The sequence below is a fragment of the Petaurus breviceps genome, unplaced genomic scaffold (genome assembly GCF_028583685.1).
Source record: "Petaurus breviceps papuanus isolate PSGF00001 unplaced genomic scaffold, PetGlider_PUasm1.0 47, whole genome shotgun sequence".
In the NCBI taxonomy this organism is placed as follows: Eukaryota; Metazoa; Chordata; class Mammalia; order Diprotodontia; family Petauridae; genus Petaurus; species Petaurus breviceps.
In genome coordinates this window covers 6,469,352-6,541,440 of record NW_027186349.1, presented here as the reverse complement: position 1 = coordinate 6,541,440, position 72,089 = coordinate 6,469,352, and the positions used below count along the sequence as shown (strand labels likewise).

Sequence of the window (72,089 nt, the reverse complement as noted above, 5' to 3'; positions counted from 1 at the left end):
GGTTGAGGTCCCCACTAGTATAGTTTTGCTATCTATTTCTTCTTCTAATTCCCTTAACTTCTCCTCTAGGAATTTGGATGCTATACCACTTTGTACATATATGTTAAGTAATGATATTGCTTCATTCTTTATGGTGCCTTTTAGCAGCATATAGTTTCCTTTCTTATCTCTTTTGATTAGCTCTACTTTTTGCTTTTGCTTTGTCTGAGATTAGGATTGCTACTCCTGCTTTTTTTTTTTTTTACTTCAGGTTAAGCATTATATATTCGACTCCAGCCTTTTCCCTTTACATCGTGCTTAGTCACCTATTTCAAATGTGTTTCTTGTAAACAATATATTGTAAGATTATGGCTTTTAGTATATTCTGCTATCTGCCTCTCTTTTATGGGATAGTTCATTCCATTCACATTTACAGATATGATTACTATCTGTGTCTGTTTCTTCATCCTATTCTTCCCCCTCCACCGTATATACTTTTATTTCTTCCTTCTTCCTTTCCCTCCTCAAAAGAGTTTTACTTTTGACCACCACTTCTCTCAATCTTCTCTCCCTTTTAACCACCTCCTCCCTTCCTATCCCCTTTCCCCTCCTACTGCCTGTAGGGTATGTTAGATATCTATTCTTAACTGAGTGTGCTATTCCATCCTTGTACCAAATCTGATGAGAGTAAAGCTCAAGCAATACTCATCTCCAACTCTTCTTTCTCTCCCATATTATGTTTTTGGGATCTTATAGTGTGATGTAATTTACAATTTTTCTGCCTCTTCCTATCTTATCCTCCCATTACAATCACTTCGTTACCCCTTAATTAGGATTTTTATCATCACATTGGTTAATTTATACCCACACCCTGTATCTATTTATATCCTTTTAAAATGCCAAATAAATATATAATTCTCAAGATTAACAAATATCATCCTCCCATATAGGGATATAAACAGTTTGCCCTTATTGAATAACAAGCTTTTACTTTTTTTCTGTTTTTTTTTTTCATGTTTATGTTGTTATGCCTCTATTGAGTCTTGTATTTGAAGATCAAATGTTGCACTGAGCTCTGTCTTTCTCGTCAGGAAGGTTTGGAAGTCCCTTATTTCACTGAATGTCCATCAGTGATTTTTTTTTCCATTTTTGTCAAATGAATTTTAAAAATAATTGTTCATTTTTTCTTCTACCTCTCTAATTTGGCTTTTAAAATTTTTCTTCAGCTCTTCAAACAATGCTTTTTGGGCTAGAGATCAATTCATATTCCCTTTAGGGTTTCAGATGTGGTTATAGTGTCAATGCCGTCCTTTCCTGAATTTGAATTTTGATCTTCCCTGTCCCCATAGTGAAAATCCATGATCTTTGCTTTTCCAATTTGTTTTTTGGCCCATTGTGATGGCCTTTTTTCCTGTCTTGTAAAGTGGATCTCTGCTTCTGTGGAACAGATGTCCCTGACTCACATGTCTTGTCCTGGGATCTAAGGGCCTAGTTACATGCTTTTTGTGCTATGGCCTGTGGTTCTGTCAGTTAGAAGCTATATAATGCTGCAGCTTACCTGGTGTAGAGTTGGAGCTGGCTAAGGTATGTTGACACCATGGTCAAGCGAATCCTTTTTGTGTTTCCTTGGGGTTACACAGAAACTCGTGCATGATGTGTGGAGGAGGGGTGGTCTGGCTCCTAGATGTCTTCTCTTCCCCTAGGGCTGTACTAGAGCATGAGTAAGGTCAGCTGCTGGTGGATGCCATCCATGCTGGTGTCTTCTGATTCCCCTGGATGTGTGAAGGCTCACCTGCAGTCTTAATGTTGGTACTTACTGTCTATACCCCTGTAAGGGTTATGGGATTTAAAGATCTTCCATGCTCCGTTGGACTTGCTGACGTAGCAGGAAGGGGCGGAGCAAGAGGAAGCGGAAGCCAAGCTAGCGTTCCTGCAGTGGCTGGCGGTGGTGGTGACGGCGGCAGCAGCAGAGGCAGTGGCAGCGGGAAGCCCTTTTTGAGTTAGGACTGCTAAGGACTTTCTGCTAAGGACTCCTGCTGAGGACTGCCAGGGGCCGGAGCTGCTGGGAGTGTGCTTCCAGGACGCTGGGTGGTTGCTGTGCGTGGGGAGAGGAGGACCTTTGCCTGAGGTAGCCTGTTCTGTTTTAAAGGCTTGAAAATGTGGGTGCTTTCTACTTTATCTACCTGTGCCAATATCATAACTACTCTGATGGCTTTCACTTTCTGGTTTTGGGACTCAGTCTTTTGGTATCTTAATAAATTTTCTAGTTTATTTCCTCATATGGCAAACATGACGTATTTTGTAATGGATAATTATATCAGCATATTTGTAATCTCTATAGGCATTGTGAATATGGCATTGCTGATACAACCCCCTGCAGCTCAGGAACTCTCGCTGGTCTGTTAAGGTGGGACTTGCTGGGATGCCTCCCATCCTGCACTGGTACCTTTCAGCCACAGTACAAGGGATCTTTCCCATCAATCTCCCTAGCCTTCCACGCTAAAAGACTGCTGTACCCCGTCTGCTTGTTCCACTATTCCAGGATTTTTCATGGGGCAATATTCTCTGGGTTTTTCAAGGACAACAAGGGGTAGATTCGAGGCCTTATGCTTTATTCTTCCCTCTTAACTCCCAGAAATTCAAATAGGTGATTTTCAAACATTTAGTCCATGGGCTTATAGCCCCAAAAGTAGATGTTGCTGATGCCGCAGGTCCTGCACTCATCTCTCACCTAGTTCTGAAAGCCCCCTCTTCTGTGCTGAGAGGTTTGGGATTCTCCCCTGCTGTGGGTGATTCAGTTTGCCAGGGCACTTCTGCTCCACTGTAGTAGGTTCTGTGTTAGTTAATCCCATGCACACAGGGGTGGAGTCATGATGGTAGAGTAGAAACAGGACTTCTGCTGGGCTCTGGCTCCCACCACCTCCAATTCATGTAAAAGGTGACTCTGAACAAACTTTGGAGCTACAGAACCTATAAAATGACACAGAGAAGCAAACCTCCCATTGATGAAAGCCTGTCTATTTACAAATTTATATTTATTATCTATTTATTATATTATCTTATTTATATATATTATTATATTTATATTATATAATTATATTTATATATTTATTTATATATATATATAAATTTATATTATATATATATATATATATATATATAATATAAATATATTATCTGTCTATCTAAAAGGGAATAACCAACTAAGTGCTCTGGAAGATGAACCCAGGCCAAAACCTGAGGTTTCAGCCCCAGGGTGGGTCTGACCAGCTGCAGGTTGGAGGGTCTTTAGATCACCAGCAGCTGTAGTGGTTTCTAGAATCATCAACCCATAGATGCAAAGGACAAACTGAGAGGTCAGTTTAGTGTGGATGTTGGGATTTGCTAGTTTAGGAGTGCGGTCGGGCTTTATCTCCTGGAAGAAGAAGCTGCTGAGGGACTATGGCTGTGCAGCCACAGCCACATGTGGCAGCTCCAACTCCTGGTCTACAGACTGTAGGGGAACCAAGCACCAGTCTGAGGGGTAATTGCTCTTGCTTTAACCTGTTTGGATCTGGATTATGGTCTAGGCTGGAGGTCTTGGGGTATGTGACCAGCTTGCCAGAGCATGTAGAGGCTTCAGAGGGGGAACCTAACTAATATCTTCGGCAGCTGAGAAAACCCCAGCATTTGGTACAAAGTTCACCTGTCTGGTAGCAGAGTCCTACTGTGGCAAAAAGACAAAAGTCAAGTAATTGAGTGGCAACATGAGTAAACGAGGGAAGCAAAGCAAACAGAGGAATCAAACATTTGAATCTTATTTTGGGGACAAAAAGGATCAAAACATGGAACAGGAGGAAGACAGTGAAGTCAGAACTCCTGCACCAAAAGCTTCCAAGAAAAATACGAGCTAGTTACAGGCCATAGAGGAGCTTAAAAAGGATTTTGAAAACCAAATAAGAGAAGTGGAGAAAAAATTGGGAAGAGAAATGAGAATGATGCAAGAAAATTATGAAATGAGAGTCCACAATCTGACTGAAGAAAATAACACCTTAAAAAATAAACCAACTCAAATGGCAAAAGAGGCTCAAAAGGGCAATGAGGAGAAGAATGCTTTAAAAAGCCGAATTTGCCACTTGGAAAAAGAATCTCAAAAGCTCAATGAGGAGAATCATTGCTTCAGAAATAGATTGGAGCAAATGGAAGCTAGAGACTTCATGGGAAATCAAGATACCATTAAATAGATCCAAACAAATGAAACAAATAGAAGGCAATGTGAAATATCTCATTGGGAAAACCACTGACCTGAAAAATAGATCCAGGAGAGAAAATTTAAAAAATTTTGGACTACCTGACAGCCATGACCAAAAAAAATCTAAAAATCATCCTTCAAGAAATTCTCAAGGAAAATTTCCCTGATGTTTTAGAATGACAGGGCAAAATAGAGGTTGAAAAAATCCCCCATCACCTCCTGAAAAAGATCCCCAAAAAGAAGACTCTTGGGAATATTACAGCCAGGTTCCAGAATTCCCAGCTCAAGGAGAAAATATTACAAGCAGCCAGGAAGAAACAATTTGAATGCTGTGGAAACACAATCAGCATAACACAGGATCTGGCAGCTTCTACACTGAGGGATCTAAGGCCTTGGAATATGATATTCCAGAGGTCAAAGGAGCTGGGATTAAAACCAAGAATTACCTACCCAGCAAAACTGAATATCATGTTTCAGGGGAAAATATGGTCATTCAGTGGAATGGAGGACTTTCAAGCATTCTTGCTGAAAAAAACAGAGTTGAATAGAAAATTTGACATTTAGATACAAGAAGCAAGTGAAGCATGAGAAAGTAAACAGGAAAATATAATCATAAGTAACTTATCAAAGTTGAACTATTTACATTCCTAGATGGAAAAACAATAATTGTAACTAATGAAACTTTTCCCAGTATGAGAACAATTGAAGGGAATAGAAATGTGTATGTGTATACACACACACACACACATACACACACATATACATATATATGTCTATATAGGAAGGTATATGGGTATATGACTACATGTGTGAATGTATGTATATATTTGTACAGGTATACATATATAGGGTACAAGACCAGTTTAATGGGAAGGTATGATACTTAAAAAGTTAAATTAAGAGGTGAGAGAGTAATATAATGAGAAAGATAGGGGGAGACAGATTGGGGTAAACTATCTCATATACAAGAGGTAAGGGGAAATGGTTACAAAGGAGCGGAAGAACAGGAAATCAAAAGGGAATGGGTCAACCTTATTCTCATTGAATTTGGCTTAGAGCGGGAATGACATACACACTAAATACCATATCTCATCCTACAGGAGAGTAGGGGGGAAGGGAATGAGAGGGGGGATGATGGAAGGAAAGGCAGGCTGGGGGCGGAGGGAAGTTGGAAGCACCCATTTTTGAAAAAATACAGGATCAAAGTAGAGAATAGGACAAGTGGGAGGTGGGATGAGAGGGAAGGAAATATAGTCAGTCTTTTACAATATATGTACTATGGAAATGTTTTGCATAGTTCCACTAGTACAACCTATATTGAATTGCTTATCTTCCCATTAAGGATGGGTGACAAGAGAGGAAGAGAATGAATCTGGCATTCAAAGTTTTATAATCAAATGTTTAAAATATATACATAATACATACATACATACATACACACACATATATGTATATGTATATATATACATATATATACTATTATCAATATCATTTTATATGTAAATGGGAAATAAGGTATACAGGCACTGGGGCATAGAGATCCACCGTGCCCTACTGGAAAGTTGGAGGGGGTATGGGAGAAGATATGGAAGAGAACAGATTGGAGGAGGGAATATCCAGTGGGATCACAATTTTGGGGTGGTGGGTAGGGGAAAAACGGAGAGAAAATCTGCAACTCAAAATCTTGCAGAAATGAGTGACATAAACTAGAAGTTAATAAAACATTTGATAAAAAAAATCCCATGCACTCTGTGCTCCCCCAGTCTGGTGCAACAGATCCTTCCCATTGACCTTCTGGGTTATAGTGGGCTGGAAATCTATCACACTCTGTCTCCTAGTGGATTCTGCCACTCTAAAATTTGTTCAGATTCACTTTTTAGTGGTGATTGAAGGAATTTGTGGAAGATCTCAGGTGAGTCCCTGCTTTTACTCCACCATCTTGTCTCTGACCCCAAGACAGACTTTTATACATCAAAAACAATTAATCAAATAAGCCCAATAAATAATACAACATTGAGTAATTTAATTTCTAATTAGAAGAAAGATTAGGGAATTTCCAAGTTTTGAGGGGGAAAGTGACAAGTACATTTCCCTGAATTCAGAATAGGAATTGTCCAGCTCCTCATGAATCTGGAAACAATCGAGGGAACATGGAAACAATAATTGATTTACCAGTATAAGTCCAGTTTTCAGCTAAGACAAAAGAATTGCTTGAGATGCTCCACTGTGAGAAAATTCCTTACATCAGTCTTTGGATTTGACTGTATCTGGTCAGCATTATTTTAATCCGTGGTAAAAGGTCTCAAAATATCTGGTAAAACTGGTCCATTTTCTCGGTCACACAGGGCTAGGTTCAAACAATGCAATGAGGTTTTCTCCCAATTCCCAAAATTGGATTAAGTTTTCTCAGAAGACAGAATTTGGGTTAGACCCATAATTGAATAGCAAGGGAACCAAGATAGCTCTAAAAGTAAGTCACAAGATGTCATCAATATGGTTCACTCAAATCTCAAAATTAGTCCCTTGCTTCCTATTTCCCTCAATTGTCTCAATATTCCCTGTTCATCATAACAGTGGGCAAGCCACTTCCTCCCTGAATCACTTACTTAAAAGCAAAATCTATAAGATTTTTAATATATTGATATTCAGAATTACATAAATCAGGTTACAGGTCAAACAATTTGGAGGGCTTGCAATGAATTAATTTTGAGAAGGTAGATTTCCATATCACCAAGGTAACCAAGAAAACTTAAATATAGACATAAATACTGTTAAACAAAAGGCCAAAGCAATACAATAATTGTCATAACTAACATAAAGTCTCCTCGTATCTTAGCAAACTACACCCAACGTCCATTTAATCAGAATATTTTGAGTCCTAGATGTCTCATGTAATGATCTGGTCCCTGCATATATTCTCTTGGACAATAGGGTTCATTCTCAGGGAATCTGTGAAAGGATCTCTCTCTGTTTTGAATTGAAATCATAGATAGAGACTCCTAGATTAAAATCTGCCAGTGAGAAGAGCTAATACAATTTAGTACACTTAAAAATACTTTCATAATCTAAATCTGAAACTTTAGAGAATTCCAGTTTTTATATATCATTTGCTATTTCTGTCTTTACCTAAATAGTGTACCTTATATAAAAATCTCTAAAAAACCAAGGATTTAACTTGCAAAATGAACTTTTCTGTCTTTTAAAATTATAAGACACCTTAAAATGGGGAAACAATTTGAATTTCTTTACAATTTCTATCAAATCTTATATATAAAACCATAATTCAAATGTGAGAAATTATTACTTAGACATAATCAAAGCCTGAATCACTATGCTAGATAAATTTGAAAGCTAGTCATAAACATGGATATATGTAATTTTTAGAGAAAATAGACTAATCCTATTGTTTTCTCAAAATTTATCATTCTGCCTAATTAGAAAACTTTTTATAGTACATCTTTTTATTATTACCTTTGTCTAATTCACACTTGAACAGTATATAATCCTCCTATTATAATATGACCACAAATATAGATCAAAATTTTTATTATAAGTATTTTCTAGTCTTATATTATTATTACTATAGTAATTACTACTATTATAGTAATTCAGTGATATTCCAGTATCACCCTATTAATGAATAGAATTAGTATTGTATTTATCAAACTTCTGCAACTCTTATATTCTTCCCATCCTACTTCCCTGTAAAGTAACACAGAATTCTCTACACAATTGAAACTTTATGTTATTCCCTCTTTGAGACAATTACAACTAAAGAAAGATTCAAACATTTCTTAAGAAAAACATATTTTTGTTTAATCTATTCTATCCACTTCCATTTTATAAAGTCAGTTCATGCCATTCACATTCACAGTTCTGATTATTAACTGTATTTTCTTCCATTCTATTTTTTCCCATATAGACTTCTCTTTTTTCTCTTTTAAACCTGTCCCAACTCAAAAATCTATTTTGTTTCTGACCACTACTTCCCTTAATCCACTCTCCTTTCTATCAGTGCCCCATTCCCTTAACTTGTTCCCTTCCACTTTATATTACTGGACAATTTGGAATATGTTATTCTGGAAGGCAAAAGAGCTAGGATTGGGACGGCTAGGTGATACAGTGAGTAAGAGTGCTGGCCCCAGAGTTGGGAAGACCTGGGATCGTTCTGGCATCAGATACTTAACACCCCCCCACACACACACACACAAAAACTGGCCATGTAACCTTGGGCAAGTTACTTAACCCCAATTGCTTTAAAAAAAGAGCTAGGATTAGAACTAGGAATAACCTATCCAGAAAAAGTGAGCACAAATTATCTGGGCAAAAAATTGATATTTAATAAACTAGAGAACTTTATAGCATTATTGATGAAAAGACCAGAGTGGAATAGCAAATTTGATTTTCAAAATACAAGACTCACAAGAAACAGAAAAAAGTAAACATAAAGAGAAGTAATAAAGAAATCAATAGGGCTAAACTGTTTGCATTCTTAAGTGGGAAGATGATAATTGTAACTCCTAAAAACTTCAATATTATTAGGGTAGTTAGAATAAGTATACATAGATAGGGTCATGGGTATGAGGTGAATATAATGGGTTGATTAAAAAAATTAAGGTGTCAGAAAGAGAGATTGTAATATTAAGGGAAAAGGAAGATCTCCTCTATCCATTAATAGGCCTATGTGACCGCATGTCCCCTTTTCCCTTGGAACAGGAGCCGTGTTCCCAGGTCTAAAGGTACACAGGTATTTCAATCACAGATCTCCTGCTGTTTTCACAGCTGTGATACATCCAGAGTCAAGATGAGTCCATTGGGGGAGGAACTTGCCTAAAAGAGCTTGCTTAGGGGGAAGCTTGCTTAGGGGTGGCTTGCTTGTAGGAAGGTTTTCACACCTTTTGGTACTAAGTTAATTAGGAACTGAGTCATGAGGGGTGTGGTGCCTTCTGGCTCTGAGCCTATTAGTTGAAAACTATATATACTGGGAGGATGGTATTTTACTTTGGGGGCTCGATAATGAGAAGGACCTTTTGATTTCCTGGATATGATTCTGAGTAGCCATTTGTTAAGCAACCCCTCCCTCCCCCTGACTACTCAGATGTTGGTGCTCTCCTAGTCTGGTGGTGTGTGTAGGTGACTGTATTACTTTTTTCAGAGAGGTGGAGACCTGTCTGCTGAATACCTATACTAATTTCTCTATGTTTATATGCTTGTATTTATTCCACATTCAGGGTACTGACCCTCCCTCTGAAATAATAAATGACCTTTATCTTCTTTACTTTTCTGCTTGTATTTTCTCCACATTCAAGGTGCTGACCTTTCCCCTGAACTAGTGAATGACCTATAAATGTTTAATTAAAGGAAGATAGTTGACCCCTTTGAAGCTGTATTTCCTTTAGAAAAGCATGTCAAAGAACCTTTGCTAGCAGGCCATCGTAGCTGTGCTAGGGTGCTTACTAATACAGAGATGCACTAAAGAAGGCGAAAGGGAGAGGTAGAAAGGTGAATATTATCTCACATAAAAGAGGAGTGAAAGAAAGTCCCTTCTGAAATTAATTTAAAAAAACCTTCCTAATGATTATCTTTCCTGAATAAATGTCTGAGTCTCAGCTTGAACTCCTGAAGATGTCTTCCTGACTCCTGCCCTCCTAATGATTATAACTGTTAAAAATCAGAATAAAGCGCATTGAAAAGGCCCAGCATCACAATATGCCTTCATATACAACCTGTGTGGCCATGTCTTGGGGTTGCTGTATACAGATGGGATTACTGTTCATGTATCAAATGAACCTAATCCTCTCTGTGGTCTCTATCAAATCTTAGAATCTGTAAGTCTGTAAACATAAATTCTCACCCTAGAGCAGGAGATCATTTTTTCCTTTTCCTTTTAATATTTTGGCTGCTTGTAATCATTAAGTATATATTGCTCAGGGAGTTTGTTCCCTAGTTCATTTATCATCATCATCTGAAGAGGATTATAGCTAATGATGGGTAAATATGCAATCATGGTTCAGATTTGTAAGGATGTTTATTTCTCTGTTGAACATGAAATTTTGTTAATAAAGCCATTTTTCAAATATTCCGAGAAGTATAATGTTTGTTCTCTAGTTTCCATGTGGAATAAAACCTGGAAAGTAATTTCTATAAAAAAAAAATCCAGCTCTGACTCGATCATCCTGTGGTCTCTTCCCTGCTGGCAATATGAAGAACAAAATAAAAGCCTATTTTGTGACATAATAATAATTTTTTTTTTCCTGTTTGGATAGTTAAGGTGAACATAGGAATTTATTTTACATTAAAACATGACAATAATTAATTTTAAATGAGAACTAAATTATAATGCATGACATAGATAATATTCATCAGTCATGCATTCTTACTAATTTGATAAAAACTAAATTGCTAAAGTTTATTATGTTCATTTATAATCATTTCACCTGTGTGTTCAATTTTCTAAACTGGGTTGTGTTTATTTAATTGAGAAATGTTGCATTCTCTTTGTTTTCTTTATAAATCCTGCCCCATAGTAATCAGGAGGGTACATTTGCCTTATATAATCTTTAAAAATAATAGAATTTAATCATTTACTTAACATGGTACATGATGTTTTAAATATAACTTACACACATTTTTCACAACTCAAAAAGAAGAGTTTCTTTAATATAAATTTTAAAATGTATTGTTTCTGTGTGCAAATTCATTTTGTAGCTACCTTGTAAAATGGAATGATGTTATGGAATGTTGAGGCATGTTCTGTTTATCACCTGCAAAGCAGCATCCATCTAAAAGGGCACACTCCTCATAATGCTTCATCTGAGAGACCATACTTTGCATTTTTTCATGCCCTGTTTATATTTTGCATGATTTTCTGTCTTACCCAAAGTAGAAAAATTTCATTAAACTATTCCAAAATTCTGTTTCTATTCTTTAAAAAAGAATTTTTTAATACCTCTTCATTTGAAATCCCCTTCTCTATGTTGAAATATCCTGTGGAACAAAACCGTTTGCTACAGTGACTTTCCTTCTTAGTATATATAGATTAGTAAACTGAGATGATACATACATATATATATATACATATATATATATATATACATATATATATATATAAACATGTAAGTATGAAATCTCTTCTCTACCTTATTCTACTTTGTCACACTCAATCTCTATGCTATGTACAACTTGGAATTACGTTGTTTTTCAATTACAGAGTTGGTAATTGGTAAATAAAAAACATTACTTTTAGAGCTATAATCCTTTATATTGTTTAAAAATTGTTAATTCTTTTATTTCTGCTGGTTATTTTGCTTGGCATCACTTCAAACAAATCTTAGGTGTCTATGAATTCCTCATATTTGTCTTCCTGTAAAATAAAATTCCATTATATTCATTTACTATAATATTTCCATTCCTGCAATCATCAAATTCTCACTTTTTTTTACCCTTCTTTGTTACTACAAAGAAACTTGTCATGACTATTTGAGTACAAATTTCCCCTTTATTTTTGTCCTTGACTTTCTTGGGGCATATATCATGTGTACTGAAAAGACTAGATGTAGAATTTAGATACTTTTCTCCTGTTGGGGGCAGTGCCAAGATGGCAAGTAAAAGCATGAATTTGGCATGAACTCCACCTCCAATCACTTACAATACATGTAAAAAATGACTCTAAACAAATTTTAGAGCTACAGAACCCACAAAGTGACAGAAAGAAACAAATCTCACACTGAAGGCAGCCTGGCAGGATGAAAAGAAGGGTATAATCCACCAAGCTGGGAGCCTAACACAGTCCCTCATGAGTCACACAGTTCTGGCCCCATGGTGGCTCCAACAGCTGCAGCCAGAGCACACTTCAGAAGAGTGAATCACAAGCAGCTGTGATGGTTTCCAAGTTTGTCAACCCATAAACGCCAAAGATAAAGTAAAAGGTCATTGTGTAACTCCGTTTGAACAGGGAGGATGGAAGAGCTCAGTCCAGCCCCTGGCCCCAGGGTGAGAGGTGATGGAAGTACAGCAGTGGCTGCAGCTGCTGCCATGTGGCTGGTTTCAGAGCTCCTGGCCTACAGATTGCAGAGGGACCAAGCAACTATTCAGAGGGTAATCACTCTTGCTTTGACCTGCTTGGATCTGGATTGCAGATTTGGGTGGTGGTCCTGGGTTGTGTGGCCAGTGTCCCAGAGTTTGTGGGGGCTGTAGAGAGGGTGCTGTCCTAGTAGCTCTGGGCAGATGCAAAAACCCCAGCAATTTTGTACAAAGCTCTCTCCATTTCAGAAGCAGAGTTTACTATGGAAAAGAGCTCAAAAGTCAAGTAATTGGCTGGCAATATAAGCAAGCAGAGAAACCACAAACAGACCAGAGAATCCTTTTTTGGGGGACAAAATGGATAAAAGCATGAAATGGGAGGAAGACAATGAAGTCAGAACTCCTGCATCAAAAGCTTCCAAGAAAAAATATGAACTTGTTATAGGCCAGGGAGGAGCTCAAGAAGGATTTTGAAAATCAAGTAAGACAAGTGGAGGAAAAATTAGGAAGAGAAATGAGAATTATGCAAGAAAATTATGCAAAGATATTCAACAGCCTGTTAAAGGAGACCCAAAATACACTGATAAATATAACACCTTAAAAATAGACTAACTCAAATGGCAAAAGAAGCCCAAAAAGCTAATGAGAAGAATACCTTAAAAAGCCAAATATGCTAGATGGAAAAGGAATTATTCAAAAATTTACTGAAGAGAATAATTCCTTCAAAATTAGAATTGATCAATTAGAAGCTAATCACTTTATGAGAAATCAAGATACTATAAAACAGACCCAAACAAATAAAAAAAATAGAAGGCAATGTGAAATATCTCACTGGAAAAACCACTGACCTTGGAAATAGATCCAGGAGAGATAATTTAAAAATTATTGGACTACCGCAAAGCCATGATCAAAAAAAGAGCCTAAACACCATCTTTCAAGAAAAATTCAAGGAAAATTAAGAGAGGGCAAAATAGAAATTGAAAGAATTCATCAATCGCGTCTTGAAAAAGATCCCTAAAAGAAAACTCCTAGGAATATTATAGCCAAATTTTAGAGTTCCCAGGTCAAGGAGAAAATACTGCAAGCATTCAGGAAGAAACAGTTTGAGTATTGTGAAAACACAATCGGGATAACACAAGACCTAGCAGTTTCGACATTGAAGTTTTTGAGGTCTTGGCATATGATATTTTGGAGGTCAAAGGAGCTAGAACTAAAACCAAGAATCACCTACCCAGCAAAACTGAGCATGTTTCAGGGGGAAATATGGTCATTCAATGAAACAGGATTTTAAAGCATTCTTGATGAAAAAAGCAGAGCTGAACAGAAAATTTGACTTTCAAATAAAAGAAGCAAGAGAAGCATGAAAAGGTAAACAGGATAAAGAAATCATAGGGAACTTATCAAAGTTGAACTATTTACATTCCTACATGGAAGAATGATAATTGTAACTCATAAGACTTTTCTCAGTATGAGGATAGTTGAAGGGAATATATATGTATACATGTATACATATATATGTATAGCAGGGTATATGTGTATATAAACATATATGTGAGTGTGGGAATATGTATGTACATGTGTACATAGAGGGCACAGGATGAGATGAATATGAAGGGATGATATCTAAAAAATAAAATTAAGAGGTGAGAGAGGAATTTTTGGGGAGAAGGAGAAAGGGAGAGATTAGGGTAAATTATCTCATATGAAAAAGGCAAGAGAAAACTCATACAATGGAGGGGAAGAGCAGGAAGGTGAGAGGGAATGGGACAACCTTACTCTCATTGAATTTGACTTAAGGAGGGAATAACATACACACTCAGTTGGGTATCTTACCCTACAGGAAAATAGGGGGGAGAGGGATGAGAGGGGAGATGATGAAGGAGAGGGCAGATTGGGGAAGAGGGTAGTTAGAAGCAAACATTTTTGAAAATGGATAGGGTCAAAGGAGAAAAATAGAATAATTGGGGGGGCAGGATAGGATGGAGGGAAATATAGTTAATCTTTCACAGTATAACTACTATGGAAACGTTTTGCATAACTACACATGTACAAACTTTATTGAATTGCTCATCTTCCCAGTGGGGGTGGATGAGGAGGAAAGAAGGGAAAAATAATTTGGAACTCAAATTTTTAAAAACAAATATTTTAATTTTTTTTCTTTTTTACAGGCAACTGGGGAATAATTTATACAGGCAAGGAACTATGGTATAGAAATCGATTTTGCACTACTAGGAAGTTAGGGAGAGGATGTTAGAGAATATAAGATAGAACAGATTAGAGCAAGGGGGTATTCAATAGGCTTGCTATTTTGGGGTGGGGATAGGAGAAAGATGGGGAGAAAAATTTGTAACTCAAAATCTGGTGGAAATGAATGTGGAAAATAAAAATAAATAAATAAATTGGAAAAAAGATACTTTTCTTCTATAATTCCAAGAATTTTCCAGATATCTGGAATGAGCAGACTTCACTACTCCATAAAACTGTTTATTCTATGGCTATGATTATCACAGTGCTTTCCACACTGATTTGTCTGAATTTGGTCATATTTTCCAATATAGAAGATGTCTGGTTGTACTTCAGAGCTCTTTCAAATTTCATTTTCCTTACTGAATGATTTTGAAGAGATTTTTTTACATGTAATAGAGGCACATAATATTATAATTCCTTTGAAAACTTTTCATATCATTTCATATCCCATCTATTAGTAAAAGTTCTTTGTGTTACTTATGTTGATATTCATTAATTTTTTTGTATCATACTTTTATCATATGTATATATTTTGATTCATGTATTCCCCACCTCTTTGTTTCTCTTCTAATTCTTGTTACTATTTTATTAATGCATTTTTTAATATTTTATAGTTAATTTTTTTTCTTTTTTTATATATATTATCTTCCATGTCCTAATAATTGCTGTAAAACATTTTGCCCTCTTTTGATGTCTGTGTACATGAGTGAGCAAATTTTATCATGTCCAGGTAAAGTATACAAATTGGGTTACTTTTATAGCTTTCTGTAATGACATGTTTCCCCTTTTACCATATAATGCTCTAATTAGATAAGAGACATAAAATCTTAGAGTTGGAATGTCTTAGAAGTCGCCTAGAGCAACTCTTCACTTAAAATAGAAGTCCTTTCTACAGCATTACTCACATATATCAAGATTCTCTTGGACACTTCCAGTGACAAGAGCTCAGCTGTCTTATAAGGCCCCTCTTGCTACTGTTGGGCAGATTTACTATATTTAATATGCTAACCTAAAGTCAGTGACCTTATACCATCTACCTTATGGTATATTCTCTTTTCCTTTGATTTGCAGGTATGAACTCAGAAGAGAAATTAAATTTGCATACAATCCTGGGCATTCCTTAGAATGCCAATAAGTATCATAAAATGCACTTTGTGTTTGACTAATCAACTCATTCAAAAAATCACTTCTGACATGTTATTCCAACAAAAAGAGATGCAATTTCTGTAAGCACAGAGTATTATTTCAAGAAGCGATTTTAACTTCAGCTATCAGATTAACAATCTTAGAAACCTTTCTCTGGAAAGTATCTAGTGAACAAATCCAAGCATTCTGTGCTCATATGATATGGTGAATACTTAGGCTTAGGTCACAAACATGCCTAATGATATCAAGCCGAGGGAGCAAGCTTGGTGAGTAACCCAAGAAGGTAGCATAGCTTACAAGGCTATTGTATGGACAGTTAGAACTGTGATGTCAGAGAATTGGGTATAGATTCAAATCATCAGCAACATCACCATTTCATCCAACTTTCTGTTTTGAATCCACAGAAATGGCTACTCAGATATCTGCTTTATCTTCAGTGTAAAGCAAGGATTTACAAATAGTAGAAGCTAAAGAAATATTAAATCAAACTGAATTTCATTAGAAGTATCTTCAATTATTTGAAAACATGGATGATGGTCCATCTTGATTGGAGAGAGGTAGGCAAGTAACAGGAGGACAAAGTAGTGGGTAGAAGTAAAGTGGAGGAGGCAGGAGGGATAGTAAACAAGAGACATGCACAAACATAAAAACAAAGATCAGGAGTAGAATATGTTTGAGAAAATAATATCTCTTTATATAATGTGTATGTAGATATCTATAGCTATAGAGAAACATATGTAAACTTTATTGTATCCCTCTGGGTAGTTGGGGGAGGGGAAAAAGAGCAAATTAAAAAAAGTACACAGCAGAGATCAAAAGAAAACTCACAAGAAAGAAAGGAAAACATGGACAATTCTCAACATGTGGAGTATTATTCATCATACGGGCTTTCTTGAAATGAAAATTTATTGTAACATTTTGAATCCTCTCTTATGTTCTGCTATGCTCACAACATGCTTTTTTTCTTTTTAACTTTGTATTTAAGTTTCAATGTTTAAATTTATGACATGTTTTTGTTTCTCTTCTCTATTCTGTATTTGTGTTCTGGTATTTGAATCTAAAATAAAATTTTAAAAAATGAGTGAGTTTTGTGGGGGTTGGGAGTAGGAGTGGGGATATTCTATTTGAAAGGTCTCAAACAAAGGCTATATTATCATTTGGCATAGAATTGATTTAGATCAGGTATGAACTGATGCCATCTGAGATCCCTTCTACCTCTCTGATTCAGTATTTTTTAGCTTATAGTAATAACTTTACAACATGTGTATTACTAATTTTGATAAACATATACTGAGTACCCATTATGTGTCAAGAACTACCCCTATCTAGCTCTTCTTAAAAAGTTGTTCCTGGCCCTTTATAAAGTAGTGAAAAATTTGGCAACAGTAAAAGTTTTCTGAACCTACAATGACCAAAAATTAATTAAAAAACAAACCCTTAATGAATCTGAGGTGTTTCTGGCAGTGCTTGCAAGTTCAATGCAGCCTTGGTTCTGAATAAAAAGCACACACACTTTGCACTGCTCATGTTGTTAGACCATGCAATAGCAACAAAATGCTGAAATTTGAAAAATGGTCTCAAGTGGAAAAAGTAAGAAAAGACTGATAACTAAATTGGTGTTCACATGCATACATTTCGTTCATATACATATATATACACAAATTATCTACATTGATTTTTTAATGGTTAGACTGATATCAACTTATAGATACAGATATTTTTGTTTGTTCAGGACACTCAATTTGTTTAAAAAAACTTATTCATTATTGACCAGGAAAAAAAGTGAAATAGCCACCTATAAAGTATTATACAAATTAGGGTTGAGAACAATTGTGGATTATTGAAATAATTCTAAAATTAATGAGATATAAGTAAGAATAATAACTAGGAAATGGCTATTAACTTTTTGCTACATCAACTTTCTTCAAAGCAATATAAACTTTCTCCAGTACAACCTTTTCTGTGAAACCTATTGTGGTTCCCTTGTTGTTAATACATTCTTGGGGAAAGGTTTAAGAAAAATGTCCTAGATGAAAGGGAAAAAAAAATAAGTGAATTTGAAACAGCTAGAATGATTCCCCCATGAGTATTGATTAATATTTAATGTCAACTTGGATTGAGGTTCTTAGTAGAGAATTTCAAGGTAATAGTGCTTGGTTTTATGAGGTGTAATATTTTAATCAACAATATAGATAAAGGCATAGATGGAGTGATAGTGAAGTTTTTAGTTGACGCAAAGCAAAGATGGATGGCTAACTCACTGAGTGACTGAGTCGGTATTAAAAAAGTTCTTGCTTTTGACTTTGCCATCATTAAGAATCAATGGTGAAATATGGCAATCAAGATAACTAATTTAATGTTAGCCTACTTTAAGGCAAGTATAGCCCAGGAGTGGGAACAGGGTCCCATTTTATTTGTCACATAAAATCCAGTAATGTACTATATTCACTATTAAACACTATATTTTAGAAAGGTCTTTCAAAAGATTAAGTGTATTCAGAAAATGGCAACAATAATGGTTTGAGTTCATGCCACGTGAAGACTTTTGAAAGAACTATATAATTCCTTTTTTCTATTTTTTTATTTAGTATATATATTTGAATATTTGATTTTAAAACTTTGAATTCCAGATTCATTCCCTTCCTCCCTTGTCACCCACCCTTACTGGGAAGATAAGCAGTTCAGTATAGGGTGTACATATGTGGCTAATGTAAAACAATAACATAGTAGATATATTGTAAAAGACTGACTATATTTCCTTCCCTTCTATCCCACCCGCCACTTCATCTATTCTCTGCTTTGATCCCATCTCTTTTCAAAAGTGGGTGCTTCCAACTTCCTTCCCCCCCAGCCTGCCCTTCCTTCCATCATCCCCCATCTCATCCCACTCCCCCCCTATTCTCCTGGAGGGTGAGATACTCTATTTAGTGTGTATCTCATTCCCATCTCAAGCAAAATTCAATGGGAATAATGTTGACTCATTCCCTTTTGCATTCCTATTCTTTTCCTCCATTGTAACCGTTTTCCCTTGCCTCTTCTATATGAGATAGTTTTCCCCATTCTGTCTCTCCCCATCTCCTCTCATTATATTCCTCTCTCACCACTTAATTTCATCTTTTAAGTATCATCTCTTCCTGTTAAATTGGTCCTGTGCCCTCTATATATGTATACTTGTAAACATATATACACATTCACATATATATTCATATGCCCATATACACTCATATATAGACATATATATATATATATATATATATATTCCCTTCATCTACTGAGAAAAGTTTCATAACTTACAATTATTGTATTTCCATGTAGGAATGTTAATAGTTCAACTCTGATAAGTTCCTTATGATTTCTTTTCCCTGTTTACCTTCTCATGCTTATCTTGCTTCTTGTATCTGAATGTGAAATTTTCTATTCAACTCTGTTTTGTTCAGCAAGAATGCTTGAAAGTCCTCTATTACACTGAATGACCATATTTTCCCCTGAAACATGATAGTCAGTTTTGCTGAGTAGGTGATTCTTGGTTTTAATCCCAGCTGCTTTGGCCTCCGGAATATCATATTCCAAGCCCTTCTATCCCTCAGTGTAGAAGCTGCCAGATCCTGGGTTATTCTGATTGTGTTTCCACAATATTCAAATTGTTTCTTCCTGGCTGCTTGTAATATTCTCTCCTTAATCTGCAAATTCTGGAACCTGGCTATAATATTCCTAGGAGTTTTCTTTTTGGGATCTTTTTCAGGAGGTGATCAGTGGATTCTTTCAACCTCTGTTTTGCCCTCTGGTACTAAAACATCAGGGTAGTTTTCTTTGAGAACTTCCTGGAGGATGATTTCTAGGTTCTTACTTTGATCATGGCTTTCAGGTAGTCCAATAATTTTTAAATACTCTCTCCTGGATCTATTTTCCAGGTCAGTGGTTTTTCCCATGAGATATTTCACATTGCCTTCTATTCTTTCATTTGTTTGGATCTGTTTAACAGCATCTTGATTTCTCATAAAGTCATTAGCTTCCATCTGCTCCAATCTAATTCTGAAGCAATGATTTTCCTCATTGAGCTTTTGAGATTCTTTTTCCATCTGCAAATTCGGCTTTTTAAGGCATTCTTCTCCTCATTGCCTTTTTGAGCCTCTTTTGCCATTTGAGTCAGTCTGTTTTTTAAGGTATTATTTTCCTCAGTCAGGCTATTGTCTCTCATTTCATAATTTTCTTGCATTGTTCTCATTTCTCTTCCCAATTTTTCCTCCACTTCTGTTATCTGCTTCTTAAGGTCCTCTTTGGCCTGTAACCAGCTCGTATTTTCCTTTGATGCTTTTGGTGTAGGAGTTCTGACTTCACTGTCTTCCTCCTGTTCCATGCCTTGCTCCTTTTTGTCCCCAAAATAGGAGTCTAATTTTGGAATCTTCTCTTTACTTTGTTTCTTTTGCCTGGTCATGTCGCCCTTCAGTCACTTGACCCTGGGCTTTTTGCCACAGTAAGATTCTGCCGCTAGACAGGGGAGCTTTCGTCCCAAATGCTGGGATTTTCTCAGCTGCTGGAGGTATTAGATGGGTGACCTCTCTGAGGTCTCCAAATGCTCTGGCTAGCTGGACACACACCCCAGGGCCTCCACCCTATACAATCCAGATCCAAGAAGGTTAAAGTAAGAGCGATCACCCCTCAGACTGGTGCTTGGTTCCCCTACACTCTGCAGGCCAGGAGCTGAAGCAGCCATGTGGAGCTGGCTGGCTGTGCCTGTGTCTCAGTGGCTTCTTGCCCTGGGGGCAAAAGCCATGCACTCCCACGTACTGGGTCCCCAAATCCAGACTGCACTGACCTCTCATTTTGTCCTTCACATCTATGTGTTGATAATTCTGGAAAGGGCCACAGCTGCTGCTGATCTGGAGTCCCTTTGGCCAGGGGCTGATGAGGCCCGCCCTGGGGCCTGAGGCTGGGCTTGGCTTCCAGAGCACTGAGCTGGCTGATTCCTGCCAGCCTGCTGGGCTTTCCTCAGCGGGAGGTTAGCTTCTCTGTGTCATTTTGTGGGTTCTGCATCTCCAAAGTTTATTTAGAGTCCCCTTTTCACATGGATTGGGTAAGATGGAAGCTGGAGCCTCGGGGAGGTCCTGCTTCTACTTTGCCATCTTGACTCCACCCCAGGAACTATATAATTCCTAGCCTAGAGAGGGGAAAGCTTATACTAAAGTAGTAACTATTTCAGTATTTGAAAGACTGATATGTAGAAGGGAATTTTTACTTGTTCTCAGTGGCCACATAGAGAAGAATAAGGAGTAATGTTCAGAAGATGCAATAGTCAAATTTAGGCTATATGTATAAAAAATTATTCAATAATTAGAATTACATAAATTTGAATGAGTTATTTATGGAGGAAGTGGTTTCCCCTCAGTGTAGATTTTCAACCAGAAAGCTTCACTCATACCCTAATATGGAAGAAAGCAAAGGAAGCCTCCGCCACTTTGGTTGGATACCCAGGAGCAAACTTTTGACAAAAAAAAACAACAACTGTATAAGCATCATACTGAACAGGCAGTCATGTATGGGTTGTAGTCTGCATCCTTGGATGGATCTTCTTGATTCAAAGAGAAATTAGGTCCATTTGAGTATTTAGTGCCTCCAGGACCTGGCACAGTACCTTGTAGTGGAAGATGCTCAACAATTTTAATTAAATTGAATGCCAGATACCATCTCTCTTTAATTGGATGATATGTTCTGCACTTAGTACAGCTTTCTTAAGTCTAAGTTAAATGAAGAAGACATAGGAGGCAAAGGAGGCGAAATAATCTTCTTAACCAATAATAATTTTGATAGTTCAAGATACATTTGATTGAAAAGATTAAAATTTATAGAACTATATCCAACTGAGTACTTCTGAATTATCAAATACTAATAAAACTAATATTTAAAGTGATGAAGATGCTAAAAATCTTTCCAACTATCTTGAAGCCAAGTGTTATTTAACTTAAATGTAGTGGATTCAATAATAAGAAATGAATTATGTCTTCTTTACATATTACTCTGCTTTGTAAGGAAATAGAAAAAAAAAACTATTCAATTGATAGAAAGGCATTTAATGGTGTTAATGTAATTATATCCTCAAATTGTATCAAGCAATAATAAATAATTACTTGAAATTTTGTCCCATCCTAATTAACATTAAATGTTTGATTCAATAAAATTCCATTTGCATAATGTTATATAATGTGTCCTTGAAAAAAATTCTTCCTTTCAACCAACGTAAAACAATTAAGAAAAGAGATTGGAGAAAATTTCAGTAAACATAGAAAATATTGGCCATCTATTCTTCATGCTACATGATTGCACTTGATACATCAAGCTTGTAGTAATGTTTTTATGAGTTTCCTAAAAGTACTTTTGTTTTATAATAGTACTAAAAGTAATTTTTTTCTGTCATATTAGACTGACCAATAAAAAAAAAAACTTATTTTTGTTTCATTTTTTGAATGAAGTATCTGAAGCCTCTCAGAGGATGTAAAGCCATGTGGCATATTCTAAAAAGCACAGATCTTGGGGATCAAAACATGAATTTCAATACTGGCTGTTCTATTTATTATCTATATATCCATGGGTAAATCAATACATCTTGCCAATACTCGGGTTCCTTACATGAAAATGAAAATAACAATATTCAAGCTACCTAACTCATGAGGAAAAAGGAAACCATAAAGCATCATATAAATGTGAGTTACTGATATAAAAATTGAGGAATGATTTATGATCTTGAGAGAAATATATACCTTATGCTATATTGAAGAAAAAATAATAAATGTTATTATTACATAGATAAATGTGAAATGCACTGAAGAAAGACAAACATAAGGTAATCTCTCTTTAGAAAAACACATGATTTCAGAGAACTGATGATCATCTATGTTACTCTCATCTTGACAGGTGACAGATAAAAGGTGCAGAATGAGAAATACATTTTTCAATAAGACCAATGCGGGAAATCATTTTACTTGACTCCAAATATTTTTATAAGGGCTTTGTTTTTATTTTAAATTGGGAAGAGGGGTGGTAGCATATGAAGAAAATAAATGTTCATTAATTGGGAAATATATACACACCAACACAGATACACACACATATGCGTCTATATATGTATGTATATATGCATATATATGTGCATAAATATTTTTATTTTAAATTGACATCAGATTGGGAAGAGACACAGAAATATTCATCACTTGAAAGGTTTGACAAGGTGAGGAACCCCAAGCATCATAACTGCTATATGTGTCATAATCTCTAGCATGCTAGACTTGGAATCAGGAGTTTAGTTCAACTATGTCCTCAGACCTACAGCTGTATGATCCTGGGAAAGTCACTTAATTTTTCTCTCAGCCAGTTTCCTTATCTATGGTGTAAAAATGGGGATAATAACAACAAATACTTAATAGGGGTTTTTTTAAATAGAATCAATTAAAATGTGCAAAGTACTATGTAAAATCTTAAAGTACTATATAAATGCTTATCAATATCATCATTAAAATAAAATAAATAACCACTTTCACCTAAAATTATTTAGTTCTCAAGCAAAACATAATAAAAGAAACAAACAAAAACTTTTGTAATGGTCCCCATCCTCCTGAGGCTTGAAATTGGAGAAACGCATAGAAAAAATAACATAACAGCTAGGAAAGATCAGTTATTGCTATGGAAGTAAAGAGCTAGAAAACAGTGGGTGGACCTTTAATTTCATTGGTATATGGAGCTTTTGGATGAGGAAAGTACCTCTCCCAATTTATTCAACACCTCTGCAACTTTAGTACTAAAATGAGAAATTCTGTGCCTTACTCAAGGTCACATAACTAGTATGTTTTAGAGACTGAACTTAAACTCAGATCTTTGGGACTCAAAGGAAGGTTTACATCCATAAAACAATGCTTCTTTTTATAGTGAAATTGATTTCTATTTTGGGAATCTATGTATGGTCATATCATTAATTTTTAGAGCATAGAAAATCATATTTTCTCAGAGATATTGAAGGATGAACATCAAAGAGGTCAAATAATTGACAAAAAATTGAAGGAAGAATATAAAAGAGGTCAAATAATTGACAAAAATGGAAAAGATATTTACAGATTTCTTAAGAAATAATTTGCAGTGATAGTAGTACAAAAATATTTGGCTCTAACTTCAATGTCTTCAATATGTTGTGAGAGAAAACATAAATAGGACTAAAGATTAGAAGAACATAAAGATCAACCTTACACACAAAAGTCTATACCTGATTGGTTTGATATAAGTATGAGAACATTGAAAGATTGATTTTCAAGTTATCTGAATGGGAGGAAGGTGCTAACTGGAAAAAAAAATGAGTTATATGTGTTGTGACCAAAAGGACTACAATAAATATTGACCCATTGCTTCTTGCTCAAATCTACAAAATATATTTTGGAATAATCAACACCTATGTTGAGATGTAGTGAGGTGTCAACAATACCTGGTTTTAAGTCCTGCCTCTGACATACCATGGCTGTATGACTTTGAGCAAATCACTTAACTTAGACGCTGCCTCAGTAACCTCATCTGTTTTATGATAAGGCTAATTTTGAAAGTGTCAAAGATTCCTTCCATCTATAACTCAATCACATATGATCCTCTTACTCCAAAGTTAGTTTTCCTCTAGCAGCATCACTCAACCTAACAAATCATGTTCCACAGAATATCTTTTAAGTAGTATAATTGACCAAAAGATGCAAGAAATTCAAGATCTCACTATGCTTGTTTGTAGACTGCATAAAAGGCTTTTGATTTGCCTCTTCTCCACGAATTTTCTTCCATACGCATTTTAAAATGCATATAAAGACTTGACAATGGGAATATTTCTATGACCTTCTCATTTTTAATACAAAATGGTATATGAAGTATATCCAGCTCAAAGTCCAAATGGAAGATAGAGTTCTACTAGACTCTGCTCTTTGCAAATGACTTGTGCTGGTCACATGAAACTTTGGAACACTACAAAATATATTAAATGATATCTTTAAGAACTCAAGAGATTTCCCCTTCAAATCCATACAGGAAGTATCAAGAAGATGAAACATGCTTATTTCTGAGTAATGATATAACTTTGGAAGGAAATCTCACTGAGATCTTCTATCAGCACCTGTATCTAGAATAGACATTGTGGCTAGACAATATGCTATATACATAGTTCAAAAGGAAGAAAATAGCAAGTGGAATCACATTTTTAAAAACTGTGCAATAATTTCAACAAGTGTTGCCCTGACTCAAGAAGAAATGTTTTGTTCTTGTTCTTCTCCCTTTATTTTAACAACTATCCTCCTGGTGATGCTACATCACACTGATTTTTGTCTTTACAATATCTCTAAGAGTCAAGATTGTGAATAACTGAAAGGACTGCCCAGGGGCATCATGAGGCAGTGGAAAAAGTTGTGACCTTGTAGACATAAAGGCTTATGTCAAATGCAGGGTCTGTTTTTTGCTACCAACATGGCCTTCAGCAAGCTGCTTAGCCTGTCTGTCTCTGTTGCCCCATGGGCAAAATAAGGTGGAATGGAGGAGGTGATATCAAAGGTCCTTTCCAGTTCTATATTTTTGGTCTTATGATCCAGAAAAAGACATTATAAATATGGGTAGTGAATATAAATGGGATTTAACATGTCAACAATAATGAAATGCAGGCTAAAAGTATCATTAACCATATTAAGATAGATTTATGACTAGTAATAAGTTAACAAACACATAAGAAATGCTCCTACGACACTGGGCTAAGAATTAGAGGGTGAGGTTTTAAGAAAAGGCAGTTTTTATGTTGCAATGGTATACTTATAACTTTAATAAACTCAAAAGAAGATAGAAAGGTGATATAGTGATTTTAAAAATATATACTAATTAAATAATTATTATTGCAATGGGATTTAATGGATATCCTGAGTTGAATTATTTTTTTTTAATTTTCTGAATTGCTTCAGTTACTTTTTGCAAATCTTGGAGATAATTTCATTAAAAGTTATCATTTTTAAAGCTGAGGAATTTGAATTCTTTCCTCAGATAAGTGAGTGGAGGGTAATCAGAATCCTTTGTTTTTCATCAATCATTAAACTAGATTTAACCTAAGAGAAATAAAAATTCCAGAGAGAGTTTAGATGCAACATTATTAGCAGTGGCTCAGAACAATAGTCCATGGATGACATAAGCTATCTTTGAAGTCTTCCCAGTATTAATAATAGGTCACTGCTTTCCTTGGATTCAGGCCCTGGCAACATCTAAATTTGGCTCACTACTAGATCTCCACCAAAGGTCTTCAATTTCCTGGAAAATATAAAAAAATAATGCAAACAGTAGTTACAAAATAGGTATATTTCAAATAGTATTAAAGAGAATAGAATATTACTTCTAATAAAATCCTCAGAAAAGTAAGCAGTATATAAGCAAGTTTATCTTTCTTTCCAGAATTTCCAGTATAATAATAGTGATCAACTCAGCAAGTCCTTACATTTAGGACTGTTTCCACTGACTTGATTGCAGAAACAGTGTTAATGTCTCTGTTTTGCTTTTTTTCCGGATGGTACTAGTGCTACATACTACCTATTATTCCACATTGCTGCTCACCACTATTCTCTGCTTCTCCATGTCTTTGCACATCCCCATGTGAAGAGCAAGACTGCTTCTCTGCAAACAGGGACCATCATCATTCCTTAAAATCTCTGACCTAGACGTCCTGCCTTCTTTATACCACAGTGTTACCTTGGGTTTCCATTCTCCTCTATTCTTGACATGTACACACATGCAGACATATAAAAACACATAAACACAATATGGGGAAAGACAGACATAATTGATTGAGTACTTACAAGAATGCCTAACTGCTTTTCTCACTGATAACATGTGGAAAGTCTTATTATTGCATTTAATTCAACATGAATTAAACTGTTAGAACTTTGACCATATCATTCTCTGTAAATAAGATTATAGTTGGGGTAAACAATGATAACAATAATATGATTAAAGTAAGATATTTAAAAATGTATTTTTTAATTGTCACAGACGGCACAGTGTGTAAAGTGCTGGCCCAGAAAACTCATCTTCCTCAATTCAAATTTGGTCTCAGATACTTACTAGTTATGTGACATCGGACATCACTTAAATTTGGTTGCCTCAGTTTCCTCATATATAAAATGAACTGGGGAAGGAAATGGCAAACCACTCTAGTATCTTTGCCAAGAAAAACTCCAAATAGTGTCACAAAGAGTTGGACACAACTAAAACTACTCAACAACAAAAACTGAGATCTGCTATATTTGTTTTGGAATTTCATTTAGACTTTCTCAGTATTTTGTTTCTTTATGATAAATCAAATCATGTACATTCATAGTGTAATAAGGTATACTTGAGCAAAGAATGACCATTTTAATCACTATTTCACAGGAATAATTTAGACCTTGACAGTTAGCTTCATTAGTTTCCATACACTCCTGACACCAAGTAGTAGTATATCTAAATCATGAAGTTGTATTTAAAAGGCATTAATTCATTCAATTAGCATTTATGAGTCATCTGTTATGTGTAGATGACTGTGTTAATCTTTTGAGAAGAAACATATTATATAAGAAATAGGCCCTGTCTTCATGTAATTTACAGTTAGATAGAGGTAGAACATGAACAGATAACTAACTACAAGATACTTTATCATATGATAAGTACACGAGTGTTATATGACATACAATGCCCTTGAGGATGCATATTTTTAAACAAAGTTATAATATGATTTTCCTTTTTTGCATATTCATATTAAATATAGCATTTAGCCACTGAAAAATCCTATCACTACATAGCCTTGCCTCAAATTTTAAGTTAAAAGAGTTAATTCTAACTTGAAGTTGTTCATTTTGCTAATTGTTGCAAAAGGTTATGAATTTATATCATCTTTTATTAATATAATGATAACAACACAATATAGTGCTTTGTTTCACAAAATATGCTTCTGAAAATAAAACTATAAATCAAAATCCATAAAAATGGCATTAATGGATATGGAATTCCAAAATGACTTAAAGACATTTCTCTCATCGACCAATTCTAGGAATCTACCAATGAAAACAAAAACCCTGAATAATAGGCATATGGGCCACTGATGGAACAAACTAAATAGGGAATTACAGAGCTGAGGGTTCTACATAAAACAGAATGTCACCTCACTGCTTATAAAGCATATTTTGGCAATTCAAAATGTTTTATTTATTAGTTTTACTTTCATGATGGTATCTAGTAAAACAAACAGGGTGTGTAACATGTAAGGTTTTCTTCATTAATGTTTCAAAATGTTTTTTTCTAGGATATCATCTATTCCTGGCCAACTTTTCTAATAAAGATTAAAAATCAAAAAAATAAACAAATAAAAAAAATGACAGCCATCTGTAGGGCCGGGGGAGGGGGTGGGGCAGAAAAAATTCGATGATAATTTTGAAAGGAATATTTAAAAGGATTAGCAAGATGTGCATAGTAGAGTTGAGGTTTCATGTATAATAATTTTTATTGTACTGTTATGATATTACTTATTTTATTTCATAAATTAAAAATAAAAATTATTATTATTAAATGATTGATTTACAAACATGTTTTGAATAGACAAATAAGATGAAAGGCATTAAAATATCAATGATGTAGGATTGTCTAATATCCATTATGGGATTTTAAGCAAATCATAGACACTATAGGAAGTTCCAAGAAAAGGTATGGGCTAAAGAAAGAATGAGAATTATATATGGGAAGAATGAAGAAATAACAATTAAAGTAGACATAGCTTTGAAAAGTCTCAGGTTCTGCTTGAAATAGATAAGAACTGTTCATATTTTCAAATGAAAAAAAGAGAAAAGCACAAATGATCAAAACTGCAAGATTTTTCTTCATTTGTATGTTATATGAATATTAGAAATATTCTTATATGGCTTACATTTTTTAAACACTAATTTTGAAATATTTGAAACAAATAGTTTGCTGGGGATAAATGAACTCCTGTATCATATGTAATGGGAAGCATTGATTCAAAATAATTTATGGTTTATATTTAATGCATATACAAGATAATAAATCTGAATATATGTTCACTTCCCATGCTAATGGTACAAATTCATTTAATCACCATGGGGATTTATTCAGCTTGGTCTTTACTTGAAGAATAATGGAAGATTTTTAATATTATTCTATTGCTGATTTGACGTTATTATTATTTGTAGGCCCCTCATTACTGCCAAAGTAAACCAGATGGAAACATCTTAACATCTTTGTAATGAATAAATAGCTGACATAAAGCCTCTGATTATGTTGTTTATGACATAAATTCACCAACTATTTCCCAGTTTGTTTGAAAATGTCAGCATCTGGAATCAGAAATAAGCTTGTGACTAATAAGTCTGAATTAATTACTGCCATTAATTGTAATTGAAATTAAAAATGTTTTATTTTGATGTAATTTAAATTACTAATTAAGTTTTACTTTACATACATTTACAAATAAATTGTATAATAATTTTCTGATAATAAATCCACAAGCCAAACCATAATAGAGACAAAAATCTGAAAGGAAAAGGACAGTGTGTCATTTTAGCCCTCATCAATTAAATTCACTTGGGTATTTTCTCCCTTACAAGTATTTATCTTGAACAAATGTTGAATAAGTTTTTAGACCAATGACTGAAAAATTAAAGGTTAATAAGTTTGGAGGATTGTAACATTAACAAAACTATCCAAAAATTAGATTTAATATGAACTGCTTTAAATGGTTTACCATATAATCTTTGAAGATTTTAGATGTTCTCTTTACATTTTCAAAGTTTTTGAAGAGTCTATTTTTATCAACTACACACTAGGTAAGTCAGACATATTCTGCTGACAGATATGCTACTCATTATGTAATTTCTAGTTTCAGTCATGATTGCATGGTTTTTATAAATTGAGTATGTAGTTGTCTAGGATTTTTTTCCCCTTCTCATAAAGTTGCTAAGCATACATATCAAACAAGGGCAAAAGTTATCAAATAAGATTGACAAAAGTCATTTAACTGTGTTCTTTTCTTCCCTAATTACCTTGAATATATTTTATTTACATTCTATCTATATTTATATATGTACATTCTGTCTCTCTTACTTGAATATAAGTTCCTTCAGAAAAAAGGAATATTTAATTCTAAACCTTTATATTCTCAACACCTAATATACTGCCTGACAAAAACAGGCATTAAAGGAATGCTTGTCAAATGGGTTATCACATCAAACAAAGTTTGAAGTGAGATGAAATGCCTGACTAAAGGTACAAATGTGGAGAAAGGAGAAGAAATAGAAATATATCTGGGAAAGAATAGCAGAGGAGGAAGATTATTGAGTTACAGAGCTATAACTACACATACCTGTGTCTACAGGAAATTTTATTGAGAGAGTTGATGATGGAGAAGAGCATTAATCCAGGTGTAGATGTTCTTTAAAGCCTGCCCTTTACCTTCAGGAAGTAGTGGGAGGGTAAATAAAATGAAAATTCAATGGATCTAAGAAGGAGAATGTAATACCTCTGTAATGCTCTGGGGTCATAATAAAGGTTGTTGCTTAATGGTATAGAAAAGCTGGTGGCAGTCCAGAGGACCTACCAACATAGTACTCTGAAAACAAAACTCCAGTCCCTGGGCCCTAGTTACAGATCAAGTGAGCTGCCATGAAGGTGGTAGTCTGGAATGCCTCAAAAACAAACAAGTAAACAAAAGAGGTTTTCTTTGGTGAGGATATAAGGAGGAAAACTGGTTTATTGCAAGCTCACAAATATTTGCATAGAAACTTATACATGTTTTCAACCAAAAAAATCAATGCCTAGTATTGTACTAGAAAATTATTTATATTAAGAATTTTGGAAAATTTAATACTGGCTAAAAACGTCAATTTAGTTAAAAAGAAATCTAGTTGTCAGATTACATTCCTATGACAACTGTACTTTTTAAGCAATTTGGTATCATAATGTAAATATTGGTTTTAAATTATGTTTCCCATGATCCAGTAAACTGCTGAGGAACTGAACTCAATGTAAATTTTGTGATGCTCTTTCAGCCTCAGTATTTATCTGTCTCTGATTGTGAGTTTCAACATCAATACTTTCTAATGAATGCGTATAAATTCCAAACATTTTTTAAGTTATTGTAAATCCTGAGGCCTAGCAACACAAAATCAATAATGTCTTCTTTAAAGTAAATATATTTTCTTAGTTTGCTCTCAGTCCTTATTATTATGGTTTCATGAATATATATATATATATATATATATAATATTTTCATTTAGTATTAGACAAAGTACTATTAAAGCTATATTTAGATAATCAAAAGATGCTGATAATCAAATATAGTAATAAGTATGTTTATGAAAACTCAACAGCAATGTTCCTAGCATATAGATGAAAAGGAAATGTGAAAGGAATAAATGTGAGTCATTGAGTATGAGACTAAACTGCCTAATCTAAGCATAGTACTTTGCATCTATATAATATTTTCATCCAAAAATTTAAGATGACTTAAAAAAAGGCTCCTTAACTTACAGATGGGAGAACAAAGTTATTATTTGACCTACATCAAAGTCAAAACACTACTTGATTATTGCAAAGGAAGTCTGTGATCTGGACCAAAGAAATGTTTACAACAACCTCAATTACAATGTACAAAAGTGTTGATACTGAAATTATGATTAATATATAAACATGTAGGGAATGTAATTATTTAATAATCCCTTTTTCACCATTGTCAAGATGGCAGAGTGAGGAAGGGACCTCCTGAAGCCCTTGAAAACTACCTTCTAGACAACTAGAAAACTCCCTCAGAATCAGTCTAGGTCGTAGACCTAGTTTTACAAAACCAATCCTTTCATTATGTGGATTTGTTCTGTGAAGTTTAGATTCAGTCAAAAGACCACACTTGACGACCTAGAGGGCCATATATTGCCTTGAGGGTGCACAATCCCCACCCATGGTCTAGAAGCAGGGAAGCAACTCACCAGCCTGGCGAGCAATGTCAGTCTCACTGCGGCAGAGGGGAAGTGAGGTCCAAGAGCAGCAACAGCAGCAAGGCTCAAAGCAGGGGCCCTGCAGCAGCAGAGGTCCAAGCCTGGGACAATCCACCAGTGAGGCCTCACCCTCCTGCAACCAGCAGTCTGAAACACAGCAAGACACTACCCCAGCAACCCACCTCCAGCACAAACCACCAGTGAGGTCTTGACTCCACTGCTGACCAGTAGTGAAGCCCCTCCCTGGGGCTGGCCAACAGTGAGACTCTGCTCTTGGGACCTACCAGCAAAGGGACCCTGTTTCCATAGCAACCCAATTGCAGGGTCCAGTGCCTCAGGCAGATCAGCAACAAAATTTTTCCTCCTGGACCTGCTAGGAGAGAGGCCCTATTTCCATAGCAGCCTTGCAACAAAGTCCCCACCTCTCATGGCCACCCCCCAGACCTAGCAACAAGATCTGTCCCCTACATTCAGCCACCAGAAAGACTGTTACCACAGTAACTCAGCAGCAAGGCCCCATCCCTGGAGCAGGTCAGCAATTAAACTCAAACCCTGGGGAGATTAACAGAGAGGCCTTCCCTCTTTAAAAACTCTACAAGTCAGAAATGAAGCCTCCCCTCAAGAGAAAAAAAAAGAAGCAGTAAACCCTGCACAAAAAGCTCGGGACAGTGAAGGACCAGAACTCAAATCTCACAGAAAAACACAAAGTCATAAAAAGGCAGGAAAAAAAGAGCCTGCCTATAGAAAATCACTTTGGTGCTAGGGAGGATCAAGACATAAATTTAGGACAGGATAATAGTGCCAAATGACTACATGTGAAGCCTGAGAGGAAAAAAAAACATAATTAGGTTCCAGACCCAAAAAGAATTCCTGGAAGAGAGTAAAAAGGATTTAAAAAAATGAGAGAAGTAGAAGAAAAATTTGGAAAAGACATGAGATTAATTCAAGAGAATCATGAAAAAAATGAGTTAGTAGCATGGGAAAAGAAAGACAAAATTTACTGAATAACTTTGTAAAAGATAGAATTAGCCAAGTGGACATAAAGAACAAAAGGTCACTCAAGAAAATAATTTCTTAAAAAGTAGAATTAAACAAGCATAAATTAATGACTCTATGAGACATGAAGATATGATTTCAAAAATCAAGAAAGTTTTTAAAAATAGAAGAAAATGTGAAATTTCTCATTGGAAAAACAATTGATTGGAAAAATAGTTCCAGGAGGGATAATATAGGAATTATTGGACTAATTGAAAGTCATGATTGTAAAAAACAAAAACAATAAAACCAAAACAGAATAGACAACAACAACAAAAAAATAAATACCTGAACATCTTTCACAAAATTATCAGAGAAAACTTCCCAGATATCCTAGAACCAGAGGGCAAAATAGAAATGAAAAGAATCCCACGATAATCACCTGAAAAAGATCCCAAAATAAAACTCCCAGGAGCATTATAGTAAAATTCCAGAGCTTACAGATCAAGGAAAAGGTATTCCAAGCAGCCAAAAAGAAATATATATATATGTATATACTGTGGAGCTACAGTTAGCATTGCACAGGATTTGGTAGGTTCCGCATTAAAGAATTGGAGAGTTTAGAATATGATATAGGGCACAGTAAAGGAGTTAGGATTACAACCAAGAATCATTGATCCAGCAAAATCAAATATAATTTTTGGGGGTGGGGAACAGAAATTTAAACAGAGACTTTCAAGTAGTTCTAATTAAATGACCAGAGCTGAATAAAAATAACTCTTAACAACTTTATACACAAAAGAACAATTAGAAGGAGTAGATATTGGCAGAGAATTTGAATATAAGATGACTTGAGAAGATGATATTGCCCCTCCCCCCAAAATGAGGTGAGTAAGAAAATTCCATTAGAAGAAGAATGTCTGGATTGATTGGGGGTAAATTATCCCACATAAAAGCATGAAAAAGCCATTATAATGGAGGGGGAAATGGGGAAAGCAAAGCTTAAATCTTACTGTCATCGAAATTGGCTCAAAGAGTTAATAACATACACACTAAGTCAGGAAATCTATCTCACCTTATGAAAGCTTTGGAAGTAAAAATGGATGGGGATAATAGAAGTAAGAATGGGGAGTGATAAAAGGGAGGGTATATTGGGGAATGTGGTGATGAGAAGTAAAATACTTATAGAAGGGACAGGTTTGGAAATAAGAAGGGGGTGGGATAAGCAAGTAAAATAAATTGATAACTTGCTATCATAACTGCAAATGTAAATGGGATGAACTCATCCATAAAAAGGAAAGCAGTTAGCAGAATGGATTTAAAACCAGAATCTTACAATATATTATTTACAAGAAGCACATTTGAAGTGCAGAGACTCAAAAACAGTAAAAGTAAAGGGCTGGAGCAGAATCTATTATGCTTCAGCTGAAGCAAATGAAGCAGGGGTAGCAATCATGATCTCAGACAAAGCAAAAGCAAAAAAAAAATAGGTTTCTTTAAAAGAGAAAAAAAGGAAACTATATCTTGATGGAAGGTACCATAGACAATGAAGTCATATCAATACTAAGCATATATTCACCAAATGGTATAGCATATAAATTTTTCAAGAGAAGCTGAATAAGTCAGAGGAGGAAACAGATAATAAGACTATACTAGTGGAGGTCCTCAACTTTCCCCTCTCAGAACTAGATAAATCTAACCAATGGATAAAAAAGAAAGATGTTAAGGAGGTGAATAAAATTCTGGAAAATTTATATACAATAGATATCTGGAGAAAAATTAATGAAGATAGAAAGGAATATGCTTTTCTTTTCTCACAGTACATGGTACTTACACACACACACACAACCATGTATTCGGGCATAAACACCTCACAGCCAAATACAAAAAAGTAGAAATAGTAAACGTGCTTTTCAGATCATAATTCAATACAAATTACATTCAATAATGTACAATAGAAAGAGAGATTTAAAAAAAAACAGAATAACCATTGGGGTGGTCAGGTGGAGCAGTGAGTAAGAGCTCTGGCCCCAGAGTCAGGAGACCTGGGATTGGTTCTGGCCTCAGATACTCGGCACCAACACACATACACACACCCACACCCACACACCCACAACCCCCCCTGTCCCCCCCACACACAAATAACTGGCCGTGTAACCTTGAGCAAATTACTTAATCCCAATTGCTTAGGGGCAGCCAGGTGGCACAGTGAGTAAGAGCGTCAGCCCCAGCACCGGGAGACCTGGGATTGGTTCTGGCCTCAGATACTCAGCGCACACACGCACACACACACACACACACACACACACACACACACACACACAAATAACTGGCTGTGTAACCTTAAGCAAGTTACTTAACCCCAATTGCTTTAAAAAAAAAGAATAACCAAGTGGGTCAAAGGACAAATCACAGATAAAATTTATGATTTCATTGAAGAAAATAATAAGACAAACACGCAAATTTCGGGAAGGCAGCCAAAGAAGTACTTATGGGGAAAATTGTATCTATAATTGTTTATACCAATAAAGTAGAGATAAAGCAGATCAATGCATTTGGAATTCTAGTAAAAAATAATTGGGGGAAAAAACAAATTAAAATCCACAATTAACACCAAATTAGAAATCCTGAAAATCAAAGAAAAGATTAATAAAAGTGAAAGCAAGAAAACCACTGAAATAATAAATAAAATTATAAGCTGGTTTTATGGGAAAAAAACCAATATGATAGAAAAAAAAAACATTGGTTAATTTGATTTAAAAAAAAAAGGAAAGAAGAAAACCAAACTACTGGTATAAAAAATGAAAAGGATTACTTTTCTACCAATGAAGAGGAAAATAAGACAATTGTTAGGAACTATTTTGGCCAATTTTATACCAATAAATTTGACAAATTAATTGAAATGGATGAATATCAACAAAAATATAAATTATCCAGATTAACAGAAAAAGAAATAAAATACTTAAATAACTGAAACTTAGATAAAGGAATTGAACAAGCCATTAATGAACTTCCTAAGAAAAAATCCACAGGGCCAAATGGAATTCACAAGTGACCTCTACCAAAGCATTAAAGGAATAATTAATCCCAATACAACATAAACTATTTGGAAGAATAGGCAAAGAAAGAGTGCTACCAAATTCCTTTTATATGAATATGATGCTGATATCCAAACCAAGAATCTCCAAAACAGAGAAAGAAAATTATAGGTCAATTTCACTAATTATTATTGATAGAAAAAATTAAATAAATTACTAAAAGAGATATTTCAACAATATTACAACACAAGAATCATACACACTACAACTAATTTATACCAGGAATGCAGGGCTGGTTCAAAATTAGGAAAACTGTCATCATAATTGACTATATCAATAATAAAACCAACCTAAAAATTATATAATTATCTTAATACATGCTGAAAAAGCCTTTGAGAAAATATAGCACCAACTTCTATTGAAAACACTAGAGAGATAATAAATATTACCTTGTTTTACTTTAAAATGATAAGTAATGTTTATCTAAAACCATCAGCAAGCATTATTTGTAATGGGGATAAATTAGAAGCCCTCTCAAGGGTGAAGCAAGGATGTCCATTATAACCTTTAATGTTTAATATTGTATTAGAAATGTTACTTATGGCAATAAGTGAAGAAAAAGAAACTAAAAAAATTAAACTAGGCAATGAGGAAACAAAACAATCATTCTTTGCAGATGATGTGATGTTATTCTTAGAAAATCCTAGAGAATCAGCTAAAAAAACTACTTGAAAAATTAATACCTTTAGCAAGGTTGTAGGATACAAAATAACATCCTCCCAAAAAATCATCAGTATTTCTACATATTACAAAGCTCAGCAGCAAGAGATAGAAAGAGAAATTCCACTTAAAATAACTGTAAACAATATAAAATACTTTGGAGTATACCTGTCAAGACAAACCCAGGAACTGTATGAACACAATTATAAAATACTTTTCACATAAATAAAGTGAAAATAAACTATTTGGAAGATATTAATTATTCATAGGTAGGCCAAGTCAATAAAATAAAACTGACAATTTCTACTTAAATTTATCAATATATTCAGTACCATACCAATCAAACTATCAAAAATATAGTACAGAGCTAGAAAAAATAGCAACAAAATTCATTTGGAAGAGCAAAAGCTTAAGGATATCAAGGGAATCAATCAAAAAAAATGTAGGTGGCTTAACCATACCAGATCTCAAGTTGTATTATAAAGTGGTAGTTATCATACAATCTGGTACTGTCTAAGAAGTAGAGTGGTGAATCAGTGAATAGATTAGGTAAAAATTACATTATAGTAAATGACCATAATGATCTAGTATATGATAAAAGCAAGGATTCAAGTTTTTAATACAAAAACTTATTATCTGACAAAAAAAACTACTGGTAAAATTAAAAAACAGTATGGCAGAAACTAGGTATAGATAAACATCTCACACTGTGTACCAAGATAAGGTCAAAGCAGGTACCTGATTTACCCATAATGTGTAATACCATAGGCAAATTAATAGAGCATGGAATAGTTTACCTGTCAGATTTATGGATATGGGAAGAATTTATGACCAAAGAAGATATAAGGAGCTTTTACAAAATGTAAAATAGGTAATATTGATTATATGAGATTTTAAAAGTTTTTGCACAAACCAAACAAATGAAACCAAAATTTTAAGGAAAGCAGAAAACTAGGGAGAAAAATTTGATAAAGGTGTCACTCCTCAAATAGATACAGAAATGAGGCTAATTTATAAGAATACAAGTCACTTCCCAATTGATAAGTGGTAAAATGATATGAACAGGCAGCTTTCAGACAAAGAAATCAAAACTGTCTATAATTATATGAAAAAATGCACTAAGTCATTTTTAGTCAGAGAAATGCAAGTTAAAAAAATTCTGAGGTACCATTTCACTCCTATCAGAGTGGTTGCTATGACATAAAAAGGAAAATGTTGGATATTGGAGGGGACGTGGAAAAACTGGGACACTAATGTACTGTTGGCAGACCTATGAACTGAAAATTCTGGAGAACAATTTGGAACTATGCCCACAAGGCTATAAAACTGTACATGTCCTTTGATCAAACAATACCACTGTATGTCTATATCCCAGAGAAATCCCACCAAATGGAAAAGAATCTATTTGTACAAAAACATTTATAGTAGCTCTTTTTTGTGATGGCCACAAATTGGAAATCAAAGGGATGCCCATCAATTGAGGAATGGATAAACAAGTTGTCGAATATATATGCAATGGAATACTATTGTGATATGACCTGATGAATGCAAATATTTTAGAAAAGCCTGGAAAGACTCACTTGAACTGATATATAGTGAATTGAACAGAACTAGGGGAAAGTTGTACTCAGTGACAACAATATTGTTAGAAAAACTGTGAATGACAAAGCAATACAATGATCCAAGATACTCCCAAAGGACTAATGATGAGGTATACTATCCACCTTGAGATAAAGAACTGATATTGATTGACTACAGACTGAAGTATGCAATTTTTCACTTTCTTTTATATTTTTCTTTTATTCAAGTCTTCTTGTACAAAACAACTAATGTGGAAATTTTTCCATAATTGCACTTCTATAACCTATATCTGATTGCTTGACCTCTCAGGGAGGAGGGAGGAATAGAATGTGGAATTCAATATTTTAAATAAGAAATGTTAGAGATGTAGAAAAGTAATTCTTTTTCAGATATCAAAGAATAGCTTAGTTTCTCTCCTATTCTTTTTCTAAACTGGCTGATTGTCTTGTCTACAAATTTATTTAAGGTCTATTGCAGTTTGTCTTGTTTGACAAGATTCATGTTGTCAGTATTGTATCCATAGCAACTTCTCCATAATCCCACTGCATCTCTGACTTTTTGCAAAGTTGTGTGTAAGGTTGGTCAAGGCTTCAGAGCATTCCCACAATGCCTGGTTTGCCTCAGCATTAGCAATCCAAAAGGTGTGGGAATGTGGCAGAGAATTGGGCCAAAAAAGCAAATATACATCTATTTAAATTTGCCAGACATAAATGTGCTTGTTCCATGAATAATTTAAATAATAATGTTTGTTTAACAATGTTAAACTTAGAGAATTATAGAGGGAGATTTTATTGGAGGCCTTCCCGTGGAGCTGTTTATGAACAATTTGGTCATATAAGGAATATTTCAATCTACCTTGCCTCCACTCACTCTGCTAAAGATGAAAAGTGTGCATTGTGTCATACTATCAGGAATGGAAAGAGAGAAAGGCTTCACATTTACCTTAAGAGGGAAATACTTGGAACTTGTATTGTAGTTTGTAATCAACTTATCTAACCAGATAAGAGATATTTATAGAAATAATTTGTCTTATTAATAAGATACATGATTATTGCAGGATAATAAATCTGTGCTATTTACACACCTCTGAGTCTATAATTATAAAAGTATTCTGACTATGTCATACCAGACTTTTTTATTATTTTTATTTTTTACATTTTAAATATAAACAGACTTAAGGAGGAAAAGGGTGAATGTTTCATAATAATACTGATACTAGTGCTGATATAAGTCTTAATCTGAATGCAAATTCTAAAACTATAAATAAATGTCGTCATGACTCTGGAGTTAATTTCCCAAATCATTATATGATAGCTATGAAAATGCATTTAAAATAAAACAGCTGGATGTTGGCATGGATAGGTAAATATCTGACCAGGAATCAAGCAAGTATTCTTTTATAACTTATGGAGTTTGCAGGCGGGACAAGCAGTGACCTGTCTCACCATGGCTATGCCATTGCCACTTCACTCTCCGGTATCCAAAAGGCATATTGACTAAGATTATATCAACCTGCCAAAAAACTGAACAAATGAAGGATGTGACACTAATGTCTTTTAAACATTCTAAACAAAAGCCATTTTCGCTGGTTTTTCTTAAGGAGAGGATAAAACTAAACTTACTCCTTTACTAAACACTGGTTATACAAAAGAAAAGAATGAATTATTAGAATATGTTATCAAAGGAAGCAAGAAAAAAATTGGAGATTATAAACACAGATTACATTAGAACGGACACACAAGAGTAAATGAGCTATTAATTGCACAGAATCATCTCTCTGCCAGTGGTTGGGCTAGTCCTATCTTAGTAGTCACTAGTGTTGCAGGTATAAGAAGTCAAATATTTCTATGAGCCCCCTTCTTCAGATATATGTTCCTTCAAAGAAATTGTTCATGCATCATTCAAAAGATTATTTTCTACCTGGAGATCGAATCCCGGGCTCAGACACTCAGCACCACACCCAGAAATAACTGGCCGTGTAACCTTGAGCAAGTTACTTAACCCTGATTGCTTAATTAAAAAAAAAAAAAGATTACTTTCTCTCTTGATCTCCTTCTCCATTACTTCCTGAAGTCTTTCTAAATCTGAAGTCTCTTCTCCACTTATCCAGTGTCATAAGTTCAGAGATCTCTTAAAAAATCAGGACCTATGCTATTCCTTCCTATATCTCCAATATTCATCACTTTGAGCCACGGGAATGTTCATCAGGAAAGCACCTGAGACCTAGGTAGAAGCAGAGTTATATAATTATCTAAATCACAATATCAGGTCTAAAAAACACTTCATTTGAGAGGTTTGTTTTTTTTTTCATGAATTATTTTGAGTCCTGTAATTACCCTGTAAGGTAATCACTACACAACTTATTATTCTTATTTTGCAGATAAGAAAAACTAAAACATAGATATGGCATGTGACTCAACCTTGGCCACTGCTAATAAGTATCAAAGGAGAGTTTTAAACTCAAGTCCTTCTTACTCCAAGTTCAGAGGTTATTCCATGATTTTTTTTTTCATATAAATTCAGTTTTGTAAAATACTTTCAAACTTGTCTTTTGAATTTCAGTCTTTAAAAGTCATAATATATGTATAGTGTGCATATATATATATGTGCACATATATAAAATGTGTATATATGCATGTGTATATGTGTGTGCATGAATCATAGTATAATGTTATGTTAAATTATTGTTTAAAATAGTATTTGGTTTGGAATCTGCATTGGTTGTCAATCAGCCAGAATTTAGCAAACATTTGCTATCTTCAGGTCAGAAGTACAAACAAAGGTATAAATAGTATGGGACTTGAAGGAAAATAATTTTGGTGGGAGAGACAATTAAATAACTAGATATATGTGATATATATGCAGAGTAGATATAAGGTAATCTTTGAGAGAAAGGCAGTTGCAGGTGATGGGGACCAAGAAAGAGCTCTGAATTCATCTGTTTTAAAAAAAGATAAGGAATCCAAGAAGTAGAAGTGAGGGACTGAGAATTCATAGATTGTGATTCATCCAGTGCAAAGGCACAGAGATGGAAGAAAGAGTTTCATGTTGGAGAAACTACTGATAGGCCAGTATAGCTAGATTTGGATGTGTTGAGGAAAATATGTAGTGAGAACACTGGATATGTATGCAGCAGAATGATTTGGCATTATATGCCAAATAGTCAAATTTATATTAGATCATGGAGGTAATAGGAAGCCACTTTAGCTCATGGAGGAACAGAATGATGTCATCAGATCCATGCTTTTGAAAAATAATTTAGTTGGATGAGGGCAGTATGGATTGGAACACAGAGATACTTCAGGCATCAGACCAACCAGAATACTATTATTCTGGGCAAGAGATAATGTAAGACTGGAACTAGAGTTGTGGTTGTGAGAACAGGGAATATATTTGAAAGGCGCTGTCAAGGAAGCAATATGGTTTGTCATTGATTAGCTTCTGTAGGGTTAGTGATAAGGAGGAGTATAGGATTATAACAAAGTTATGAATCTGAGTAACTTGGAGAAAAGTAATTCCCTCAACAGTAACAGGAAACTTCAGAAGGAGTATGTTTGTTTGTTTAGAGGGGAAAAGAAAATATGTTCTGAGTTGCACACGTGGAGTTTGTTTGAATTTCATTTTATTGTAATAGCAAGCAAAGACGTATTTACCACCTTGTTTGACTTCAGCATCTTTGAGCCTTTCCCTGATTATATCAAATCTTCCTTAAGAAACAGAACTCATGAACCCCAAAACTTGTGAATGCCTGTTGCTGATGCAACAGGAAGGTGTGGAACAGGGAGAACCTTAATGAGCATATAAAAGGAGAAGCCCTGGCTGGGATAGAGCAGAACTGAGAGAGCACTTATAGTGGCAGATTTTGAAAAGGGAACATTTGTGGTGATGGCACTCTGTCTCTTCTTTCTGGGTTGATTTTTGTTTGTGATGTGTGTTGAGTTCTCAGACCTTATTCGTTGGTCTGTGCTGATTTCACTGGCAGATAGTAAATTGATGATGGTGTCAGCAATGTGAATGAATGTTATTGTGGCTTTGCTAAGCTTTGTCTTCCCAGAAACAGGAACTGTGAAAAACTTGAGGCGGACTGGACACTGTGAACTTCAGTATGGAATGGGAATTGGACAAGGAACTAGATGAGGAACCGGATGAAGAGCTGTACAAGGAGCTGAAAGCTACCTGCCTTTGAATCCAGGTGGCAGTTGGGTGGATTCAGGCAGGAGCTGGGACCATGGAAGAGGAACCATGGAATCTGAGAGCCAGGCTCAAGTCAAGATGAAAAGACCTCTTCTTGGGTACCTCTTCTTGGCTGAAAAGATTATGATTTACTGTGACCTAGGAGTGACTTTTATATTTAGATGACTGAGTTAAGGACTTCTCCAATTAAGAAGAAAGAGGACTTTTTGATTGAAGAGATTAAGACAATGTGACATAGGGGTGGAGGACTTTGACCTTTGTACATTGTGTCCACTAAGGAGACAAGCCTCCTTAAGGATGACTGAATTAAAGACTTACTAAATGAAGGACTTATTAAATGAATGTTATCTTTGTTTAAAACTATGAGACTACTTTGTGAAAACCATGTGGCCATTTTAGTGATAAGTTGCTGTGGCATAACATTGTGAATGCTGTACTTTGATTTTCTGCTAATGTTTTGCCTTAATTTGTTACTAAATAAATAGTTTAATTGACTGTGTAATCAGAACCTTGAAAGCTGTTCATGGCAGCAGTCCTCTGGAAAGGTGCTAGTGCTTGGCTTTATAGTGAGGAAGTGGAAGTGTTTTGTAGAAATGACTTTCTCAAGGAGTTTAACCACTAAAAGGAGAAAGATCAGAAAAAGCTAATATGAATGATAATACCACATGAAGGTTTTAAAGGATGGGGGGATGTGGTTGTAGACAGCAGGGAAGGAAATAGTGAAAAGAAAGAGATTGAAGATAACAGAGAAAGTGGAACCTAATGGGAACAGAAGTACAGGGAAGTCTAGAGGTAATGGTACCAAAAGCATATATGGAAAATTTGACTTTGTCAAAGGGGAAAGGCCAACTTTTAAAGCTATAATAAAGAAGGAAATAGGGAGAAATGATGTCTTATCTTTAAGTAAAGTTAATTCAAGGAGTGCTTCATCAAGCAATTATTAAGTGAACGCTTCTGAGGCTAGGAATGGATTTCCTACTGGCCTACTTGGGTCTTAAAAGGGGAGTTAAATACTTCTCCCCTCATTGTACCAAGGGTCATACTGAGGGGTTCAAATTTTCTAATACTTCTGGTCATGACCTCTCACCAGTGTATTTCTACTGATTATTAGACAGACTTAATTACCTTTTAGAAAGAATATTTAGTAATCAATATATGGGGGAATCTAGTATATAAGTAACCATTTTGAAAACCTGGGGCATACTAATAAATATTCCATCTAGGGAGAGAGAGTGCATCAGAGATAATAATATTGTGGAGACTATGTAGAGTAGAGAAAATGTGTGACCAAGCAGTGAATTTGTAGCTCTTGGGTACTGGAAAATTTTTTTCTCCCTTTGTGGAATCAGGAATTTTCACTTAGATGTATATAATTTTCTTCTGGGCTCAAAGAGTTGGTTGGTATCATTTTGTACCTACTTAGTGTGCCTGCTTTGTTCTCAATGTGTCTCTTAATTCCTAATGAAGAGGCTATCAACCAGGAAATTTAGTACATCTTAAATTTCTAAGTTAACAAGATCATCGCCTAGTCAATGTGAAGGCAGAGTACAATATTTCCCCTAGGCTCATTTCCCCTATTCTTTTTTTTCTTCTATATATGTGCAAGGGTCTCTATGGTGATACTGAGCCTAGAATTTCTCCAAACTTGAGTGTTTTGTTACTTCTACATGGAACCCCTGGAAGTGTGCTCAACTTGTTTAGTTAGCCAACAGCATGAGTCCCTTTTTGCCATAGTCAAGGAAAGATCAATATAAAGCAAAGTGAACTGAAAGGCAAGCTACAAAAACTTCAGAGGATCAGATTCTTGGAAGAGAAAATTAAAATTGGTCTGACAGAGAGAAATTGGCATTTTATTCAAGGGGAACAGAATGAAGTAGAATTAAAAAGATGGATGTAGCTCCACAATGCTGAGACGAAGTTCCAAATGCAATCCTAAATATTTTCATATATAATACATCTATCTTCATTCATGAGAATAAAGAAGGGAGCCTATTCAACTAATAGTTGTGTTCTATCAAACATGAAGGATAGAGGGGTGGGGTAGCTAAATAATGCACAAAATTATATTACCTTATGGTTTAAACACCAAAGTAAAATTTACATGACTCTTGCCTATGAGCAAGTCATCTCATCTTTCCTCTCAAACCTTCCTTTGATCTTATTTGCCTCTGTTCACTCACTCTTTCTAGGTAAGTTTTTAATTAAGCTCTCCTTCCATAGGCCTTATGTTAATATTGAAACCTTCACTTATTGCAAAAGTTCATGGTCCAGATTTCTGAGGGTAAATATAAAGCTTATCATTGAACCTTATATGAGTCTCTAGCCCCTGCAACTGAATATAAATTGGCTCTCCTGGACCCTGATTTAGAGCATGTAGCAATCACAACCTGTACTACAGGACTAATTTTATTTCTGTCGTTGGAAGACCCAGACAACTTGTCACTTAATGATCTCATGTAAACTTTATCTCTGCTAGGGGCTATACAAGAAAGGCAACCAGGACTCTTTATAGATTCTTGGTGTCATCATGACATTTACAAAGAAGAAGAAATTTAATTATGGAAGCCTAGTGGTGCAGTGAGAGACCAGCAATTCAGTTGTAAAGTGATGTATGTGTCAACTATAATAATGACTATAGACATATCAAGTTCAAATTCGTGGAATATTGCAACTTTGAGTTATTGTGGAAGTTGACAAATGAGAATTATCCAAATTAAGTTCAAGATTGTAAAAATGGGTTTTCAGCAAACAGTAGCATTTTGGCCAGTGATGGGGAAGTTGGGCAGTGAATTAATAGCATTACCAAAATTGCTGCAAAGTAAATGTCTCAATCTGAATATTCTGCACCCTTCTATGGCTGTGTTTATATCCATTACCAGCTCTGGTATTGAGAGAATAAATCTTTTAATTAATAGTATTTCTCTCCCAACTTCCTTTGGTCTCTGTGGAATAAAAGGAATGCTAATGTCACCAAAGCTAGGCAATAATGTCATAGAAAACTTTAAAGTAAAATTGCCAGAAAAAAAAGTAGAATAAAGACAATATTGAATAAATTCTGAAGGGCTGACATTACTCTCTGAAACAGAAGCTTTGTTAACTTTTGAATGATTTGTGAATACATTTTAGAAGTTTAAATCTATACAGAATTGTGTGTGTGAAATGTAATTACCAATCAATGTGAATATCCACTATGATTCAAATAAAAGAAATTCAGATGAATATTTAAAATTTAATTAATAAAGTACCTATATTCTAAACTGAAATATAAATGCTAACATTCAAGAATGGTTTGAAATAATCATGCTGATTTTTAAAATAAAGACAATTTACAGGAATAGGGTTTGTTTTTTAAAGATGAAGTGATTGTGTTTGTTCATATGCAAATCAATGTGTCATAATATAGTAAAATATAAACCCATAGATTTGTACAAAAATAATTCAAGGGTGATCATCTATATAGACATTCATATAAATATTCTACTTTTATTAAACTGTTTGCCATATTTACAATATACCTACAATAGGATTTGATTTATAGGAGAAGGAAATATACTTTCATGTAAAAGGAATAGTTTTATGTAGAAGAGAAGTCATGCTTTTTTTTCCCCTATAAGACTGTTCAATTTGAGCTCTTATTTCTTCATTATCATAGAATCTTGGAGAGAGAAGAGATTGTAGGGCAAGTGCTTCTTAAGTCTTTCACCTTTCAGAGAGAGGTGATGTGGATTGACCAAGAAGACAGAGAAAGTTACTGGTAGATTTAAGATTGTCTCCCAGGGCACCAGACTTCTAATGCAATACTCTTTAAATGATATTGTAACTGGTGTATTCTTGGATATGTAGTTTTCATATTAAAATGATCTCCTCTACAAGCTTCATGAGATTTACACAAGAGAGAGTTATTGAATAGTCCATTTCTTAGGTAAGATTACTTCTCTTTACAAATATTAGTAAAGTTAAGTAGGGAATTAAAGAGATATGGCCAAAACTATAAGTTGTTCTAGACAAAAGTAAAATCAATGTATGCTTTTTGCATCCACTATTATTTGTTTTTCTATTCAGCATTGAATTGATTTGAAGTTGAGACATTCTCTATTCTGACCCCATTGTACTTTCTACGCATTTTTCCCCATGAACAGACTACATTATTGAATAAGTCTTTAAATAATTTTTTCTTTTAATGGGATTTTCTCATTAAGCATAAGCCTTTAAAGTTTTTAAACTGAATAACGTATTGGATTTCTCTGGAGAAAACTGCTATAAAATCAATCAATCATACAGTTACAAAGTTCTCCTCCAGAGAAGCCAATCTAAGTACTTTATATACTAAATTAACATAGAAATTAAGATTCACAATTACTTGAAGGGCAAATAGATTCTTGATCCCCAAAGATAAGAAAACTTATAAAGTTCTGAGTATACAACTGAAGGCTTCACTTATCTAAAGAAAACTTATAATTCATTTGATCATCATTTCTAAATTTTTTGTTAAGAATTTTTCCCCTGTTTAGTAGGCTACCAAAAAAACATTCTGTTTCCATGTATCTACAACATCTTTGAAAATTGGATATTTATTCACACAATAATTTCTTTCTCATTTTTCCCCCCTTTTTGGAGGGTAGAAGGCAGGGCAATTGGGGTTAAGTGACTTGCCCAAGGTCACATGCTAGTAAGTGTTAAGTATCTGGGCTAGTAAGTGTTAAGTATCTGAGAGGATTTGAACTCAGGTCCTCTTGATTCCAGGACTGTGCTCTATTCACTGCCTGTAATGGTGTAATGTAATGCCAAAAGAAGGCAACTTCCCAGGTTCAAAACACCAGCATAGGTGCTCTCTATTTTATTTAGTGACAAACCAAGAACAGAGAAGATCAAAACATGACATCATTCAAAATACAGCATTTACTAAGTGTGATTAAACAATCTCCAAGTACTACCCCACCCCAGGATCTTCCAATCATTCAATCAATTACAAAGTCTCTGTTCTAAATACTTCTCCACCCCTAGGCTATACCTTCATTTGGTCCACCACAAAACCCCTCTTCTCAAATGGAGATTAGTTTCCAAACATAGGTAAAGTACCTTCACTTGTCAATCACAGAGCACAATAAGGTCAAAAGTTCCCCACCCCTGGATCACAATTGAATCTACCCCAGAGTTACATCAAGTTTAAACACAGCACTTAATACCCAAATGGAGGTCTTTTCTTCATCTTGACACAAGGCAAGTTCTCAGCAATCTTAGTTCCTGGGGAGACAAGGCTTAGCAAGGCCATAAGATACATTGCCAGTCCCTTCATGAATTTATCCTCTGTCTGTAGAACAGTCCTAGAACCCCTGAACACATTAGCAAAGCCCTCTCCCAGGATTTCTGTAAACATCCAACAAGAAAATCCTTCTTCAGGGCTTCTGAACCAACAGAAAGGTTCCCAGACCCCTGCAACAACAGGACTGTCCTTCACCAGTGGACAGTATTCATTCTGTCTGCAGGACAGTCTCCAGACCCCTGCAACAACAGTACTGTCCCTCACCAGTGGACAGTATTCACTCTCTGTCTGCAGGACAGTCTCAGGCCTTCTTAACCAAATGCCAGGTTCCAGGACTTCTTCAACAGGACAGTCTTTCACCAGTGGACAAATCTGGCAAAATAACATCAAAACAGACAGACAAAGTACCAGCAAAACAGCCATGTCTCCTCAGTCCTTGGCAGCTCAGGGGACAGGTCTCAAAAGTCCAGGGCAATTCAAAGCGGCCACCAGCAATCCTCTTAGTCTCTCTCTCTCTCCACGAGGTGCTGCTTCCAAAAAAAACTTCCGCCTCTCTCTAGTGTCTCTCCAAATCTACATCACCAGCTCCTCCCAATTCAGGACTTTCTTTTCACATCAACAAGCCCATCCCACAGGTGGGATTAACAAACTCTGGGTTTTAACACAATCAATTTGAAAACCAAGCCAATACAGGGGAATCTTTAATTGCCATTACTATCACAAATGGCAAGCACAGAAGTAGTTCATACCTTGTTTAACCTATTGAATTAACATCTTGTTTCAGGTCAAGTTTCTTTTGGGCCTTGCATCAAGTCTGTTAAGAAACAGAGCATATAAACCCCACAACTCGTGAGTCCTAGAATTTGTGAATTCCTGGGGAGGAGCTAATTACCATATATAATGAGAGGCCCAGGCTGGAGACAACAGAACTGAGAAGGGAGCTATTGTGGAGGAGAAGGAAAAAACTTGTGGTATCTAGCACTCTATGTTTTCTGTTTTGTCTCTGTTAATGTTGATTTGTGACACTTTTAACAGAAGCCCTGAGACCTTACTGGAAGCCCTGAAAGAGGATTTTCTGGTTGTCTGTTAACAGAAGTACTGGAGTAGAGTTTTGGAGGTCTTGGCGCTTTAGGGATAATTTGTATTGACCTCTTGGACCTTGTTTGTGGGTCTGTGTTGATCTCTACACTGATGATTTGTATTGAATTCTCAGACATTGTTGGTGGGTCTGTGTTGATTTCACAGGCAGATAATGAATTGATGATGGTGCTAGCAATGTGCATGAATGTTCTTTTAGCTCTGTTAAGCTTTGTCTTCCCAGAAACCGGAAATGTGAAGGACTTGAGGTGGAATGGACATTATGAGCTTCAATATGGAATGGAAACTGAACAAGGAACTAGACAAGGAACTGGGAGCTATCTGCCTTTGAAACCAGGTAGCAGCTTGATAGATTTGGGTAGGAGCTGAGACCATGGAAAAGGAAACATGGAAGCTGAGGGCCAGCCTCCAGTCAAGATGAAAACATCTCTTCTTGAGTACCTGATGCTGACTGAGAAGATTATGATTTACTGTGTCCTAGGGGTGTAAAACTTACCTTTATACTTTGTATCCCTAAAGGAGGAAAGCCTCCTTAAGGATGATTGAATTAAGGACTTACTAAATGATTGAATTACTAAATGGATGTATTTTCTTTAAAACTATGTGACCAGCAGATACAGACACAGGCCTGGAAGAGGCCTGATGAACTGAGAGGGCAAGTCGTCCCACCAATTACAAGGGCCACTACCAGGTGTATCACCAAAGGGCTGGGACTGGAAAGAGCAAGGTAAGAACCAAATGCAGGGGCCCCTGTCCTGGACAGCTAATACCCCTGGGGCTACCACTTCATAGCCCAGAAATAAAAAAAAAAGCCCCTATCAGGACCTCCAAAGACCAGAATGACATAGGGAACATTGCCTGCTCCAGCACCACTCTGACCCCACCCCCCCACCCCTGAAAACATAGTAACTATTGCCCTAGGGCAAAACCCTCTATAGTAAAGGCTTAGGATCCCTAGAGAAAGGGCATGGCTAGAGCCCTGCCTCAAAATGGGTAGAAAGCAGACTACAAAGACTCTGGAGTCCTAGTATCCTCAGAGGGAGGAACCAAACTCAGAGGGAGACAATATGGACTCCACACACACAGCTGAAACATCAACAGGGAATGGGTCCCAAGCACAGAAAGCTCTCCTAGATGAGATCAACAGGAACTTTGAAAACGAAATGAGCGAGATAGAAGACAGAATGAATAAATCTCTCAAAACCAAAATTGCAGAATTAGAAAAACATTAAAATGAAGAAAACATCTCTCTAAAAAGAAAAGTGTATGATATGGAAAAGGAGCTCCAAAAATTAACCAAGGAAAATGATTTGCCAAAAACTGGAAACAACCAAATTGAAACAAATAACTCTATGAGGAACCAAGAATGAGTCAAGCAAAACAACAAGAATGAAAAATTAGAAAAAAAGGTAAAATACCTCATAGGAAAAATAACTGACCTGGAAAACAGATCCAGGAGAGACAATCTGAGAATCATAGGCCTACAAGAAAATCATGATGAAAAAATAATCCTGGACAACATTCTCCAAGAGCTCATTAAGGAAAATTGCCCTGAAATACTAGAACCTGAGGGTAAAAGAGAAATCGAGAGAATCGACCGTCAGACACCTGCTGAAAGAGATCTCAAATTAAAAAGTCCTCAAAATGCTGTGGCCAAATCAAGAACTACCAGGTAAAAGAGAAAATACTTCAAGTGTTCAGAAAGAAACAATTCAAATATCGAGGAACCACAGTGAGGATCACACAGGATTTTGCAGCCTCTACATTGAAAGATCAGAGGGCAGTAGAATTCAATTTTCTGCAAGGCAAAAGAGCTTCGGTTACAACCAAGGATCAAATACCCAGTGAGACTGAGAATATTCTCCCAGGCAAAGAGATGGTCATTCAACAATATAACTGCGTTCTAAACCTTCCTGATGAAAAATCCAGAACTCAATGGAAAATTCAATCTCCAATTATGAGATGAAAGAGCGACATAGAAAGGTAAACAAGGAAAACGCACACACACAATGCTATTTGACAAGAGCAAACTGGTTATAGACAAGTAGAGGGTATGAGTACAAAATACACAAAATGACAATAAAAAAATCTTATTAAGGGCTACAAAGGGACTGCAATGGAAGAAGAGGAATGAATGAAGTGGAAAAGGATAAATTATGCCACAAAAAGACGCATAAAAACAGTATAGCAGAGGAAAAGAAGGGAGGGAGATGAGAATCATATGAACTTTTCCCTCATTGGTTCTGGTGCAAAGAGGGAATAACAACCAGTAAATCATAGGATTCTATGGAGAAGAAACACAAAAAGTATCATTTTAGAGGGAAAGAGGGGAGGGAGAGGAGTTTTGCATGAGATTTGTTCCTGTCACTCTTGGTGTGAAAAAGAAATAACATACTTCATTAAGTATAAAAATAACCTACAGGCAGTAGGAGGGGAAAGGGATATGAAATGGGGGGGGGTGGTTAGTAGGGAGGGAAGAAGTAAGGGGACTGGGGAGGAAAGGAGGGGAGCTGATAAGGGAATACTGAGGGAGGTGGTGGTCAAAAGGAAAACTATTAAGGGGGGGAAGGGAGAGATATAAGCATTAACAGGGTAGGGAATAAGATGGAGGGAAAGAAACAGATAACAATCATAACTGTAAATGTGAATGGAATGAACTCTCCCATAAAACAGAGATGGATAGCAGAATGGATTAGAAATCATAATCCTACAATATGCTGTTTACAAGAAAGGCATCTTAAACAGAGGGATACACACAGGGTAAGGTAAAAGGCTCGAGTAAAATATGTCATGCCTCAGCTAAAGTAAAAAAAAAAAAGCAGGGGTAACAATCCTTATTTCATATAAAGCAAAAGCAAAAATTGACCTAATTAAAAGTGATAAGGAAGGAAACTATATGCTGTTAAAAGGCACCACTGATAATGAAGCAATATCATTACTCAACATATATGCACCAAGTGGTATAGCATCCAGATTCCTAGAGGAGAAGGTAAAGGAATTAGAGGAAGAAATAGATTGCAAAACTATACTAGTGGGAGACCTTAAACTCTCCCTATCTGAACTTGATAAATCCAACCTCAAAATAAACAAGAAAGAAGTTAAGAAGATGAACAGGATTTTAGAGAGGATAGGTATGATAGATCTCTGGAGAAAACTGAATGGGGATAAAAAGGAATATACTTTCTTCTCAGCAGTTCATGGCACATACTCAAAAACTGACCATGTTCTAGGGCATAAAAAACTCACAATTCTATGCAGTAAGGCAGAAATATTAAATGTATCCTTCTGAGATCATGATGCAATAAAAATTATATGCAATAAAGGGCCATAGAAAGACAGACTAAAAATTAATTGGAAATTAAAGAATGAGTGGGTCAAACAAGAAATTATAGAAACAATCAGTAATTGCATTCAAGAGAATGATAATAATGAGACAACCTACCAAAATTTATGGGATGCATTAAAGGTAGTTCTTAGGGGAAATTTTATATCCCTGAGTGCATACATGATTAAATTAGAGAAAAGGGAGGTCAACGAATCGGGCATGCAATTTAAAAAACCTAGAAAAAGAAGAAATTCAAATCCCCAATTAAAGACTAAATTAGAAATATTGAAAACCAAAGGAGAGATTAATAAAATTGAAATTAAGAAAACTATTGAATTAATAAATAAAACCAGGAGCTGGTTTTATGAAAAAAAAACAACAACAAAATTGATAGACCCTTAGCCAATATGATAAAAAAAGAAAGAAGAACACCAAAGTATGAGTATCAAATATGAAAAGGGTGAATCTACCTCCAATGAAGAGGAAATCAAAACAATAATTAGGAATTATTTTTCCCAATTGTGTGCACATAAATTTGTCCATCTTAGGGAAATGGATGAATATTTACAAAAATACAAGTTGCCCAGATTAACTGAAGAGGAAGTAAGTTACTTAAATTACTCCATCTCAGAAAAAGAAATTGAACAATCCATCAGTCAACTCCTGTAGCAGCAAGCACCCCAGCATCCCCAGGGTGGCTGCTCACACAGGTTCTTGGATCTGCTTTGATAAAGGAAAGCAACTCAAAATGGGTTAACAAGCTTACTTTAATCAGTCAAACATATATCGTTTACCTTGTTCAGGGTGAAAAGGTCAGCACCCTGAACTTCAAAGTATACAGGCAGAATTATCAAGACAAAAACAGATCAAGTAGACAGATTTCCAAACTGTGCAACCATTACATCCATACCCAATCAACATCTGGGTTTCAACATCTGGGTTTTTCAAAGCCGGGGGGCTCTGGGACAACAGCTTCCCAGAATCCACATCAAATCACAGAACACTTCTCAAGTGATCCCCAAAATAAAATTACACATCAGGGCTTATATAGCCTTCTCCTGGCTCAGAGAATGTAACAACCTTATTGACTCACTGGCCAATCAAGAAGTATCTACTGAAAAACAAGCTTCCCACCCCAGGCTCCAGGTGCACTTTAGCCTAGGGGCAGGGAAGATCTTCAAATTTACATCCCCATTACAACTCCCTAGGAAAAAATCTCCAGGGCCAGATGGATTTACTAGTGAATTCTATCAAACATTTAAAGAAAAACTGATTCCAATACTCTATGAAACTATTTGGGGAAATTAGTGAAGAAGTGCTACAAAATTCTTTTTATGACACAAATATGGTACTGATACCTAAATCAGGAAGAGATAAAACAGAGAAAGAAAATTATAGAACAATCTCCCTCATGAATATAGACGCAAAAATTTTAAATAAAATATTAGCAAAAAGACTACAGCAACATACCTGAAGTATAATATACTTTGATCATGTAGGATTTATTCCAGGAATGCAAGGATGGTTTAATATTAGGAAAACCATCAGTATAATTGATCATATCCACAATAAAACTAGCAGAAACCACATGATCATCTCAATTGATGCAGAAAAGGCTTTTGACAAAATACAACATCCATTCCTATTAAAAACATTAGAAAGTATAGGAATAGCCTTCCTTAAAATAATATGTAGCATCTATTTAAAGCCATCAGCAGGTATTATATGTAATGGGGAGAAGCTAGAAGCATTTCCCATGAGATCAAGGCAGAAACAAGAGTGTCCACTATCACCCCTCTTATTCAATCTGCTGGGAAAACTGGAATATAGTATGGCAGAAACTGGGCATAGACCATTATCTAACACCATGTGCCAAAATCATGTCTAAATGGGTGCATTATCTAGGTATAAAGGTTGATACTGTAAGCAGTCTTGGAAAACAAAGAATAGTTTACCTGTCATATTTGTGGAGAGGGAAAGACTTTATGACTAAACAAGAATTAGAGAACATTATAAAATTTAAAATGGATAATTTTGACTACATGAATTTCAAAAGCTTTGGTACAAACAAAGCAAATGTGACCAAGATTAATAGAGAGGTGGGAAATTGGGAAAGAATCTTTACAACCTATGTCTCTGACAGAGGACTCATTTCTTAAATATACAGAGATTTGGGTCAAATTTATTAGAATACAAGTCATTCCCCAATTGATAAATAGTCAAAGCATATGAACAGGCAGTTTTCAAAGAAAGGAATTAAAGCTATCTCTAAGCACATGAAGAAATGCTCTAAATCAGTATTGTTTAGAGAAATGCAAATCAGAACAACTCTGAGGTACCAGATTTCACCAGTCAGATTGGCTAAGGTGACAAAACAGGAAAATGACAAATGCTGGAGAGGATGTGGGCAAATTGGAACGCTGATGTATTGCGGGTGGAGTTGTGAACTGATCCAGCCTTTCTGGAGAGCAATCTGGAATTATGCCCAAAGGGCTATAAATAATTTCATATTCTTTGACCCAGCAATAACACTCCTAGTGTATTCCAAAGAGATCATAGAAGTGGGAGGAAGACCCATACATACAAAAATGTTTATAGCAGCTCTTTTTGTGGTAGCAAAGAATTGGCAATTAAGTGGGTGCCCATCAATTGGGGAATGGCTGAACAAATTGTGATATATGCATGTTATGCAATACTATTGTGCTACTGTAAGAAACGAGGAGCAGATGGACGTCATATTTACCTAGAGAGGCTTATAGAAACTGATGCTGAGTGAGAAGAGTAGATCCAGGAGAAATTTGTACACAATTACAGACACAACATGTGTGTGAGGACCAACTTTGATTGACTGGACTCTTCTCAACAATGCATTGACATAAGTCAATCCCAAAAGACTCATGATGGAGAGAAATGTGTGCATCCAGAGAAAGAACTAAAAAGAACTGATTTTATATCCAGATGGAAGCAAAATACCTGTTCTTTTTCCTTTTCTTGTTTGGTCTTATGTCCTCTTTACCATTTTTCATTCCATCTGATACAATCTGTATAACCTGACTAATGTATAATGTGAAAGTATTTACAGATCCTATATGACTATATGCCACCATGGGGGGGTGGAAAGGGAAGGGGACAAAATGTGGAACTCAAGGAATTGTGGAATTGAATCTTGTAAACTAAAAGTAAACAAACAAATTAATTTTAAAAAAATTAAAAAACCTATGTGACCACTATGTTGAAAACTATGTGGCAACTCTAGTGATAATTTATTATGTCATTGTGAATACAGTACCTTGATTTCTGTGAATGATTTACTCTAATGCACTGCTGAATAGAAAATTCACTATACTGTGCAATCAGAACCTTGAACCTGTTCACAGCAGCGCTTGTGCTTGGCTTTATACTGCACCACCCAGCCACCCCAACAATTTCTTTTTCAAGGAAAACATGATACTTGAAGTTTCTGAAAAGAAACAAGTAATAAATTCCTCTTTTTAGTGATGTGGACATAGCAAATTATTTTTAAAAGAAGAACTTACATTTTCCTTAACAACTTACCTAGTCACACAATAAGCATATCTGAGTAGGCTAAATGAAACCCTAAGGGCCTGAAAGCGAGGTTTCAAAGAGTAATAATTTTCAATTCAATTTGTGTATCACAGTTTTAAAATATATCAAAAATCCCACAATAAATCACTTTATTGTGTTATAGAATGGATTTGGCTCTCCAATAAGTAAAATCCCACCCTTTCCATAAACTTTATATATTATTTATGTCTCTCCATCTTTTATTTTTCTTCAACCAAGTGCATGATCATCAAAGGCAGAGATTTTTTTGGGGGGGTTTTATTTTTTCACCCTCTATCTGCCTCTGACACATGGGTAAGGATTTTAAGCTTTAATTGCTCTCAGACAATTCTCTTAGAGTTTTTAATCCAATTCTTAGACTTTAAACTACATTAAGGAAGGGAGGACAATTACCCTAATATCAAGAAAAAAATGTCATATATGGATGTAAAATCTAATTAACATATTTTAAATTTTAAATAAATTTTATATGTGGAAATATATAACATCCCTCTTTACCATAACATTCAAAGTCTTCTTTGAATAAGTTGTCACAGAAGGGAACAATTCCAATGAATACTTTGCTTTCTGCTGGTGACCACTTGGAGTTTAGATGAAAGATACAAAGCTAATTTCATCTATCTCTATAAGAAATCAAATAAATGTTTTGGACAATGTTCACACTAATGAAAAAAGCAAGAACAAACCTCAAGATGGTGAAGTGGGAATTAGTGGAGCTGACACAGTATGACTGATTCCATTTAGGGAGATCAAACAAAGTGTTCACAGATGCCTCATTATATGCAGAGACTGCAAGAAGTATGTAGGAACCAATTAGAGGCCAAGTCAGAAGCGTTTTTGAAGAAAAGAAACTTTACTTCTTCAGAATTCACTGAGAGATCTATTTTAGCCTATGTATAAGTTAGTTTAAATTATAGTTACTAAGTCCACCAGGGGAATCTATGCTTTTCTCAATTTGAACCCATTATGGGGAAAACAATGAAACCCCAGTAGTGATACTGACCCAAGGTCATTACTGTTGATTGGATGAGTATTCAAGTGATTCATTTTTATTAGATTGGGGAATTAGAATTAGTCTAGTTAAAAGAAATAAAATCATATTCTTATGATAGACTTTTGTAACTAATAGTATAAAATGTATGTGCATGTATTTAAAGGTATATATTTATGTATATATACATACATATCTATATGTATAGACATATAGATATGTGTGCATCTATTTATATCTGTACCTCTATACATACATACATACATGTATATATTCCCATGTATGCATAAGTGTGTATGTGTGTACTCTTTGGGAATAGTGTTTTAGATTTTGAGTTTTTCCCTCCCTGCCAGTATTCAATCTAATGATTTATTGTGAATTTTTCAAAAATATTATGCAAATGATACCATATGATCTAGTTGAAAACTAAACAAAAAAAATGTTGTCAGCCAGGATGTTAGTTTATCATCCTGATGATGTGTAAGGTAGTCTGATATAGTAGATACAGTTTGGTTTTGTGACTAGGAAAATGTAGGATGGAACCACACTTCAGAAATTTAGCTACAAGTTGTATGACCCTGGTTAATACCACTTAAATTTCCTCAGCCTTATTTTGTATTAATAAAATGGAGCGTTAATAATTGTAGCATTTAATACACAGGTTTGTGTAAGCACCAAATAAACCCATTTTGCAAACATTAAGGTGATACAAATTTACAAACATTAAGGTAATATAAATTTGAAGACATTGCAAACATTAAGGTGATACATAAACATCACTTTATCAATTATATCCTCACCACATCCTGATTGTAAGACCCAATAAACTATTTTGTTTTACTTTTTCTATCTATCTATCCACCCATCCAATTTTTCAGTTAGTTAGTTATTCATTACTTTATTTTGCTTTTCACTAGGCTTAGTGAAATTCCAATAGACTTGGAGGAATTACATTAAGGTGCATTAAAACTATTTTTAAGTTAATGTAGAACTGATATATTATCTTTGGCTAAGAGGAATAACCTATGAAAAGGTGATTTCAAGATTATTTACTGATTTTAAGAGTAGCAATACAAAAACCTACATAGTTGCAATGAGAACATGGAGAGAAGGGGAACAGAGAAAAAACAGTTTTTCATTTCATTATTATTGTTATTATTATTACTTATTGTTGTTGTTATTTTACAATGCCTAGAGAACCAAAGCCAGTCAGAAAGAATTGGCTTCAAGTTCTGCCTCTGAAACATATGCAGGCTATTTGACCCTGGACAAGTCACCTAATTTCTCAGTGTCTAAATGATGACTAAGACTATAAATTACAAAGGAAATGCCAACTTGAATTGGGAAAGTAAGTTTCCTCACCAGGGAATTCCCTATACAAATTAAATCACACATTCAGTCAGTCACCAATCTACTATTTATAAAGACCCAAGTCATACTTCCAAAATCCCATTCATGCATAAAAAGAGATTATAAGTACAATATTTTAAAAAGTAAACATGTCATTGCTAAAATTAATTATAAATAAGCATGGCAAGATCTTAACATTGAATACATAGAAATGGGTTTGAAGTTCATCTATTTTTTGCTTGATTTTAAAAAAATGACATAGATGTTTCATACCAATGCAGTGATTAATGCTGACAAGACATATTTCAATTAAAAAAAAACACAAACAAACTAGAAGCATCATTCTTCAGCAATTATGGCCTAAAATTAGTCTTGGGATTCTTAGAAATTTGGCATTTGAGTTTCAGGCTCAAAAATCAATTTTCTTGACTCTGAAATGTTATTTCATCATCTTAAATAAATATATTCCCTCCTTTTATTAATTTTTAACCAGAATACTGAAATTAAGTTATTCATTAGCCATTTTGTTAGTTAATAATAGCTAGAAAGCATTTATGTCTTTCTTTAAGGTTTCCAAAGCACTTTACATAAATTATCTTATTTGATCCTCACAACACCCTATAAAGTAGGCACTATTATTATTCCAGTTTTAAGAATAATAAAGCTGGAGCTGACAGAGATTAAATGCCTCTCTTAGTGTTACAGAATTAGGAAATCCTCAAGACAGTATTCAAACTCAGCTCTTCCTAAACTCAAATCCATTGTACTATTCTGGTCTAAACCAATTAACAATTTCCTCTCAGAAGAGGCAATAACTGGGGGAAATTTTTGAGAAATTTTGGGAAGTAGACTCGTGCTTTGGGCAAAAGCTGAACTAGATGAATGGGGTCCCATTCCCTTTTGAGATGCCATGATTTTATGCAGAGCTTGCAGAAATACCAGCATAGAAAGTGAGAAATTCAGAAAACTAGATGACATTTTTTTCAATTTTTAAAACATTTTCATTTAAAGTTTTGAGTTTCAAATTCTATCCTTCACTCCCCTTATTCTTTCCCCCCTCCCTGAGACAGTAAGCAATAAAATATGTTATATATGTGCAATTATGTAAAACAGAAAAAAATAAATTTTTACCTGTAGCAAAGATAAATAAGAGAGTAATTCATTGTCCAAGTAAGTTTATCAGAAAATGTGTGGAAATCAACTGTTGTCCCCATTGCAGATGATAGAACAAGCAGAAGGATTTAGATGGATGTCAGGCAAAATGCCCTAAGTATATATGTTAATAGGAACTGAAGAGGGTCATGATGGAATGCAGTACACCTACCACTAGAGGAGAAAATTCAAGAAGAGGAATGCCTTCTGTTTCCCTTAGTTGTTTTCAGTATCTTCTTTCCCAAACTATTATGTATGTCTTCATAAAATCTGTTAAAAAATAATTTTCAACTCACACAATTTGTATTTGTTCTAATTACTTGTATTATTTTTTCCTCTGATTTTGCCCAGACTTCTTACTTTGTCTTCTGCCCCAGCAGCAACACAGTTATCTAAATCCATAGGTAGGCTGATGATATGTGGGTACAGAGCAGGGGGGGTGGAACCTATGGTTTTAAGGCTACATTTGGCCCTCTAGGTCCTCAAGTGGGGCCCTTTGACTGAATTAAAACTTCACAGAACAAATCCGCAAAATGATTTGGGGAAGAAGTCGAAATGCAAAATAATAATAACCAGCATTTATATAATGCTTTAAGTTTTGCTGAAAACGTTATCTAAGTTGTTTCTTTAATCCTTACAATATCTTATTGAGGTAGTTGCTATCATTATCCTCATTTGGCACATGATAAACCTGAGACTGTGAAAGCTTTACTTAGAGTGATATAATTAGTCAGTGCCAGGATTTAAACTCAGGTCTTCCTGGCTCTTAAATCCAACACACTGTTCACTGTGCTACTGTGCTACTCGAATTCTCCCATATCTATAAAAGTTATATTTTAAGACACTTGAAGCATTGTTACAAAGTGAGCAAAATTATGAGAAATTAAGGTGCTCAGAAGTTTCAAAAAGATTCTTCCCTTTTCCCTGTTACATGTCTGTGTCGGTTTTAGCTCAATGTTATGACATGAGAACAGTCTTAAATTTTTTGCTGGACCAGGGCTAGTCAAAGCTGTTGTTTTATTAGGCAATACTATTTGATACAATTGCAGAGAATATCTTCAGAGAACAGTTGACCAGAGTAGAAAGGACCTCAAGCTGGGGAGCTGATATCTAAGAAGACCAACAGTTAAGGCATTAGCCTCACATCACTGCAGTGCTCTATCTACTATTCAGAGGAAGTCAAACAGTGCTGTGAGGCAGGTCCATACCATTCTCTATGAAAAGTAGATCATAGCATACATGCTGGTGAAATACAAATTACCAGATATGTCACATTCAGGTACATATTGTACATCATTTGGTAAAATTGCATAAAAAGTGCATTGGGTATTAGCTGCATTATCTATAAACATTGAATTCATAGTCAGAATATGGTTTCAAAATTCAGTTCATTTCCTTATTAACTGTTTCACTTTGGAAAAGTCTCTTAATCTTTCTAGGCCTCAGTTTCAACTGTAAAATGGAGAAGTTGAATTAGCAAAGCAATAAAACATCTTCAAATTTTAAATCGATCATTTGATGAAAAATTACAAGTGCATGATATATAATATCACATTCATAGGCACAAGCAAGCATCACATACACAAAATAATAGCAATAATAATTACTGAAATGTTATATAGTGTTTTCATTTTTGCAAAGTATTATACTTTTATTAAAAAGAAGTTAAAATGTATAGAGTTGGTGAAGTAGTTTTTATATCTTACTTCTTTTGATCTTCACAGTAAACCTGTGAGGTAAGTTCCATTACCACCCCCATTTCACAGATAGAAAAACTGAAGCACAGAGAGCTTAGATAATTTGTCCAAGGACATAGAATTAGTTAATTGTCTAAGGCAAAACACGAACCCTATATTTTCCTGACACCAAATCCAACACCCTTTTTAGGATGGCAATCAGTCACTAGAAGCTCTCCTCACCTAAAGATTACACATAGCATACGAGGTTGTAAGCAGTATGCTCATCCAGCCCCACTGCATCCCATGATGTTCTATGCCATCCTGGTTCCTTTGTGGATAACCAGAAACCTATTATCAATTCACTACTATCATCCTTCTCACCCTCTCTACACCATTCACCTGAAGTTTCACTTCTGAATTTATGGAATCACTAAGGCTTTTAAGGCAAGACTACCCAACCCTCAAGGCATTCAGAACACCAATCTCATGAATTCCTTTCCATCTGACATTTAACCTGGAGGCTCATCATACAGAATATTATTTAATATTTATTATCCTTTAGTGACAGATAGATGGCTCCTTCTTGGGGTCTGATTCTTCTTCTACCCTTTATTTTTTGTCCACCTGTTTAGTAGGAAAGATGATAAACAGTGGCAGTTAGGCAATATGACTTAATAGGTAGAGAGCTGGTCTCAAAGTCAGGAACAATTGGATCCTGATTTAGGTATCAGTACCATATTTGTGTCATAAAAAGAATTTGGTAGGACTCCTTCTTCACTAATTTTCCCAAATAATTTGTAGAATATTGGAATCAATTGTTCTTTAAATGTTTGATAGAATTCACTAGTAAATCCATCTGGCCCTGGAGATTTTTTCCTTGGGAGTTGACTGATGGCTTGTTCAATTTCTTTTTCTGAGGTGGTATTATTTAAGTAATTTACCTCCTCTTCAGTTAATCTGGGCAACTTGCATGTTTGTAAATATTCATCCATTTCCCTAAGATTGTCAAATTTATGTGCATACAATTGGGAAAAATAATTCCTAATTATTGTTTTGATTTCCTCTTCATTGGAGGTAGATTCACCCTTTTCATTTTTGATACTCATAATTTGGTTTTCTTCTTTCTTTTTTTTATCATATTGAATAAGAGTCTATCAATTTTGTTGGTTTTTTCATAAAACCAGCTCTTGGTTTTATTTATTAATTCAATAGTTTTATTAATTTCATTTTTATTAATCTTTCCTTTTGTCTTCAGTATTTCTAATTTAGTATTTAATTTGGGACTTTGAATTTCTTCTTTTTCTAGGTTTTTTAATTGCATGCCCAATTTGTTGAGCTCCCTTTTCTCTAATTTAATCATGTATGCACTCAGGAATATAAAATCTCCCTTAAGAACTGCCTTTAATGCATCCTACAGATTTTGGTATGTTGTCTCATTATTATCAATTCTCTTGAATGAACTTATTCATTGTTTCTATGATTTCTTGTTTGACCCACTCATTCTTTAGGATTAAATTTTTTAATTTCCAATTAGTTTTTAGTCTTTCTTTCCCTGGCCCTTTATTGCATATAATTTTTATTGCATCATGATCTGAGAAGGATGCAATTAATATTTCTGCCTTACTGCATAGAATTGTGAGATTTTTATGCCCTAGAACATGGTCAATTTTTGAGTATGTGCCATGAACTGCTGAGAAGAAAGTAAATTCCTTTTTATCCCCGTTCAGTTTTCTCCAGAGATCTATCATACCTATCCTCTCTAACATACTGTTCACCTCCTTAACTTCTTTCTTGTTTATTTTGAGGTTAGATTTATCAGGTTCAGAGAGGGGGAGATTAAGGTCTCCCACTAGTATAGTTTTGCTATCTATTTCTTCCTCTAATTCCTTTACCTTCTCCTCTAGGAATTTGGATGCTACACCACTTGGTGCATATATGTTAAGTAATGATATTGCTTCATTCTCGATGGTGCCTTTTAACAGGATATAGTTTCCTTCCTTATCTCTTTTAATTAGGTCAATTTTTGCTTTTGCTTTATCTGAGATAAGGATTGCTACCTCTGCTTTTTTTTACTTTAGCTGAGGCATGATATATTTTATTCCAACCTTTTACCTTTACCTTGTGTGTATCCCTCTGTTTCAGATGTGTTTCTTGTAAACAGCATATTGTAGGATTATGATTTCTAATCCATTCTGCTATCCATCTCCATTTTATGGGAGAGTTCATTCCATTCACATTTACAGTTATGATTGTTATCTCTTTCTTTCCCTCCATCCTATTCCTGCCCCTGTTAATATTCATATTTTCCCTCCCTTCTCCCTTCCCCCCCTTAATAGTTTTCCTTTTGACTGATGCCTCCCTCAGTATTCCCTTTTCAGGCCCCCTCCCTTTTCCTACCCTTCCCCCTTACTTCTTCCCTCCCTAGTAACCACCTTCCCTTTTGTAGCCCTTTCCCCTGCATACTGCCTGTAGGTTATTTTTATACTTAATGCAGTATGTTATTTCTTCTTCACACCAAGAGTGACAGGAACAAATCTCATGCGAAGCTCCTCTCCCTCCCCTCTTTCCCCCTAAAATGATACTTTTTGCGTTTCTTCTCCATAGAATCCTATGCTTAACTGGTTGTTATTCCCTCCTTGTACAAGAACCAATGAGGGAAGAGCTCATATGCTTCCCAACACCCTCCCTTCTTTTCCTCTGCTATACAGTTTTTATGCCTCTATGTGTGGCATAATTTACCCTTTTCCACTGCATCCATTCCCTTTCTTCCATTGCAGTCCCTTTGTAGCCCTTAATAAGATTTTTTAAAAATCGTCATTTTGTGTATTTTGTAGTCATACCCTCTACTTGTCTATAACCAGTTTGCTCTTATCAAATAGCAGGGTGTGTATGTGTTCTCCTTGTTTACCTTTCTTAGTCACTGTTGCATCTCGTAAATGGAGGTTAAATTTTCCATTGAGTTCTGGCTTTTTTATCAAGAAGGTCTGGAATATTGTTATATCATTGAATGACCATCTCTTTGCCTGGAATAATATGCTCAGTCTCGCTGGGTATGTGATCCTTGCTTGTAACCCAAGCTCTTTTGCCCTCCAGAAAATTGTATTACACTGCCTCCGATCTTTCATTGTAGAGGCTGCCAAATCCTGTGCAATCCTCACTGTGGACCCTCAATATTTGAATTGTTTCTTTCTGGCCGCTTGAAGTATTTTCTCTTTTACCTGGTAGTTCTGCAGTTTGGCCACAATATTTCGAGGACTTTTCAGTTTGGGATCAGTTTTGGTGTCTGGTGGATTCTCTCGATTTCTATTTTACCCTCAGGTTCTAGTATCTCAGGGCAGTTTTCCTTAACGAGCTCTTGGAGAATGTTATCCAGGCTCATTTTTCCATCATGATTTCCTGATATGCCTATGATTCTCAGATTATTTCTCCTGGATCTGTTTTCCAGGTCAGTTATTTTTTCTTTAAGGTATTTTACCTCTTTTTCTAATTTTTCATTCTTGTTGTTTTGCTTGACTAATTCTTGGTTGCTCATAGAGTTATTTGTTTCCATTTGGTTAATTCTAGTTTTTGGCAAATCATTTTCCTTGGTTAATTTTTGGAGCTCTTTTTCCATATCATACACTTTTCTTTTTAGAGAGATGTTTTCTTCATGATGTTTTTCTAATTCTGCTATTTTCGTTTTGAGAGAATTATTCATTTTGTCTTCTATCTCTCTCATTTTGTTTTCAAAGTTCCTTTTGGCCTCATCTAGGAGAGCCTTCTGTCCTTGGGACCCATTCCCTGTTGAAATTTCAGCTTTGGGTGTGGAGTCCACATTGCCTCCCTCTGAGGTTGGTTCCTTCCTCTGAGGACAGTAGGTCTCCAGAGTCTTTGTCTTTGTAGTCTGCTTTCTACCCATTTTGAGGCAGGGTCCTAGCCACACCCTTCCTCTAGGATCCCAAGCCTTTACTGTAGAGGGCTTTGCCCTGGGGCAAGAGTTACTATGTTTTCAGGGTGGGGGGGTGGGTTTGCAGCAAGTGAGCTTCACTCTGTCATTCTGGACTTTGGAGGTCCTGAAAGGGGCTTTTTTTTTTTTTAATTTCTGGGCTATGAAGTGGTAGCCCCAGGAATGTTTGCTGTCCAGGACAGCGGCCCCTGTATTTGCTTCTTACCTTGCTCTTTCCAGTCCCAACCCTTTGGTGATAGACCTGGTAGTGGACCTTTTGGTTGGTGGGAAGACTTGCCCTCTTTGTTGATTAGTTGATCAAGCCCCTTTCAGGCCTGCCTCTGCTGGCCGCGCCTTCCGGGCCTGCCTCTGCATCTCTTCTAAGGCTATTGTTAAGATAGAAAACTTCATTTACTTGTGCTCTCTTGCATGTGACAAATTGACTCTAAGATTCTGTTTCTTCTCCATGTTCAGAGATTCCTAAAAGGAAGCAGTGTGAAACTAATCCTAACATCAATAGGTATGAATGAAAGCATGATTGTCACTATAGGACTGCTATAATCAACACTCATGTTGACTCCATTAGGACCTGTTTAGAATGCAAAATTTCAAGCATGTTAAGCCGGTTTTGATTAAAATAGTCTGTGGTTCTTCAGGATGATGTGGCATAGTTGAAAGTTCTTGATTCCTGCTAGGTCAAGAAAATGTTTCTTTAACTTGCTCTCAATCTCTACCTTGCTTAGAATAAATCTTTGTATGAAGACTACACTGAACAATGCATTCTTCATTAAACCATTTCCACTATGGAAACCCTGTGATTCCTCCAGGTCTGGACCTGTATATATTATGTCAAATGGTCTGTTGTTACATGGTTATTGTCCTCCTCATCCCCTTTCAGAGCTAAGAGGTCTGTGCACATTTGCTCTAAAGGATATCTACTGTATGTACTCTAGCAGAAATAGCTCAGTGACTTCATTGACATGATTTTCCCTCCAATAATACAAATCATGGCCCATACATGTATGCCCATCCTATACAAGTCATGTCCATCCCCTGAAAGTCTTTAACATGTCCCTATAAGTTCATCATGAGGACCCTCCCCTTGTTATGGAGGCTCAACTCACATGGCCTATTGCTCAACAACTGTTATAATAAGAGGTCATGAGAAGTCTCCAAGGTTTAGTGGATGGTTTAGGAGAAAGCATTGACAAGATTCACTCAGTCTGTGAACAAAAGTTGAGTCATCTGCATCATGATCTTTAGTATTGGAAAACCCTCAATAATATGTTTGCATATCTATAATACTATTGAAGCTTAAATGTCCAGAATATCAGAGATAAGTGTTATGCTATACTCTATCCTATTCCTAGCAAATCTGGATTATTATATTGGTAAATTTTATGAAGGAAATCGGTGAACTGGAATATGTTAATAAACAAGCATGTACTGTGTGTTAGGCATTGTGTTAAGAATCTTATAAAGCTTTAGCCTGGGGCGGCCAGGTAGCACAGCGAGTAAGAGCACCGGCTCCAGTGTTGAGAACACCTGGAGATAGAATCCCAGGCTCAGACACTTAGCACCCACCCAGAAACACCTGGCTGTGTAACCTTGAGCAAGTTACTTAACCCAATTGCTTAGGGGTGGCCAGGTGGCTCAGCGAGTAAGAGCATTGGCTCCAGTGTCGGGATGACCTGGATCAAATCCGGGCTCAGACACTCAGCACCACACCCAGAAATAATAACTGGCCGTGTAACCTTGAGCAAGTTACTTAACCCCAATTGCTAAAAAAAAAAAAAAAAAAGCTTTAGCCTGCCAAGAAAACTGGAAAGCAGATGCTATTATTATCCTCATTTTTATAATTTATGAAACCGAGGTAAGCAAAGGTATTGACTTCTTTGGGATAACAGAGGTATCCGAGGCTGCATTTGAACTCGTCTTCCTGATTCCAGGTCCAGTGCTCTATCTGCTGTTCAGAGGAAGTCAAACAATGCTGTGAGGCAAGTCAGTACCATGCTTTAAGATTATTGGTTTAAGGAACTGAGATATTTAACCTGGAACAGAAAAGATGAAAGTGAGGGAGGGGGAGCAGAGCATGGTGGAAGCATTATAGGGTTATTTGGATAAGGAAGTAGCTTTGTTCAGATTGTACCTGGAAGAAACTAGGAATAGATATTATAAAAAATAAATTTTACTTAGAGTGTGTGTGTGTGTGTGTGTGTGTGTGTGTCTGTGAATTTGTATGTTTGAGGGAGGAATATTTCCTAATACTTGGAGTGGTTCATGTATAGATGGGTTGCTTTAGAATGCAGGGAGTTTACTCTTGCTCATGTTTTTCAAAAGAAGGACCGATGATAACTTGTTGGCACTGTTACATAAGGGGACTTTTGAACACATCTGTTGTACTCAATGTTTTTTTGAGGGTACATTTTACCCTAAAACTTTTTCATTAACATGCTCTAATCAGATGCAATCTATATAACTCACAAAGAGTAATAGAATCCTAAAGTTGGACGAAATGCATGGATAGTATCTAGTCTAACCTCACTTATGAATAAATGCTCTCTATAACATCTCTGACAAGTGACTTAACTGCTTTTGCATAAATGCCTCTATTGATAGGAAAGCCACTATTTAGTAAGGCAGACTTCAATGATTTTTAATTATTCTCATAATTAGGAAGCCATTTATTATGACCTGAATTTTTAGTAGAAGAATAGATTAGAGGAAAAAAAAAACATTTTAACTGAATTGGTTGGTTTTATACTGAAACCATTCAATTTTACATAAAACAGGCAGAATTTTTAAAAAAGTGGTGAGGGTTATGACAGAAAATTTCCTATTTCTACTTCCTCCACATTTAAAGTGCTGTGGGCCATCATATACATAACCTAAGTGACATATTATTGAAGTTTTAAGTGATCTAAATCCATGATGCAGAAATGAGACATCCCTTACAGATCTTTATTTAAAAACTGTATCCAGTGTACTGTGTTCATGTTTTATTACTGTCATCTAAAGTCAATTGCACCCGAGGCCTGTTTACTTTTTTCATTGAAGCTGTTCATGAACTATAAAATGGCAAGAAATCTCATCTGGAATGTAGTTAAAGGATTAGTTATTACTCATGCATGCTAAAAATTCAGGGATTCAGCCATGTTAGTGATAGATGGGTAGACTGCTGAGCAACCATTTGAGGATTCTAAGATTAGATGAGACATATCCCAACTCCTGTTGGAGAGTGTTGCCTTGTTCAGTTACAGAGAAGAGGCAGCTGTCTCGCTTTGCTTTCCCCCTGGTGTTGCCTGCTCAAACTAAGCCTGTAACATTTTTGACAAGCAAATCAGGAAGGACTTTGTGGACAGATGGCTATACTGCCTATGCATTCTAATTTACATGCAAACTCAGTACCTTACTGCACTTGAGCCATATGCACTGGCTTTTGCATTCCCTTTGGAATGGTTTTAAGTGCAAGCACAGACTAACCAGACTTAGTTTGGCCCATGTCTGCCTAATATGGTTTTATTAAAGGGATTTATGCAAGGTGTTTGTGTGGACTTAATATCTCAGGCGAATGTAAAGCAGAGATGCCAACCCCAGTTAGTGAGGAAAGGTCACTTAGGAGACTTACTCATGTAAGAAATGAAAACCTGACATACGCAAAATTATGAGTGGAAATAAAATGAAATATGTAAATAAGTGAGTTCTACTTTGGGTTATGAATTTCATATACATAAAAGCGTCCCCTGAAAGAGGCACTAAAACTTAAGAATTTCATGTACTTGACCAAAATGACACCTTTTCCATTATAGGAATGTGACTTTGTTTTATAAAATCATTAATGGTACTTTAACATCATTAAATAGTCAATACTTGATGATAGGGAGCACCAAAAAACTTTCAAATGTAAAAAATTTTTGGTTTTAAGATTCGTGTTTTCACGTTTAAATTCTAAAATACTATTATGACAATGATTTTAGTAAGAACCCAATAAATTGCTTTTTACATGGGAGCAATTTTGAAAATTGGATAGGCTTATTTGAAGTGAGACAGGAACAATTTACTATTTTTATAAGAAATGCCAAAAAAAAGGTTGTCATCTATCAAGTTTGCTTTCAAGGTGAAAACTTGTAAGAAGTGCACAGGAATAATTAGAATAAAACTTTATCTTTTTATGGCTTTCTTCACTTGTGGAACCTACCTAAAACATGACAATGCTCAAAGAAATGTCAAATGAGGTGGGATGATAATCTGGTTCCTACAGGTTTGCAGTCCCACTGAGTTTATTAGAAATCCCCAGTCACTTTTGACATGAAATTAGTGCTCCTATATTTAATTTCACAGCTACCCTTGGATACCTTCCATCCATTATGACAATTAGCTGGTCATTCTCCACCTGATAATTATGGCATTGTTTTCCCTCTCCTCTCCATAGGTAAATTGTTCTGCAGTTATTCCCATTTTTCTTTAAAAATTCATGTAAATGAATGACATTTATTAAGCACCTTATAAGTGTTTTCAAAGTGCCTTGCTGGAATTATACCACAGGAAACAGACAACAACCCCATCAATAAATAGTACTGGCATAGTAATGTTAAATTTCACATAAGGAAACTTAGGCATAGAGAGACTAAATGATTTACTGGTCGCATATTTTATGTCAGAGACAACACTTGAACATCACTCTTCTTGATTCTACAACAAACAATTAAGGAAGTAGCTGACATTATTTCTCTGGAAGATGTTAAGGCATGGTAGAGTGGAAAGAATGCCCTAGAGTCAGAGGACCTGTATTTAAATCCTAATTCAGATGTTATAACCTGGGTCATCTTGGGCAAGTCACTTAACCTTGGCTAGTACACAGTTTTCTCAGTTGTAAAACAAGAGGGAATGGAATAGAAAGCTTCTGAGGGGCTTTCCAGTTGTAAATCTCTGATCCTACAAATTAGGCTTACTTTCCTAGAAAAAAAATGACCTAGGAAAACATTTAATAGCCTTTAAAATGTTATGATTATGGGCAACGATATTTTTCCCCTTAGTTAGAGAGTTCAAAGGAAAAGGACAAGCATTAAACTTATAGTAATTTAAATGAGATTATGAATGACCACAATTTCAATATTAGAATTTAATGGTTTTTAAAGGATTTCTTTACAGCTACCTAGTTAGGTAGAAAGGTGGCTATTTGTTTCATTAATATTGAGATGAAACAAGCTGAAAGTGAATAGCTTGTCCAAAATTGCAGCAAGTAATAGAAGCAGTACTAGAAATCAAGCCTTTGACTACAAGTATGCTGTTCTTATCTATTATACCACGAAGTCTCCAATATTTTTATTCAAATATCTATATGTTTTAAAGGCAGTACCTAAGGGCAATACATGAGGTGTCTTTGGGTCATTAATCCAGTGACTGTCAAATGAGCCAACAGGTACAAAAAGTATACCTATTTCTATGTAACTACTTCAGATAGATTTCTTTTTCATTTTTCATTATCGTTGTCAATTTAATGTAAGGTTAAATTCCAGAACTGTTTTGAATTGCCATATTGCTGTCATTATCATTGTTGTTGTTATGGGTGGTATAGGTAGTGGTGGTGGTGATTCAGGACATTCTTTCACGGGATTGTTAGTATTTTGTAACCTGCTACTTTAAATTCAATAAGTTCAAAACCAAGATTATCATCCCTCTAAACCTGATTCTTTTCCTGACTTTACTGTTCCACATTTTTGCTGTTATATTTAATGATTTTATTGCTCTCATTTTTTTTATAGTCAAAGGTTTAATAAATATTCCCGCAATTTCAATGCAACTGTCTTATAATGTTGTAATTGCTGATTTAGTTTGATTGCTTTTTAAAATTTTTTTTTAATTTTACCTACATTTCCCAATATATAACTGGTCTACCCTATTTTAAATAGCCATCCACAAGAATAACAAATAAGGGTCAGGGGGAAAACATTCAGAAGAAAAAAATAACCCAAATGTAAAACAAGTACAATATTATGTTCAGAGTTTTGTACTCTTAGTTTCCCAATTTTGCAAGGAATGAAAGGAGATTAATATTACTTCATTTTTTGCTATTTTTTCTTTTTTTAAGCAAATGCATTATTAACTTCTAGTTTATATCATTCATTTCTGAAGGATTTTGAGTTACACATTTTCTCACCATTTTTTCCCTACCCACCGCCCCAAAATGTCCCCTCACCCAATCTACTCTCTCTCATATCTTCTCCAATACCCCCTCTGACTTTCTCTATGGATCTCTATGTCACAGTGCCTGTATGTCTTATTTTCCAGTTACATGTAAAATAATATTAATAATTATATATATATATATATACATATATATAAATAATTTAAACTTTTGATTCTAAAACTTTGAATTCCAGATTCATTACCTTCCTCTCTTGTCACCCACCCTTACTGGGAAGACAAGCAATTCAGTATAGGTTGTATATGTGCAGCTATGCAAAACATTTCCATAGTGGATGTATTGCAAAAGACTGACTAAATTTCCCTCCCTCCTATCCCACCTCCCACTTGTTCTATTCTCTACTTTGATCCTGTCACTTTTCAAAAATGGGAGCTTCCAACTTCCCTGCCCCCACTCCCCCAGCCTGGTCTCCCTTCCATCATCTCCACTCTCATCCCCTACCCCGCTACTCTCCTGTAGGGTGAGATACTGAATTTAGTGTGTATGTCATTCCCTCCCTAAGTCAAATTCAATGAGAATAAGGTTGACCCATTCCTTTTTGACATTCTGTTCTTCCCATCCATTGTAACCATTTTTCCTTGCTTCTTCTATATGAGATATTTTACCCCATTCTGTCTCTCCCCATCTCCTCTCATTATATTCCTCCCTTACCTCTTAATTTCACCTTTTAAGTATCATCCTTTCCTATTAAATTGGTCCTGTTTCATCAATCTGTGTATACCTGCAGACATATATACACATATGTATTCATACATCCATATACCCTCCTATATAGACAAATATATGTATACACACACATACACACACACATATATGCATTTCTATTCCCTTCAACTATTCTCATACTGAGAAAAATTTCATCAGTTACAATTATCATTTTTCCATGTAGGGATGTAAATAGTTCAACTTTGATAAGTTCCTTATGATTTCGTTTCCCTGTTTACCTTCTCATACTTCTCTTGCTTCTTGTATCTGAATGTCAAATTTTCTATTCAACTCTGTTTTTTTTCATCAAGATTGCTTGAAAGTCCTCTATTCCACTGAATGACAATATTTTCCACTGAAACTGGATGTTCAGTTTTTCTGGGTAGGTGATTCTTGGTTTTAATCCCAGCTCCTTTGACCTCCAGAATTTCATATTCCAAGCCCTTCTATCCCTCAGTGTAGAAGCTGCCAGATTCTGTGTTATTATGATTGTGTTTCCACAATATTCAAATTGTTTCTTCCTGGGTGCTTGTAATATTTTCTCCTTGATCTGGTGGTTCCAGAAACTGCCTATAATATTCCTAGGAGTTTTCTTTTTGGGATCTTTTGCAGGAGGTGATCGGTGGATTCTTTCAACCTCAATTTTACACTCTGGT

The 72,089-nt window shown here is 35.3% G+C and overlaps 1 long non-coding RNA gene across 1 annotated transcript; it reads right to left on the bottom strand.

Annotated features, from left to right (window-relative positions):
- Positions 1 to 25,416: 25,416 nt before the first annotated feature.
- Positions 25,417 to 59,188, bottom strand: LOC138171835 (uncharacterized). Its single transcript, XR_011170975.1, has 2 exons — positions 59,089 to 59,188; positions 25,417 to 25,924 (listed from the first exon to the last, which is right to left on the bottom strand). It is a non-coding gene; the product is annotated as an uncharacterized lncRNA (long non-coding RNA).
- Positions 59,189 to 72,089: the final 12,901 nt, after the last annotated feature.